At 43.7% G+C, this 68,498-nt stretch overlaps 8 protein-coding genes and 1 long non-coding RNA gene across 17 annotated transcripts in view; 4 read left to right on the forward strand and 5 right to left on the reverse strand.

Moving 5' to 3' along the window:
* Positions 1-2,645: 2,645 nt before the first annotated feature.
* phf8 (PHD finger protein 8) lies at positions 2,646-18,407 on the reverse strand. 2 transcript variants are annotated; one of them, XM_048241111.1, is made up of 22 exons: positions 18,079-18,407; positions 16,141-16,401; positions 15,939-16,024; positions 15,674-15,794; positions 15,260-15,420; positions 14,121-14,262; positions 13,759-13,945; positions 13,090-13,252; positions 12,855-12,942; positions 12,660-12,766; positions 12,419-12,510; positions 11,594-11,683; positions 10,824-11,129; positions 9,159-9,247; positions 8,852-9,021; positions 7,549-7,640; positions 7,311-7,429; positions 6,762-7,075; positions 6,505-6,600; positions 6,029-6,138; positions 5,550-5,910; positions 2,646-5,432 (listed from the first exon to the last, which is right to left on the reverse strand). In XM_048241111.1, the coding sequence occupies exons 2-22, from the start codon at positions 16,236-16,238 to the stop codon at positions 5,344-5,346; spliced, it is 3,081 nt and encodes a 1,026-aa protein (XP_048097068.1). In that variant the 5' UTR covers positions 16,239-16,401; positions 18,079-18,407; the 3' UTR covers positions 2,646-5,343. The 2 variants fall into 2 exon arrangements, with proteins under 2 accessions (XP_048097068.1, XP_048097067.1); XM_048241110.1 differs by having other exon boundaries at positions 16,141-16,468.
* Positions 18,408-22,440: 4,033 nt separating this feature from the next.
* On the reverse strand, positions 22,441-25,944 carry arf3a (ADP-ribosylation factor 3a). Of its 3 annotated transcripts, none has more exons than XM_048242053.1 (5): positions 25,869-25,944; positions 24,531-24,708; positions 24,291-24,401; positions 23,708-23,832; positions 22,441-23,506 (listed from the first exon to the last, which is right to left on the reverse strand). In XM_048242053.1, exons 1-5 carry the CDS (start codon positions 25,941-25,943, stop codon positions 23,345-23,347), a joined length of 651 nt encoding a protein of 216 aa, XP_048098010.1. In that variant the 5' UTR covers position 25,944; the 3' UTR covers positions 22,441-23,344. The 3 variants fall into 3 exon arrangements, with proteins under 3 accessions (XP_048098010.1, XP_048098012.1, XP_048098011.1); XM_048242055.1 differs by lacking the exon at positions 25,869-25,944 and adding an exon at positions 25,679-25,861; XM_048242054.1 differs by lacking the exon at positions 25,869-25,944 and adding an exon at positions 25,100-25,666.
* Positions 25,945-28,676: 2,732 nt separating this feature from the next.
* wnt10b (wingless-type MMTV integration site family, member 10b) lies at positions 28,677-33,336 on the reverse strand. Its single transcript, XM_048242414.1, has 4 exons — positions 33,148-33,336; positions 31,500-31,762; positions 30,668-31,158; positions 28,677-30,329 (listed from the first exon to the last, which is right to left on the reverse strand). The coding sequence occupies exons 1-4, from the start codon at positions 33,219-33,221 to the stop codon at positions 29,817-29,819; spliced, it is 1,341 nt and encodes a 446-aa protein (XP_048098371.1). The 5' UTR covers positions 33,222-33,336; the 3' UTR covers positions 28,677-29,816.
* Positions 31,911-42,438, forward strand: wnt1 (wingless-type MMTV integration site family, member 1). Of its 3 annotated transcripts, XM_048242415.1 has the most exons (7): positions 31,911-31,993; positions 33,712-33,816; positions 36,098-36,443; positions 36,811-36,916; positions 38,811-39,064; positions 39,322-39,587; positions 39,840-42,438. In XM_048242415.1, exons 3-7 carry the CDS (start codon positions 36,434-36,436, stop codon positions 40,329-40,331), a joined length of 1,128 nt encoding a protein of 375 aa, XP_048098372.1. In that variant the 5' UTR covers positions 31,911-31,993; positions 33,712-33,816; positions 36,098-36,433; the 3' UTR covers positions 40,332-42,438. The 3 variants fall into 3 exon arrangements, with proteins under 3 accessions (XP_048098372.1, XP_048098374.1, XP_048098373.1); XM_048242417.1 differs by lacking the exon at positions 31,911-31,993 and having other exon boundaries at positions 33,564-33,816; XM_048242416.1 differs by lacking the exons at positions 31,911-31,993; positions 33,712-33,816 and having other exon boundaries at positions 35,632-36,443.
* An 8,738-nt stretch (positions 42,439-51,176) lies between these two features.
* Positions 51,177-52,497, forward strand: rps26 (ribosomal protein S26). The gene is made up of 4 exons (XM_048240607.1): positions 51,177-51,196; positions 51,344-51,582; positions 51,816-51,946; positions 52,400-52,497. The coding sequence occupies exons 1-4, from the start codon at positions 51,177-51,179 to the stop codon at positions 52,433-52,435; spliced, it is 426 nt and encodes a 141-aa protein (XP_048096564.1). The 3' UTR covers positions 52,436-52,497.
* Positions 52,498-56,799: 4,302 nt separating this feature from the next.
* ikzf4 (IKAROS family zinc finger 4) lies at positions 56,800-63,702 on the reverse strand. 4 transcript variants are annotated; one of them, XM_048242419.1, is made up of 9 exons: positions 63,480-63,557; positions 62,338-62,477; positions 62,171-62,228; positions 61,923-62,027; positions 61,416-61,721; positions 60,957-61,124; positions 59,923-60,072; positions 59,608-59,739; positions 56,800-58,120 (listed from the first exon to the last, which is right to left on the reverse strand). In XM_048242419.1, the coding sequence occupies exons 2-9, from the start codon at positions 62,353-62,355 to the stop codon at positions 57,147-57,149; spliced, it is 1,911 nt and encodes a 636-aa protein (XP_048098376.1). In that variant the 5' UTR covers positions 62,356-62,477; positions 63,480-63,557; the 3' UTR covers positions 56,800-57,146. The 4 variants fall into 4 exon arrangements, with proteins under 4 accessions (XP_048098376.1, XP_048098375.1, XP_048098378.1 ...); XM_048242418.1 differs by having other exon boundaries at positions 56,800-58,123; XM_048242421.1 differs by lacking the exon at positions 62,338-62,477 and having other exon boundaries at positions 56,800-58,123; positions 63,480-63,702.
* Positions 62,798-63,574, forward strand: LOC125294055. The gene is made up of 2 exons (XR_007193475.1): positions 62,798-63,063; positions 63,539-63,574. It is a non-coding gene; the product is annotated as an uncharacterized LOC125294055 (long non-coding RNA).
* A 634-nt stretch (positions 63,703-64,336) lies between the features above and the next one.
* Positions 64,337-66,599, reverse strand: dnajc22 (DnaJ (Hsp40) homolog, subfamily C, member 22). Its single transcript, XM_048242423.1, has 4 exons — positions 66,493-66,599; positions 65,496-66,105; positions 64,817-65,112; positions 64,337-64,671 (listed from the first exon to the last, which is right to left on the reverse strand). Exons 2-4 carry the CDS (start codon positions 66,034-66,036, stop codon positions 64,489-64,491), a joined length of 1,020 nt encoding a protein of 339 aa, XP_048098380.1. The 5' UTR covers positions 66,037-66,105; positions 66,493-66,599; the 3' UTR covers positions 64,337-64,488.
* Positions 66,600-67,084: 485 nt separating this feature from the next.
* Positions 67,085-68,498, forward strand: part of lmbr1l (limb development membrane protein 1-like) — a 17,684-nt gene continuing 16,270 nt past the window's right edge. The window contains exon 1 of the mRNA XM_048242424.1: positions 67,085-67,457. Within this exon, the coding sequence (XP_048098381.1) occupies positions 67,395-67,457 (63 nt within the window). The 5' untranslated portion in view covers positions 67,085-67,394. The remainder of the gene's footprint in view (positions 67,458-68,498) is intronic.

A 68,498-nucleotide genomic window follows, 5' to 3' on the forward strand; every position in this document is an offset into this window, starting at 1 on the left:
GTTTATGATCCGATCAGCAACACAGCCAAGCAAACTGCAATCCCTTGATGCGGGCACCTACAAATACCAACAAATTCTTCAGTTAATCATCTTTTTTGCTGTGGCCATTTATGATTCCATCAGTAACTATACAACAAACAAAACACCAACCTTTAATAAGGGCACCAGTACCACCAAAGTCTTTGGTCATTCCTCGTCTTTGCTCCCACAGTTTCTGATCCAATCAGCAACATACTAACTGTAAGTCCTTGATGTGGGCACCCACAAATACCTACATATTCTTCAGTCAATCCTCTTCATTGCTGTGGCGGTTTATTATCTGATCATTAACATACCCAGTCAAACCGCAATCCTTTGATGCAGACACCAACAAATACCAACAAATATTTAGATACCAACTACCAACCAATGTCACAAATTCTTCTGTCATTCCTGTTTTTGCTATGGCCATTTATGATCCGTTCAGCAACATACCAACATACCAAGCAATATCATAAATTCTCCAGTCATTCCCCTTCATTACTGTGGACACTTATGATCTGATCAACAACATACACAGACGACACGCAAGCCCTTGATGTAGGCACCAACAACTGCCACTCCAGAAACACAGCAGCAGCGTCTCAGTCAATTCAGGTTACAACATGACCCCAAATAGCATGTGAGTGCCATAGCCATTGGCTTGCCTTTTCAGCAGCCTCCGATATTTGTTACAGCTCCTTTCAGTGACCGTCCTCAAAAAAAGTCAAACAGAAGTTTTGTGGCTGATTATATTTGGGTGGTGAAAGGTCAATATTACTCTGACCTTACAAAAAAAAACTATTTCACTATTCACTAAAAAATATTTTTACAACTTGAACATGATATCCTGGAAATACAGAGTATTGTTATTATTGTTATTATCACATGATAATAACAGTGTTATTTTTCATGTGATAAATGGTTTTAACATGGGAAAATGTTAATCTAGCTTGGCATTACTCCATTAGCCCAACACAGCAGACAGCAGTCATATGCAGGAATTAAAGTGGGAGGAACGCAGTTCCGCCACCTCGGATAATTTAATAATAAATATATTCTTTCATACCAACGATACAGCGCGATTATATTGTTAAAATTAATGGGGAGTTAATTTTCGCGTGTACAATTCTTGTCCAAAAAGTATTGCTACACCATGATACTCAATATGTTGTCCATATGTTATCATAGTTCATTGAGGTGAGCAGTTCCAACTAGCCTATAGCACCCAAAAGTGATAAAAGAACTCCAACATTTTCCCATTTACATGGAGAACTCGATTTAGCTGTAAGGGTGTTTCCCACCTGAGTGCACACCGTAACTGAGGGGAGTGGGTAGGGATTGGTTTCAGAAAGGGCCAGTGTGAATGTATCACATTTGAAATTGTCAGGTATTTTTAGAGGTTTATTCACCACAATGGGATGTACATAAGGTCACAGTGACCTTGACCGTTGACCTTTGACTATCAAAATCGTACAAGTTATTATTTGTCCAAGTGACTGTTTCTAGCCCTGAGATATGTTGGAGATATCACATTTGCAAAAATTAGACCTACGGGTATACTGGTGTATGTCACCCAATGATGTCATTTTGAGCTACCTTAAGGAATATATTACACTCAGAACATTAAATGTAGCTTGGATTTGATCAGTAGACATGATTGATGATAATATATCTCCATTTGTCCACCATAAATGACCTAAGCATTATTTTTCAACCAGTCCACAGATTGCTCATCGGAGGAGGTTGCTCATCGGAGATATTCAGGTCTGAATATTGCTATTTTGGGGGTATTCAACAAAAATCATGTGACATAGTGGACATGTGCAGTCCTGGAATGACATCCGTCACACCTTACGCCTTGTAACTCCAGTTTTAAACTAACCTTGGATGGACCTTTGATGGCATGGATTGTTACTTTGCTGTGCTTAAATCTGACAGCAGGAGGGATGTCAACATTTTATGCAATTTTGGGCCTTTTTTTGAGGTTTTTTGGCCTAAAACAAGGAGGGGGTCCTAACTTCCCCCTGGGTTGTTTCAAATTTTGTACTATTTTGGCTTTTTGAGTTTTTAGGTGGACCCTTCAAACTGGCCAAGTTTCATCAAAATCGGTGACGTAGCATGTATCACCCCCGCCTGGTCCTCTCAAGGACACACTCTTAATTTTAAAGTTAGCTTAAAATAGCAAACGTGGCCAAAGTCAACATCACAGAACTGAACAAAATCTATTATTGTGTGGAAGATTCTGCCCATTTTTCACATAGATCTGTTTCTTGGGGTCACTGAGTGCTGTTGGTCCAAAACACCAAACAAAAAACTAAGCTCCAGTGCTACACTCTGGGGGCATGATAATGATTATATCCCCAGAGTGTAGCAATGTAGCTGCCTGGCTGCTCTTGCTGTTAGCTGCAGCAACTCCAGCTAGGTAGCACTGATTTTTTCCTACCGACAGTACTCGGTGACCTTGAGAAACAGAGATATATGTGAAAAATGGTCAGAATTCTCCTTTAAGTGTCTACAGATGCATACCCAGCGTGACCTCAAACTCCTACACTACATTTATGTGAAGGAATTCAGAGGGTGTCACAGTACTTATTTTGTTCAAAAAAGAAACAGAAGCAATGCTGTAACTTTAAAAAATATGCTTTAATTGAGTGTAATTGAAAAATCCATTCTAAACTTCCAAAAACCAGGGGATGGTTTATGTATGGGACTCTTTAAGTATGATATGCAAAAGCAGATTTGGAGTGAACTGAGTGACATTTGTAGGTGCTCATTAATGTAGTAACAACAAATTCATAATCAATACAAAATAAACCCTGAGAGGAATTGTGTGAACCACACTAATTTATATAAACAAAAGGAAAAAAAACTTTGAGCACAGAAATGATCAAATGCATGACAATGAGATCTGAAAAGAATGTGGGAAAGGAGTCATTTAGAAATTGAAAAACGTCAAAGAAAAGCATGGCATTTAAAACATTTTGGTAGATAATAAATGACAATGCTACACTGTAGTATGGGCAATTGAGAGTTGAATACAATTTTGTGATCCTTGATGTGAATTTCACTCAGCAATCATGACCATTTCTTGAGAATGGAGATGTATGCCACCATACACTCTAAATTTAAGTATCATAAGTCTCTAAAAGACCAATAAGTACAGTGGTTCACAGGCCTGAAAAGCAACAAACTGACAAATATTGACAATAAAACTGATGCACTAATAATACATTTTTGCTGACCTCAAAAAAATAATTTCTTTATGGAAGTCACCAGTACCATCTGAAAGGTAACATCCAACTGAGACAAATATGACCTCTTCAATTTGCCATACTGAATTATAGGGCCCCAACTAGACTCAATCTACTGTAGGTCTATCGCTGGACAGTCAACAATAATATAGGTCTTACAAATGAAAAAAATGTAGAACTTTTGAATGTTTAGTGGTGCTTGTGATTGACATCATTACATTCGTATATGTGAGAAAGGGATTCTTGATAGCTCTTTTTTGTGTGAACGTGAAAGCATTTCATTCAACGCATAATGGTACAGCAAAAATCATGAATTACTTTGTTTAAAAATGTTATATCTAAGCCATCTGGACCAAATATCTTTAAAAAAATACCCAACAAATATTTTGACAACAGTTATTAATATTAATTACTAAAAGAAAAGATAGCAAAATGAACAGTAGCAAAGGACTGCGCTTTTGAATACATTAACTTCATTGTTACAATATTACCAATAAACAAGACCAACTAAAAATAATAATTACCACATACAAATAATAACAACTAAACAACTATTTCTTACATTTCCCAACCAATTATGTATTTTTTTTACAGAAGTCATGTTATCAAGAAGGTTTGTGATGCAACAAAGATTTGTTTAAAACTATGAAAATAAAATTACAACAATTATATACAATGACATGTATGAACTCTCCTAAGCTTAACCATTAATGTTCCTCCATCTAAAAACACTGCCATTCCTAACCTGAAGAACATCTCCTTTATTTACTTGTTCGTCAGTACAGTTTATCAAGCTTTTGTGGACTACACAATTTCATGAAGGCAGACAGGACAGATCTAAAGCCAGTCTCCTCGCATAAGGGCATCCTACTGCCTATCCTGGGTGACTGGACAACTAAAAAAATATAGACACCTAGAAACACACACATTCTTAAATGAGTTTTAAAAGACTGCATTGCAACATTAATAAACAAGCTGGCCAAGCGGATTAAGTACACAGGGTTTGGATATCTACAGTTACTTGGGTCTAAGAGGGAGCTCTTGAAACAAACACTTATAACATTATAATACAACAGAATTCAGACAAGCATAATCACTAAAAAGATGAGTGGAGGGGATTCATATGGAGGAGGAAGGGCATGTGTACACATGTAAAGTAAAAAAAAAAAAACTAAATTTCGTACATTTCACACAGACTAGGTCACTGCAATGATAATGCTATACAAAAATGTTATTATACAAACATTTGCAGGAGTGGAGTGGGGTGGGGTAGGTTAGAAGGGATCAGGGCTAGATTAGAACAGTTTTTCCTTTATAAGGAAAACAGTCTCTTATTTTGAAACAGTGATGGTTATTTCCCTTGTTAGCACTGAAATCCCTCATCTTATGTGTGCTGTAACTGTTCCACATATAAAAACACAGAACTCAAAAGAGGCTAGATGTAAGCCTTTTGCTTTAGCTCCACACACACACACACACACACACACACACGGTGCGCAAACACATGGTGCGCAAACACATGGTGTGCAAACACACACAATTCAGATTGAATTGAATCCTCAAAAGATATAAAATCATTACATAAAAGCTTTTCTACATATGAACTCACTCAAGTCATGATAGGTTAGGTGTCAGATGAGTTCAATTCTCTATCTTAAATACACCCCCCCAACCCCCCTTATCAAAAACCAATGGGATGTTGCTTATGATAAAAATGTGAGCACTGAAAGATTTGAGGAATGAGTCATGGATGACATAGAAATGTACAAATACGGAACATCAGTCACTCAGTCTCATGCTTCATACCAGCGACGCTCTGCTCAGCTTGCAGTCTCCTCTCCCAACCGTTTACAGTCACAGCCTCTTTCAGGCAAAATAATGTACATTTCTGTTTTTTTGTTCACCACAGCTGAAGTGGAACTGGGCATCACTGCTTCGCTCCATCCTCCTGTTTTAAATCTGCCCGCCCTCCTTTTGTCCTTTCCTGTCTCTCTCTCTCTCTCTCCTCTCTTATCCTCTCAGCCTCCCATCTTCCACTGTCTGGTTCCATCTCATGTGGCAGCTTCCCCTCTCACAGGAGCAGCTTGCCGTTCCGATGGATTTTCAGGATTTTCCCAAGCCGCTGCTTGGCCGTGGCAAGTCCTTTCTTTGGACGCTTCCCTGTAAGTAGAGGACACCATAATGTTTAAATAATGTTTGTAAAGACAAAACAATGTCACAATGTTAAACGTATACTGTGTGTGTGTGTGTGTGTGTTCGTTCCAATCCACTCCTAACCTTGTCCTCCTCCAGAAGCCCCAGGGCTGGTCTGGCCAGCCGGGGATGGGGCAGAGGGTGAGTAGCTGCTGCTGTTCTGTGGAGACAGTGAGGGCCTTCTGGACGTGAGGAAGACTCCCGGCGCCATGGCGGCACTTCCTCTTGGCCCCCCGGGGCCAAAGGGGCCAGGTCCCGCCGTGTACTCGTGGTCCAGGAGGCTGGCCGAGTACGCCTCTAGCCTGCGCTCCTCCTGCACGGCCTCGGGCGGGGGCTCACTGGGCATCAGGGGCGACGGGGGAGCCAGCTCGGCCTGGGGCAGAGGTGGCGGTGGGGCAGACGGGCGCTTTTTGGTGTATTTCCGCTTGGTGGTCTTCTGATGCTCCTGTAGCGAGGGAGAGGAAAATAAAAAAAAACGCTGAGTGGTTAGACCACTTTAAGGATGGTTTATTTGTCCTGTAGTTCAGTCTCAGGGTGGTGACCATGCTGGTCACCTTCCTCACCTGTTGTGCCAGCTTGGCAGCAGCAGCCGCCAAACCGGTCTCCACAGACGCCACCCTCACTCCCTCTCGAACCGGCCTCTCCTGCTTGGGCAGTGTTGGGGTCACACGGGCTGTGCAAATGGACACACACAAAGACACACATTAGCACAGACCACAGGAGTAGAAGAAAAACAACAAACCTCTGCGGAACATCCCTTTACAGTCAGCATTTCCCATTCCCAACAGAAGACATTTGGTCCACTGAGATGAAGCGAGTAATGGACGGTCCGGAGAGCGAATGGACAATAAGGGAGAGCGAACCTGAGGAAGCCCACGACGAAATGCGTCGTTCGCTACTTATAAACAATTCCTTATATTTGACCAGTGTGCGGTGATGATCTCTATTTCTTAAAGCCTGATATTCCTGCACATCACCAGCATCTGGGACCTGAAAACAGCCAGTGCACAGGGATTTTATCTTTTTTAAGGGACAATACCTTTTGGACTCCAGGGCGAATCGTCCCAATTCCTCTTCCTTTTCATCTTTGCTTTTGAGGCATGGTCCTCCTCATCAGACTCCAGGGAGGGGTACACTGATAGACCAGTTTGAGGCACAATGTAAAACCACCCACTGACATTTATTATTACCAGTAAAATGTAAAAGTTGGTACATTTGCTACAGGTTAGGGAGGTTGAACATTCAGACCTCCCTCTAAACATGTCCACACATGTTCTTCTTGCTGAGAGCTCTCACCATATTCGGAGTCCTTAAAACAAGTCCCCAGAGTCTCCTGCTCGTCAGGGCTGTCGTCGTCGCTGAGGTGACGGGCCGGGCGCTTGATTGGGCGCTTCCCTGGCCGCTGGACCACAGCCTTCTTGTCGCTCTTCTTGGGACCCGCAACCCAGGTGGCCCGGCCCCTCTCCTTCAGCATTCCCTCGGCGGCTCCGCCGGACACAGAGAGAGGAGAGGATGACGACGATGAGGAGGAGGAAGAGGAGGGAGGGTTGGCCATGGACAGCATGCCCTGAATGGCATCTCTTGTGCTGGGAGAGGCAGGAGCCTCCTCACTTGAAAAAAAAAAAAAAAACAGGAGTTTCATGCCCTTGTATGTACAACTCCAGATATTTCTTAAACCTTCAGTGAAATATGGAGCAATACCCATAATAAAAAAACAACATTTTATTATTGCTGAAAAAAACACTTTAACTAGAATTACTGTATTAATGTAATCATTACTGTGATGTTAGACACTGAGTGTGGTTACTGTGAATATTGATGGGGCCGTATGATTAGCTAGAGTACCTGAGAGCAGAGTCCAGGCCAGCCACCTGTTTGCTGGCCTTGAGTAGGTCCAGGATCCCCCCAGCTCCACCCTTCATTGCCTGCATTGTTAGAGTCTCCTCATCCGTAGTGTAGTCCTCCTACAGACAGTTGTTATCATTAGGAGTATGTCGCAAAGATAAACAAACCCTGGCAATATCCCACAGCTGGCAGACACGGTTAAAACAAAACGAGAGGGGAGGACTGGCATCAGACTAACCTCGATATCGAAGTCCACCTCCCCAGGCTCACGCACACGATGAGGGTCTGAGCAAGGCTTAGCCCGCGGGAGTTTCCTGGGAAGTCCCACAGCTGCCGCACAGTCAGAAAGTAAAAAAACAAAAGATTGGAAAATATTCAAATATATCTTCTCAGAGGATTGCATGTTTATTCCTGACTAGAAGAGAGTGATTATGGAGGGTGAGGCATTTCAGACACAATACCTGTCCCATGCAGTACTTTCAATTTATTGTGTTTATTAGCATTTATCAGCTGAATGAGTATAGTGACATCTTTTGTATGTGTGGGCCACTGTGATATCCACAACCTTCACATCTTAGTCCAGAAATCCTATTCACTCCTGTCTCGGTACAGTTGTTTCTTAAAATGGTCTGTCATACAGACTTTTCATTCGAAAAGAAGTACCGGTAAGTGCCCTAAAATGGTTAAAAGTTTCCAATTGGATCTTCTAAACCTTTTTCAACTCTCTGAGCACAGGGAATTTAATTCCATTACTCTTTACTCCTACATGCAAGATGGAAAGACATATTTTATACTGGACTTTCTGACCCTGCTGTAATTTGCTTCCCCTCTTTTTTTCAGCTACTGGAATGCTTTGCAAGCAAAACAACAAAATAGCTTCAGACACAAAAAATGGAAGTTAGAAATTTGTGAGGGCACATATACACCTGCTCATGGGGAAAGGAAGATTCTGGATGGTTGGACATTTGTGATGGGATCAGGGAAAACCCTAGCCTGGCGAGCCAGACCCACATTAAAATGTAGGGTCTGGGCACTCACCGTTCGCAGTGCTCAGTCCGAGGGGCGGGATAATCTGTTGTCTTTCCCACCAGCGGAGCTAGTTGGCTAGTTCAAACTTTTGCCAACTTAACAAAAGCTTAACTCGTGTCACACTGTTCGCCAACAGCAACATCCATCTTATTTGTTTTCAAGTAGCAGGGAATTCAAGCCAAATAGAATTTTCATTTTTCGAGCTCACAAGCCAACAGAGAGTTGCTAGACTAGCCCTGGCAGCCGCTAGGGTGCGTCTAGATTTCTAGGTTAGGAAAACCCATCACATGGTGAAATTTAACCAACTTAAAATTCTGATTCCATCCTAGCAACATGAGAACATCAGAATCCTTAAGTTGGTGAAATTTCACCAGAGAGGGTTGAAACGGTGTAATAATCAAGGATTTTTGATTTCACCATGTGATGGGTTTTCCCAAATCCAATCACATTTTAGGTACAAGAGCAGCTTTCATCGAGAACACCTCTGGGACACACAGGATGTAGGACCTCACCCGCTAGTTTCTTTTTGTTGGGGGTTGCTTTGCGACGAGGGGGCGGTGACTCGTCTATCTGCAGCTCGTCCTCGGAGTCCATGTCGGACAGAGCCGAGCTGGGCAGCAGCGGCTGGAACTGGGAGACACGCTTGTCTCCGTTCGAGCTCGCCCCTCGACCTCCCTTCTTCCTGTGACACACCGAGAGGGAAGTGCCAAATAAGAACCAACACGTAAGAGGACGAGATATGGCAGTAAGACTGACATGGTGACACTAAACGAGTAACAACTAGGGAAAAGCACAATGGACACAGAAGCTGTGATTTACCCTAATTTGCCATTGGTCAGCACCAGCTTCAGCTTGCTCTTGTTCAGTTTGCCCTCAAAGTCATCCAGACAGGCTGAAGGCAGCTCCAACTGCAGAGAGTCAATCAGTTAGAAAACACCATGAATACAGTAATTTCAGATATGCACAGGAGACATGTTAAGTTCCTTGTGCTGTAAGTATTTCCCACAGTTGCCAATCAACAACCAAGCCTATTTAACACTACACAACATGACGCAGGACACAACGATAATGCAGTTGGCTGGCAGCAGTCGTAAAAGCGGCGCATGTTTTACCCAGGATCCGTAACAGCACTCCTCTGTACCACATGCGCCGCCTGAATGCCCAATCAAAGAGCCAAAGCAACAAAAACAAAATCCCTGACCCTAGAAGTCGCAGGCAGTGTTTGTTGTGAATTAATACGTTGGACAGCTGCAGCTATGCTATTACATTAGACAATCAAGACAAACATTTTATGAATCTCAAATCATATATTGTGAATGTTTAAATTAATACAAAAATAAATTAAAAGATCAACAAATAGAACATAAACTAAACCATTTATCCCCACATATTTGAAAATGGTGAATGAGTCTCAGAAGGGAAGTGAGATATGGAAGAGTTTGAATTGTTTGTATACTAGCGGAAGGGAATGAGAGCGTTACCAGTGTGAAACCGACTAGGGGAACTTGAGTACGACTCGGAACCAAAGATTTCAACAAGACCCCTGACAAGAGAAAGGAGTAAACCTGCCATCCTACTGATCTATTTCTGTCGTGTGTGACAAAGTAGTTTGTAGTCTGGTCCTCTTTTGCGCAGTATCTGTGCTGTTTTATAGTAATTCCTCCCAGGGAATAATCCACAAATGTAAAATCCAGAGGAATTTAAAACTTTAACTATCCATCTTCAGTGTGTTTTCTCACCGAATGTTCCCGCCACATCTCAAACACCCCTGACAACCATTCTCTCCGATAGAGCTTCCATGTGCACCTGGATGACACTCAGGTAGGCTAATATATACTCTCCCATTGCAGTTTTGACTAGACAGCCTTTTACCGTCAGCTGACTACGTTAATGTTAACCTTCCAAATACATTAGGCAAACCCCGTTGGATGCTTTTACCTTTGATCTGCTCTCTAGTATGGCCTAACATTTTCCCCATAAAGAATAAGGCAATTTTTCCAACACTGTTTGCTTAACCTTTTCCCTGGTACAATGTGTCTCGAAAATCGCTTAGTAGTAATCTCAACTCCACTAAGCACATACAATCTGAATATAATCAGGGTCTTTGCTACATTGCCTTTTGCTAAATATGTTGGATTGTCTGCTAGTAAGGGACATATAACTGAATGACAAATATATAGAGCCATGGGTAAACGTCAGTATAATGACAGGAGGGACCAACATAAAAGAAAGGAAAATCTGATGAAAATTGAGTACAGACAGGCCGACTGTGTCTCACGGCTACAGAAGTCATTTTAAAACTCCACTGTCTTCCATAATGTCTGTGGGTGTAAAATGGCACTTGGCGGTACTAATCCCAAGCAGAAGCACGATATCTGCAGCAAATGACTGTAGTAACTAGCCTATTTTGTGACTACAGGGCAGACGGAACACTAACAGGGCAGACGGAACAGGGCAGGCAGAACACTAACGGTAGAGCCTGACCTTGTTCTTGCTCTTGGCTTTATTTCCGGGTTGAAACTTCTTGAGCGTGTGTTTGGTGTGAATCTCCAGAAGGTCCAGCTCTCCTGCCTCCGTCTTGATCTCCTTCTTCAGGCTCTTCTTCTTGGGACTTGGGGAACTCACGCCTCCTCCCATGGGCATGTCTTTGGGTTTAGGACCTCTCTTCTTACCTGGGGGGCGCCCCGAGTTCGGAGGGGAGGATACCTGGGCTTTGGGGTGAGGTGTCTGGAAACCCGGTGGGCCAGGATACGGGACTCCACCACGACCCAGGTTTTGCTGGAAGATATCCTACAAAGGCAAAAAGACACAGACCAAAACATGCTGGTACTCAGACAACACATACTACAAGTGCATAACAAAACTTCTGCTAATAGATAATAGGACCATTGACTTCCACTCCTCAACCTTTCTGTCAAGTGTCAAGCAGAGAATTAGGCTCTGCACTTGTGAAAATTACATAATGCAGGGCACCACCGTCTGTGCATTTTGTAATCTATCCCTGCTCTGCCACACCTAATAACTAACAATTGCACTCTTGAAATACTGTATATAACCGATTATGCTAATCACAGCTGACCTGTTCAGTCTAGATATCTTCTTCTAACCAACCCACCTCAATCATGTGTTCAAACATGTTTTGTATATGTCTATCAGCTGAAACTGACATCACTTTGACCCGCCCCAATCATGTGTTCAATAATGTCCTGTCTCTGTCTATCAGCTGAAACTGATACCACTCAGTACTCACTCACCTCAACCAGTCGAATCTCTTTTGCCAAGTCTTTAACCAGCTGCTGCGTTTTTATGGTCTCTGGGATTTCATCTTCATGCTCAGTCAGTGACTGAAAAGAAACACACATCCCTGAGTCAGTAATCTTGCTTCTCGCTGGGTCAAGTCAACCTCACATGTACTTTATTAAATATATCCATATGTTTTAACTCATTGAGTGCCAAAAACGTAATATAACGTTTTTTTTTTTTTTTTTAATTACGAAACTAGACACTCTAACACACCTTATATGTAATTTTTGGGACCTCTGTGATGAATGGAAATTAAATATATGACGATCGAAAACTCATGAAAACGCACAATCTGGACATTTTATCTGGACATTTTATCATAACTCGGTTGCCGCTTTGGGTCGAATCAGTGACGCATGCACGTCAGGTCAAAACCAGGCCATTTTCGTGGGTCTATCACTAGGTGGCAGTCTCGCCAGGTCTCGCTGATCACTTCCCGGAAAGTTTACAGGCAACACTTCATATTTCATGAAAGACGTTATATCTCCATTTCTAGAAAAAAACCGTGATTTTGATGAAAACTAGCCACTGTTTAGCTTGGGATTTCTCAGGAACAGAGGCGTGTAGAAATACACGGTTTGCACCCACTGAGAGCTTAAAGTCTCACCTTTTAAACAAGCCATTGTATGTGTTCATAGCTATAACACAGAATATGCTGTGGCTGTACAAAAATAATCAACAATGGTCTAGATTGCTGGCACTCTAGGACAAAGCTTCCGAAAACAGCTTGGCATTCAATGAGTTAAAATGTTATGTGTGTTTGCAAGACACACTACCTCTTTACGTGTCCAGGTCCGGAAGGCGTTATTCAAAGATTTGGCTCCATGGACCAGATAACTGGCAGGATGACGTCTGTTCTCTCTCAAACCTACAGAGAACATGTGTACCATAATGGCAATGCTTTTAATGTGTATTATGAGATTGCAGGCATAGAGGACTTACTTGTAACAGTTAAAACAATCCATAAGCTGTACACACAACATATAAAATGCTCAGAAATCCAAAATAAAGACTCACCTCTGAATGTATCCAGAAGATGTTTGCCAACATACCAGCAAACGGTCTCAAAATTGGGGAATCTGAACAGGTCTGCAGTGCTCAGCCTTTTTTCAATTTCGTACGCACTACAAATGAGTATGTGAAACCACATTAAAATAGAAACATCAATGAATGAAATTAAGTCAACTTAATCATGTCAAGAACTGAACCTACCGAAGCTGCATGTCAATGTTGAGGCTGTGAAGGAAATTGCCCCCAAAAGCAAGGCAGTCAACAGGTGTGAGAACAGAATGGATCCATCCTGAAGAGGAAGTAATGGAAAAAGCAGTGTGTGAAGCATCCCTATATTTTCTGTTTCATTAAAGAAAATGACTCAACATTTCTTCCACGCATGGGACAACTCACAACATCTACTGTCACTATTAAGTATCACCAGACATCTCGGTACCTGTTGGAATGAAGAGCGTGTTTCCTTGCTTGACAGAGCACCTGTAGCACATGTCCACCTGATCGCCAAAGAACATCTCATTCTGATTGGACGACGAGCTCCAGCGCTCAAACAGGGCCAGGTTGGCAGGGGTGGGACGGATTAGGTAGAAGATCTTCTCACCCTGACAGAAACATTTTTTAAAGAATTCCATCACAGCATATTTGACTGCCTCTTTATAGTTTGCCACTGCATTGTAGGGGTGTAAGAAAATATTGATAGTTTTGAATATCACAATATTTTATTCGGCAATGCTGTACCGATTTTCAAAAACATAATATTTTTTTTTAATTTATTAATGTTAACATGCAATTTTGTTATTGACATAGGCAGAACTGTCCTGTACAGTATACTGAATTGTTTGTCTAAAGCTATTACTTACATTTTGTATCTTAAATGCGTATGTCTTCTTTATAATATGTAAATATTTTTTTAATATCTTTCTAATCTTAGACTTAAAAATTGCAATATATCGCCTTTCACCCAGTATTGAAATATATCGCAATACATAGAATCGTAATGTATCGTGATGCGCATCGTATTGCCAGATTCTTGACAATACACAGCCCTACTACTTAGTTGAGCATATTTTTTTTTTTTTTTGGGGGTTCATACAGCTGGCTTACTCACTCGTAGAACATGATACCACACAGAGGTTCCTCCAAAGTCAATGTGGAAGTCTGTGTAGCTGTCCTTCACACCCATCAAGCAGTACTTCTGCACGTTGGGCCTTTCAAACACAGACTCTTCAGGCCACAAGTTTTCCACCCACGACAACTTCCTTACTATCTTTGGGGTTTCTACCAGGTTAGACAACCTTAAGGACAACATTTGAGACACATTATAAATTACAGATCTAAGAGCAAGTAAAAGATCAACAGTTGGAGGATCTTACAACGCAGCTACAAAAAAACAAGCGGAATGCTAATATACAGGAGCAAAATAAATAAATAAAACAAATGAACTGATAAGAAAGAGACATATGGACATACTTGGTTTCTGAGAACTCAAGGCTGATCACATTGAGCACTCGGTCTCTGTTGGGGCTGTTGTAGTACTCAACAAAATCCCCAAGTCTCATCTTTAGGTCAGCTTGGCGGCAAACATCAATCACATCAATCTCCTTGTCACCACCTGTAAACACATCAAAATGAAGCATGAACCACAACTCAAGGGGTTTTCCCCACAAAACACAAAAAAAATATGTAAAAACTATGAATGTAGGAAAAGTTTAAAACTACAGTATGACTACAGATCCTCTTCCTCTAAACTTTCTGACAGCTACATATGGACTGTTATGTTCCATTTTTGGGAGTGTTGTGATTTACCATTTTGTTCTGTATGACTTTATTTTAACTAGAAGAGTAACGGTACAGAAAAGCCATGGTTTGGGTCATACCAGTGGTAGAGAAAACAGAGAGGCGACACTCCCATAAGAGACCGTGGAAAAAGACGGCAGCGCATGTCAGTTTCCTGATTATGGAAGTTTTGGAACTGAAAACGACCAATCACTTGGTCAGTAGTCAATGAGTTACTACATTACGCCCTCCAGTATCCAGAAATACATCCCACCCTCCTGCGATACAGCATACAGTCATTCAGCACAGGTTTTTTTGGAATTTTGATTGCGTGGCGGGGTCATCAGAGTGTCGCAACTCTCTCTTTCTATGGCTCTGGTTCATACTACAGTTTGGACAAAATAGTTTGGTACAAATTCAGTACAACAGAAAAAGAAAGAAAAAAATGCAATACCTCTCTTGAGACCCTACCTGACTCGGTCAGTAAAACATTTTAAAATATTTTTTTTTTCTGGAACAAACATTAAAAAGGAGCCTGAATCTACATTCTTGGAATCCAAATTAGGGTTTCTCCCTGTTAACAAAACACACCAGAAGACACTGTGTGGTTGTTTTAAATAGAGCTCTAAGGCTTTGAAGGCCTTAACTCAAAGTCCCACTGGAAATTATTCAATTCTACAGAGAAGCTGTAATTGAGTGTTTCTCAATGTGACAGCATGGCTGTATTCATCTACATCAGAAACGTCTTCAAATGATGAAACACAGCCGTATTAATAATGCATTGGTTATAGCACCTTAAACTACCACTTTCAAATTGGGAGATGTTTTTTTACCAATGTAGTGCGCCACATCACTGACAGCAAAAGATGATGGGGGCAGGCTCATGCCCAGGCCATCCCTCCTCAGGACCATGACAGGGACACTGAAGGAATGCTCCTCCAGAAACTCCACTGTGAGCTGGGCCCCAGTCGGCTTCAGGAGGATCTCGTCCGCACTAACAAACACACATGCACTCATCTGTGAGTCACAATATTCAAGGTCGAAACTGACAGCCACTACAATAGTGCTCACTGGTAAAAAAAAAAAAAAAGAATTTAGAGAAACCAATAGAATCTAGATAGTAGAAGTCCAAATAAATACAGAATCGACATGTTAACTTCTGAAATTACAATTGGCCTAGATATTGTTGGTGTGAGATGGGGGGAAACAATGCTTTCAACAAAAGATGACTGGCTTAAAATTGTTACTTTGGGAACGTGCGGCTACGTAACTCCCTCACAAACTGGGCGCTGCCAGTCTTCACTGGTCGGCTTGGATCCCTCACTCCACCGCCTACATCTGACTTGTGAGCCCCACGTCGCTTACGCACTACAAAAACAGACACAGAAGAGCAGTCAGATGAGAAATCAAAAGGCAAGGTCAAGATCTATAGGAGATCAGAAAGTAACAAAACAGTTGTGGCATAAATGGTTGAAACGTAATATAAAAGAGACATGTATTACTGATACTTACTGACAGAGGGGCCATGTGAAACCTGACAATTGGGACAATGATAGAGGTCAATCTCTGCAGCCTTGTCCTCCTCTACACCAACACAACTGGGAAATAAATGAAAGAGAGAAAAAAAAAAGTTTTTAAAACATTTTGCTCCATAAGCAAATCAATAGGTCCACAGTTAATTTATTAATCTCCTGAAAATGTCAGTTGAGCTCACCTTCCATGAAACCAGTCTTGACAAACATCACACTCAATCATGAAGCGTGTCACATCATAGGGAAGTCGGCACAAGCAGTATACAGGAACTGAAGCCATGCTGACTCCGTGGATAATATTCTGGTGTTCTGTTCACAGACTGCTGTAATCTCAAAGCAAACTGAACTGCGAGTTCTGGATTTGTGCAAATGCACAATTAGCAGGTCACCAAGCAGGATTCTGAAGATTTTGTGGCAACAGTGGACTTCCTCCAGCTGATGACCTGAGACGTCAAAGAGAAATTCAGGACTCACCTGAGGCACTGTGTTAACTAACAAATGATGTGACACCTGTGACAGAGTAAATGAGTACGTGTTAGAATACCTTTATATATAAGTATACAGTCTACACATTACTACACTGTGCTCTGATGAAGAAAAACCATCATATTATGGCAAATGAAAAATGTCGGCAGAAAACAACGTTATACTGCTATTAGACCCATTGCGCGCTGATGTGTGATGAGGGTATTGTTTGAGATGCTCTCAACGTTAAATCAGTCAACTCTAGACAAAACATAGCTCATGGAGAACGCCAAATTGCAGACTACGTTCTCATATCTAATTTCCACTTACATAAGGCACAGTGTAGTAATTTAGCTGGCCAACTACATTTTTAACTATCTGGGAGACGATCAGTCATCGGGTGGTGCGTCAGTAAATTCAAAAACAAGGCGGTATGCTACAGTAACATAGCACAGTAACGTTAACGTTAGTGTTTAAGGCCTCGCAGTAAAATGATGCAATGCTTAAAACGCAATAACTCCAAATTAATAAGCAATAAGGTACGCGTGAGAATAATCCCAGGCAAATTAAAGGGAGGTTTATCTGTCAACCCGCACCTCGCTTGCTAACTGTCAAAATACTCCAAGCTTTACACGCTGTAGCTGTAACTTATGCTAACTCTACAAGCCATAACTGAGTTGCAAGAGTATCAATAAGGTTTGATGTGTTTAGAGCAAAGTGCATGACGAGTAATTTTGTTAACCTTGGCTGAAGTTACACTGAGTAGCTTCATAAATGGACTCAGAATATTCGTCTGTTGTTTGTTTTGCATAAATAACATGGTGCTATCTTGCAAGCTAGTGAATCCTTGGTGGGCTCCAGCTACATAACATGCTAACACTAAATGTTAGCCGACTTGAACGTGAAAGTTGAGAACTAACTGCCTAGCACTGGCCATATTATTTCAATGCAAATTAAGTATGCAGTAAGCTAGAACTAGCTAGCAGTGCTAGATTTAGTTCTAATAGCCTGCCAGCTAACGTTACAAACTAGCTTGAATAGCTGGCTAAATAGCTAGTGTTGTCCTAACGTTAGCCCTTTAAGCTTTCCCAAACTTACAGAAAATAAACACTTCAGCCACTAAATTTGCAAGTGACCAGGATGCAAGCTAGACAGGACAGCAAATTGTCCCTAATATTAATACATCTGGCTAGCTAGGAAGAAAAAAAAGTAAGCCCAAACACGTAAACATTACAGCACGCTATCGATAGCTAACATGGTTTACATAATTAACGTTAGCCCCTGTTACACGTAGCAAGGTGCTTGCTCTTACTTTAATACAAATAACACTGTCGAGCTGTAGACGTTTTATAGTTTACCTGGCTAAACTCTTGAATTGCTATTTGTAAGCAAACACAAACAATTATCTACTCCGCAAGATACGTTGCAAACTAGCTAACGTAAGCCAGCTAATAGTAACCTGAACCTGAACCTAGCAAGCACACAAGCCAATAGTGAGCTATTTACAAGTGATAAGATTACTCAAATCTGACTCAGATGCTAAAAGACTTATTAAGTTGGTCAACTAAATACAATACAACGTAAAAACATGCCACAGAGAGTCCTAGATAGTTACTGTAGTCACTTAATAACGAGGCACAGAAAATGCATCTTACCGATTGCAAATTGTCACAGGCTGCGCCAGAGCCAAGAGTTCCATGGCGGTGGGAATTCGTACGAAAACCCGAGGCTCAAAGCGGCCTATTTCTAATCGCAAGTATTTGTTATTAACCGTTTATCTTACATTACTGCTTGTGAATATACAGGAAAAACAAATCATTCCTCAATGTGTTATCCTAGAAGTAAAACAAATCAGCCTGAAAATGCGAATTCTAAAACAATTCTGACATAAAGACTCGTAGTGCAGCTGTGCCATTTCAATCCATCCGCGGAGCGACCACTGTCTACAGTTCTGTGAACAATAAAGTTCGTTTTCATTGGATGCTAAGGCCAGTTGGCTAAGCCAAATAATAAGATAGATGTAGGCCTACTCTGACAGAACTCAGACTTGTTCTTGGTGCTTTATAGTAACTTAAACCATTCTGAATAACAAAAATTGCTTTATGCTTGCTTTTCAATTATGGCTTCAATTAATGTTTCACTTTCAAGTTGAAGTTAAGTTTCCACCATCCTCAGTCATCAACATCAGTTAGCATTCAGTCGCCTAGTTTATTTGAATGTGCAGGGGCAGAGGTCAAGTATGAATTTGATCATTATTATTATTATTATTATTATTATTAGTTAATGGAAATCGTTGTATGTTTGTTTAATTTCGGGCTTCCCTAGTTAATTTTGCACACAACTTTAGTCATGCACAGAATGATGTTCTCTCTTGTAAGCCTTAAATAAGTCAAAGTCTGTTGTCAAACATAAGGCTACATGAAGTTTGTATGGTAAAGAAATTGTAATTGATTGAAGTCCTTTCTATTGTAATTTGCATAAGATATGCAACATTTATAACATTGGCCTATTTTAATGAAATAATGAAATGTGTGGAGAAAATGGAGCAGACATTGGACTAATCACGTTAATGTAAGAACGAACACAAAGTTATTTAAAACTCTGAATGCAGCGAAATATTATTATATTATTCATTTTGTCACACTCTTGTATAAACCTGTATCAAACTGTGTATACAAAATATATGTAAAAATATATATATAAAAGAACATATTATTTTTGACGAAATTAATAATATTTCGCTGCATTCAGAGTTTTAAATAACTTATATATATCTTTCTTGGGGGGTGCTTTTTGACTTTCAGATAGGACAGTGAAGAGTGTCAGGAAGCAAGTGGGAGAAAGATATGGGGTGGGACTGTAAAATTCAAGTCAGATTCAAACCCTTGTTCCTGTGGGCACTTGGACCCGAAGGTGGTGTGGATGCTACTACCACTTGCGCCACAGCACCCCCGATAAGCCTTAGTTCTACAGAGGACTCAGTATAAGGCCATAGATCACTACTTTTAGATTAGAGATGTATGAAGAGTGTAGACAGTTAATCCTAGAATTATATTAATTCTCTGACATCACAGAAAAAATGACAGCCTTAAAACTGACCAGCAGGTGGCAACACAGGCTTAGTGTTATCAGAGCCGAATAGAGAGCACTATCTACGAGAAGCCCCTGGCTGCGGCTTGCAGATCAGCACTGAGTGTTATAGGGGTACCAGTACCACAATACAATGTAACACTCATGTAAGGAGTATACGGATTGTTAGTCATTAGGCATCCTTTGATTGCAGAAGGGTTATTTATTTCAAAGAGAGTGTGGTAATAATTAATGGTAGTAATTATTTATTTATTTATATACTCTTTTGATCCCGTGAGGGAAATTAGGTCCCTGCATTTATCCCAATCCGTGAATTAGTGAAACACACTCAACACACAGTGAGGTGAAGCACACACTAATCCCGATGCAGTGAGCTGCCTGCTACAGCGGCGCTCGGGGAGCAGTGAGGGGTTAGGTGTCTTGCTCAAGGGCACTTCAGCCGTTCTTACTGGTCGGGGTTCGAACCAGCAACCCTCCGGTTACAAGTCCGAAGCGCTAACCAGTAGGCCAGCTGCCCCTTATCTATTGTATTTAATTATTCTAGCCTCTTCAGCATATTACTGGTTCAAGAGTGAGAAAAGATTCCTCACAAGAATTTCTGATATCTTATACCCCTTCCTTCAATAAATTATAACACTGAAGAAGAGGGGCCACCGCCATCACACCCCCACCCCATGCTGAACTTATGTTGACTGCGGTGACACATTCAGTTCCCTGATCCAAAGTGGGTGTGGGAAATTATGGATGTCTCCCGATCTGCCCCCACATCTGCCATGGTGGCCCTGGCCCCGGCCCTGGGGTTGGAGTTGGGGGTGATTTGGCTTCGGCAGCAGTCACAGGATTGATGAATTGATTGCAGCACCGCTGCCACTGTGTCTGTGCCCTGGGTGAGGACGCCTCGGTTACGGCAGGGAATCCCAGCTATGGCACCCGCCGTGGTGCCGCTATTGTAGCCGGCCTGCAGGGGGCCGCGGGGGCTGGCAGCCCAGGGAGCACTCCTGACCCACATACTGCTGTCACGTCCCTGGAGACACAGTGCAAGTAGGAACAGGTTGAGAGTAAGTGTGTGTGTGTGTGTGTGTGTGTGTGTGTGTGTGTGTGTGTGTGTGTGTGTGTGTGTGTGTGGACGAGAGGGAGTCAATGTGGGCACCTCTCTGGGAAAGCCTTCCCACTTTAAAAGTTTTTTGAAAGTTGGAACCTTAATCAGTGGCAGCCCAAGTAAATCTACCCTTTAAATGAAAGTGTTTATGAAGGCTCTGGATATACTAAACTATACAATTATGAGGTATGATTACCGTACATCTATTTGTGCAAACATGAATAATAAAAAAACAAAACATTTATAACATTCTGTGGTCACACACAGTGTTGTTACCAGTGGTATATAGACAAATTCTATAATTACACACTTATGTTTCTTTTCTCAAGAGAACCTTGGAGAGAAACCATCCACTTCTCGAATTGCACATTTAACACATAACTACAGTGACTTCTTGGCCCATAAATACACACAAGATTTGAATGATTGTTCATACATAAAATCTTTATTTGATGCACACGGTAAATGAAAATGTCTTTGAAGTTGTTAAGATTTTGGTATTGGTACCAATCACTGAGCCTAGCTCAAACACATTATGTCATCTTTACCTTTCGTCTCAATATTAATCCTAATCTGGGAAAAAGTATTTAGTACCACGTTACCTTATTCAAACACTACTTCTCATAGGATTATAATACATTGTCATTTAATAAACATTTTCATTTCAGTAGTATTTACATACATGAATGACCCTGGAATTTTAAAATAACCTCAAACATATCAGTGGACAACCACACCAATGACCAGCACACCCAGATGTAATATGATGCAAGAGTTCTACTATGCTCAGCAGGCAAACATGATCACCTCCTACACATGAAGCACCACAATTCAACACTGTAATGGCTGACCACAGTTTATGAGTAAATCATAATTGTATGTTGCTAAAATCAGTTTTTTCAGTCATCTTAAATAACAGACATTAACACATCATTAGAGGCAGTAGAGGAAAACGTAAGATTATCAAAAGCGTCTGTGAAGTTTTTACTCTCTACTCTCATTTTCCCATGATAGTAGTCTCAGGAATGTCTACAGGGGTGATATTACAATAACAGTGGCATTGCCATTGACCATTGATTATTCAAGAAAAAGACACATGCACCTCAAACTCTTTGTCCTGTGTATATAATAAAGAAGAGAGAAAGTCTGACCATGACGGCCATAATAAACTGGTTGTACATAACCGTAAAAGAGGTAGCACAAAACATCAATAGACGAAATTATTAATTTTTCGCAATTGGTAAATCCTCAGAATAGTCATTATCGAGTGATGTTATTGTTGTTATTTTTTCTGAAGCTTTAGGCTGATATTTCTCTGATCCTCAGTCTGACAACCATAAATACATTACTCACTTGGAAATAATTAAATGAGGATTTAATTATGGTCCTCTTTAGGACAAAGTACATTTAACATATCTTTTGAAGAAACTTCTGAGGGTCCTTAACGTGTTCTATTTGACACAAGTAAGTCATATATACTCTTTGTGTGATAAGTACATACTCCCACTGAAATTAAAAAGTCAAATATCTGTAGGCTACAAGTGAATATGCTATTAGCAGTGTGATGATATTTCAACACTCTAGACCACATGCAACATCAGCAGAGAAGCAGACAAGCCATTGGGTAATAAGCCATCACTTGTGCTTGGCATTTTAATACTTGACTTAAGACCTAAAACCCTCACCATATAAAGGCCAAAGGAGCCATGTTCTAAGCTTGGAAATGGTGCTTAATTGGAAATGGTGCTTAATTAAGCTATTTGGATCAAATGTTTCCTAAATGTAATGAATGGTATACTGTCCTTAAAATAAATAGTCTGCGGATTTATCAAATTCAAAATGTATATTGAACCATCAACCCATTCGATACAAGAGAATGCACATCTACTTGTTGATACCTGCTGCCAATCTTTATGTTTCCAAAGCAGAAAAACAAGAGCTGTTTACATAACAATATTCCCAACACATGGCTGTAGCCATCATAGAAAAATTGAAATGATGTTGGAGAGCATTCAAACATTTGTGGAATATCCACCACACAAGACCACAGCTCATCTCCAACCAACCCATCATTGATTGGGTTGTTGAGTTTGGTGGAGAGTCAAATCTTCGCTGAAGTGTCTTTTGAAAGGAAACAATCTAATTAAATGCAGTGAGACACAAGATTGTGTGAATTTAACCATATGCCAGAGACAGGAAATAGTCAGAAGTAGAATTAATAATTTTATATTGCACTGCAACAATGATTAATTTATGATAAACAAAAGAAAGCAAGACTGGGTGATTGATGAAAATGCTATTGTATTTCCTTTCCTTAGTTATTTGCAATTCGTTATAGCTTTCCTGACAAGCTAGAATGTTCTCAATTAACATTATACATTTGTTCAGAATCGCATAACAGTACATTACGATATAACGGTGGAAGCCAGCTTCTCAGATTCAAAATCTGAACAAAAGTAAACATCACAAACACCACAAAAACATCTCATTGTCATAATAGCTCCTTTGCACCTCAGATAGAGATAATGATGTCTATACAAGTCGGCTTAGCACAAAAGAAGAGGAGGTTAAGAGAGGAGTGAAGAGGGTCAGTTGTAAACTCCGTTCTGGCCTCCCACCCCCCATCTCATCCTGTCAAGAGAGCAGGAAACTCCCATCAGCACTGCTTCTCTGCTGAGGCGCTGGCTCAGGGCTCTCCTCACCGCACTGCCAGCCTGGCAGGCAGGCAGGCCTCACTTCTTGTTCTTGAGCTGGTTTGCCAGCCAGTCCAGGCCCTCGTACAGGCCGTCGCCGCTCGTGGCACACGTGGCCTGGATGTACCAGTTACGGTGGCGCAGCGAGTGAAGGCCCAGCTTGTCTGTGATCTCAGCAGCGTTCATAGCATTAGGCAGGTCCTATTGGGCAACCAGAAAGGGTTTAGAGAGAGAGAGAGAGAGAGAGAGAGAGAGTAAGTAAGGGCAAGAGCTCAAATAGGAAGAAGAATTATGTAGATGCTAAAAAGAGTCACTTCTGGCATCGTCAGTGTGCCATTCACAGCAAGTTTGGATCGCTCGTGTAGAGCTTGGAGTGACGGTAACACAGTGGAGCTCTCTTGCCTGTTTGTTGGCAAAGACCAAAAGCACAGCATCCCGGAGCTCGTCCTCTGCCAGCATCCGCATTAGCTCCTCGCGGGCCTCATTCACCCGCTCACGGTCATTACTGTCCACCACGAAAATCAGACCTGGGAGAAACGCACAAGATGGGGCCACAAACATCTGGATGAAACCCATGACTCAATCCCTCTTGTCACTGATTCATAGATGACAGACTGTAATGACTGCTGAATTATTTAAATGTCAACAGTTTAAAGAGTTCAACCAAGTTTGTCATAGGTTGCATACATTTTTATAAATTATGGAACACTGACAGCTGACAGCAACTATATTGAATTTTATGGTGGCCATGCTCCAACAGTAATAAACAAAACTTTGGGACATTACATGACAAAAAGATGACAGATTTATCACATGCTGCAAGTGTTTGTGTCTTAATATGAATGTGGCACTCAAGTCTCAGTCCGATTTCCTTGTCATTTGATTGCTCTGGACAATGGATCATCTATGGCCAAATCGTGTCATAGTTTTTGTCAGAAATAATGCAGCAATTCTGTTTTGGTGTCTAGGGGTCAGGTCCACCTACCCTGTGTGTTCTGAAAGTAGTGCCTCCATAAGGGTCTGATCTTGTCCTGGCCGCCGACATCCCACACTGTGAAGCTGATGTTTTTATACTCCACTGTTTCCACATTAAATCCTAGGCAGGGAAGGCACAGAGGTGTTGGAATTAATGTCTACGACCGAAACCGACCACAACCTTTCACCAATCAACACACAGCTATTGTTTGTGCTGTACTACTGTAGAGAGTCTTTAAGAAATCAATACCGATGGTAGGAATGGTTGTGACTATTTCGCCCAGCTTGAGTTTGTATAATATAGTTGTTTTCCCAGCCGCGTCCAGGCCAACCATCAGAATCCTCATCTCCTTCTTGCCAATGAGGCTCTTCAAGAGGTTGCCAAAAATGTTGCCCATGTTCACTGGCTGGCCTTCTCTGCAATAAGACTGAAGCATAAGGCAGCATTAACACTGCTATCCATGGTATTCGTTTTTTTTCCCTTAAATTGTTGTTGAGGTTAGGGCTCATGGACTGAATATGTAGTTCAAAGCCATTGTGCATATTATATTGTAATGCTGTCATTTTGCATTTAGGAAATGAGATAATTGCAGAATCATGGTGAAACATCACTCAGAATAAATGGATCACAGTGAAAAGAACAATATAATCATGCTACAACGACCAAACAGAGACAAAATTACAAGGATTATTTGCCTGTGGAAACATTCTTAGAATCAGTGACCCATGTATGAGAAGCAAGTCTGTGTGATCCATTTAATTGAAAAACGACAGTTTAAGACAACCCTTAAAGGCAATACTAGAATTTTGACATTAAACCTGAGACATTGGATTTTGTAAACTTGGATAGCATCCATCCAATCATGTTCCATTCTCCACCTCGTTCCCTTTCGCACTCCTCCACCTACCAAGGGAACAGCCAGAGAAACTTGTGAACCACAAAGTAGTTACCCTGGTGTGTTCAACCGCAAAAACATGTAGGTCACAACAGGCCATTTGCTGCTACTAAGGACATATTAACAGCTCGTTACAACACCCCAAGGGAAATTAAAAATGCACCTTAGCAGGCAGCTGACCTGACAAAACCTACCAACGCAATCTGCGCTGAATGAAGAAACGGAAAAAACATGACTGCTTTCAGGTTTGCTATCATCACACGTGCGTCCTGTGAGCTGAAGGAAAGGAGAAGGGTGTGATAAAGGTGACAATTCCAATGAGCGTGGATGGATGCTGTAAAAACGAAGTTTTCTCTCCTGGCAACCCACGATTGTAACCTAGAGAGGATGTGTGGCAATTCAGGGAAGAGCTAAAACATTTTCTATGGAGAAAAAACATCCACTGATGGAGGTATGTTTTTTGTCATGAATTGAGGTTTTAAAGGCTATGTATCATCCTCACCTTTCCACTAGTCACGACATCGTGAAGACGGCGAGGTGGCCTAGCGTAGCCTACATGTAGAGAACTTGCATTAATTTGCAAGGATACCGTGCTCAAAGATGAATAATGAATGTTTTACAACCTGTAATGTTTCCTCATCCTCCCCCTCACACTACTAAATGTGCCCATCTTATAGCGCAACCCGACTTACCTCTGACAGCGGCACTGGATGATAACTGGCAAGTCGCCACCGGCTGCTCTCGCGATGTATGTAAGACGCATTCATATGAGCGGAGGCTCGAGACTCTCGCGATACGGTGCTGCTGCTGCAACACCACATCTGTATAGTGAGGATGGAGGTGGGTACCAGAATTTACATTTCTGATTCTGAACTTGTTAGTAGTGAACATCAGTCTTCCAAATTCGTAATCGTCTAAAGAATCCAGCTTTTCCTCCTTACCCCACCACATCTCTCCCTCCATGATGGAAAGTCAGCCAGTTCACTGAGTGATTCAGGCACCCCACCAAATGTCACTAACATCAGCACCAGGGAGCATTTCTATTCTTCCTAAACCTAAACAGTCAGTTGGAAATGACGGAGGGCCAGAATTGGAGACATACACATATTGTAATAAATTATTCAGCCAAGACCAGACTTCATGAATAACTAACCTGCAAGATGTTAGGCTGCCAAATGTGACATTTGGCAGCCTAACATGTGTCAGGGGAGTAAGTGTTGAAAAACAATAGAGAATTGGGATTAAAACTGATTTACTTTGCAGAGGGAATGACACAAGAACATGTGTGGCATAGTTTGTTGAATTATGATTAGTGTTTGTTATGTGTGATTGTAAACAGTGGCCATAGACAGATTGCTTTAGGCCGGTAATGGCTTGAGTGAAGATAGGCCTTTTTAAGGTCTGCACCATGCAAATCATTAGAAGTTTCCCATTGCAGTGCTAATTCACAAAAGACAAACTCAGTAGCTGTTTTCTTACACACATACTTAGTTGTTTTTGTCAGTCCGTGTGTTTTTCCTGTCAGTGATTATTTTCAAACCAAACTTTGCCTGACTTTGTCAGAAGCTCATGAATATCCACGGCGTGTTTAACTCCTTTCAGACTTCCTTCAGCGTCGCCTGTGTCACCACCTCTCGCAGACACATCGCAGTGATGCGTCAGAAGTGGCTCTCCCTCTGTCCCCTCACATGCCCCACCGGCTGTCAGTGGCTTTGTGATAGATGTGTTTATCAATTCGGCGGTCGAGGCCCGGGAGAGAAGGAGCGGAGCAGATGTTTGCAGCTGCACACCAGATTACGGGGTGGAGTGCTGAGTGGGGGATGGAGGGGGGTGGGTGGGTGGAGAGGGAGCGTGCCGTGTTTGTGTGTGTTGGGACCTTGCGGGGGTTACAGGGGGGTTACAGTGGGTAGGGGTGGCGGTAGGAAGACTTGAAGGGGGTGGGAGTGGGACTTATAATTTAAAGGAGCCCTTCCTCTGAAGTGCATGCCAAACTGAACCCCAGCAAACACAATCACAAGTCGGGTTGGTTATGCTTGCAGAACTAATGAGGGCTTGCACATTGCGGGAAGGGCTTTGATGTTCTGGGTAGCTGGCTCCTTGTGTTTTCTCTGTTTCTCCCTGTCCCACATCAAAAATGGAGGGAAGGCTGAAGGAGGAGACCAGAAGCAGATGTTTCCATACGGTTTACTTTTTTCGCCTTTGTTTTAATGTAAGCATATACAGTAGGTTTTGAATATGTGCATACCCGTATACAGCACAAATGTCTTAGATAGATAGATGGATAGATAGATCTATCTATCTATCTATCTATCTATCTATCTATCTATCTATTCAAATGTTTTGAATGTCAGTTTGTCTGTCTCTGTCTGCCTGTCTAATCATTTCATCCTTTTATAATTTAAAGTGTGATATCTAAACAAATAACCACATCCATACACCACCAGAATTCCGATGTCCACCATCTCCATTCACTCTCTTTAATTTTGCGATGTCTGGTTGTCATTACTCCAGAGGCCGTCTGTGTGTGTTGCTTTGTATGTGTCAGTGGCATAGCACTGACAGGGGGGGAGAGGGAGGGTGAGAGAAAGAGAGAGAGGGAGAGGGAAAAAAAGAAAGAGAGAGGGAGAAAGAGAGAGACAGAGACAGAGGAAGGAGAGAGAGGTTGTTCAATCTCTCTGTCTCACACATGGGAGAAACAGCGACAGGAAATTCCCTTTTGCAGCAGCTCCAGGGTGAAATGATAAAGGAATGAAGAAATGCAAACCAGAGATCCAGCACTTTATCATTCTACACCACTCTCTCACTCTCTTACTCTCTCTCTCCCCCCTCTTTTATTGTCTGCCTAAATACTATGAGGGGCAAGCTCAGCAGAGCCACTGGGACAGTCGCTCTTTTACATTCCTCTAAGGGGCACTTCCCTTAGCGAACGGAGCCACAGAGCACATTAACTGGCAGCGGCGGGCCTATTGCAGCCTGAGTGTCTGTGAGATAGTCAGGGCTGTGTGCATCTGAAAGGGCGCGTTGGCGCACTCCACCCCTGCATAGATGTTAGCATTGTGCTAATGAGGCGAGTCGCCGAACAGGGACTCTGCCGAACACACACTGGCTTCAGTCTGTACCACTAGCAGCTGCAGCAGCGGCAAGGACAAGCCGTTCTAGCCAACACATGGCGCAGTCTGCACTGGCTATGAGTGCTGTGCAGCTGATCCCCTCACAGCAGCACACCACAAAGACTGGCATAATCACCCAGCGTCTCCGCAGAGATACCCAAAGGCCTGCCGGAAACAGTAGCCCCTCGCCTCGCGATCCCTCCCAAAAAGGCACCCATCTTCAGCGCACATCTGTCAGAGCCATAATCCCCAATCCCCCCTGCTCCACAGCCATCACGTTTGTTTCTTATTCAGCAGTGCATGTGTTTTTATATGAAAGTCAAATGCAAGTGATTGTGAAATTGTGTCTAAAAAGCTTTTTATGTAAGTTTTGGTTAACGACAGGATGTCAGCATTTTAAGTTCACACACACACACACACACACACACACACACACGCACACGCACACACTCACACACACACAGTTATCTTGCATACAGTCCAAGTAGCGACAGCTCAAACAGAAAAGTTGTATAGACAATATAATTATGTAAATTCACTATAAAGCTCTGGAGAAAAAATGGAATATGATTGTTACCACTTTTGCAATTCTCTAAATGCAATTTGACACAGCATTTGGGAGATTAAAAGTCTTCCATCATTGCATTAACTTCTGGCATCCACGAAGATCCAGCAGTCGTCCCACATCCCTCCCCCCATGAAACAATATGTATCTGTTTTTAATTTGATGTAGCCAAAGAAATCTCCAAGAAACAAAAGTGCTTCCTTCACACTCTGTCTTGCTTTGTAGGTAAGTCCTCAGTTTCAGCTCTCGCTGTTAAGAGTTCAAGCTGGGGTGGCATATCCATTTTTATAATGGTCCTGCAAGGTTCACTTGCTCCAGTTAAGCCATTAAGGAGTGGTATATCCATTGTCCACTGCCACACTGTTGGCCTTCAGCTAATGCTGAGAATGGTACCAGTTCACCATCCAAAAAGACATGCTTGGGCATAATTATCTGCTCTCATAAATGGTTGCAGAAATTGCCAAAGCAGAAAGAAATGTTATGAGTATACGTTTTCACATATGTACACAGGACTTGAAAACTGTGGTGGTGGCCACTCTGTTAAAATAATAATCTGTTCCTGCTGTTGTGCGTTGTTTTGGAGAAGAATGCAGATGGCTTTTGGGGCATTTTCATGGCTGAAAAGCTCAAGTCCAAACAGGCGAAGAGAAAGACAAATGACATGAGTCACCCCCTCCTCAATCTCTGACTTGGCATTTCGAGAATAACAAGAGCAACACAAAGAAAATGGATCCCAGATGATGGGATAAAACAAGCGGAGAGGCGAATAAACAGATACTGTGAGAGAGTAACACGGGAGGGATCATACACGCTCCCCGTCTCAAATAAAGTCATAAGTCAGGGATGAGGGACGTCTGGGTGGCTGAGTGCACCATGAGCCAGGAGGGTACATGGGCGCACATTGCCTCCCTTTTCTTCCCTCCGGCCAGAGCTGTTGATTCCTCAAAGGCTCCTGGCCACCCGCCTTACTTGCAGACGTTGACCCAGTCGGTGACACGGCACTCCTCGCACAGCACGTAGCAGCACCAGTGGAAGCGGCAGTGGCAGCGTTCGCTGCGCGTCTGCTTGAGGATGTTGTGGCCGCGGCCGCAGCACAGCGAGTCGCAGCCGTCCATGCCAGGGCTGCTCTTGTTGCAGATGCGCCCGTGCGTGCCCGGAGAGTCCACGGCCGCGTCCGGCTCACAGAAGTCCGGCGACTTCTCGAAGTAGACCAGCTCGCGGGACAGCGTACGCCTACGGCCGCTGTTCAGGTTGGATCCGGCGGCGCTGTTGCCGGAGCCGGTGGCAGCCACGACGCGAGGGTTAAACACCCCGCTGTTCTTGTTCTGGGAGTTGATGAAGACGGCTGACAGGAACTTCTCCCGCAACAGAGAGCTCACGAGTCGGAACTCTGGTGACACGTACCAGCAGGTCTTGAACTGGCAGCTGCCTGACGTGCCATGGCATTTGCACTTCCTCTTCATGTTGTCAGTGACTATCTGTGCAAAGAGAGATGGCAGTTTGTGCTTAAAACACGTCCCAACTGGCAGAGCTGCAAATCAGCTCAGTGGGGACTAATTTTGCATGACAAGCACTGAAAGATAACAACAACAGTGAAAAGACACAACAACCATAAATGCAATCCAAACACTCAACATCAATTATGCCTCTCACAGATGTGTCACTCTCTGATTTTATAGGCCCACCATGATTTGATATAAAAATACTCCGGGTGACAGATTAAAAACAGAAATGTTATGTGAGCTGTGAGGAAAAATGTTTAAGACAGAGATACACACTGGATTCCCACAGAGCCCATCATGCTCTCTGACCACACCTGTCGACCGACGCGGCTGTTGTGGATCCTCATGCGGGCGTGGATGTCCCTTGGGGAGCCCCGCGAGTCCAGCCAGTCTCTGGAGAAGCGCACCCCGAAGCGGGCGTCGTGGCTGCAGCCGCCCCACTCCCAGGTGTCCTGGAGCGAGGCCACCTCCTCTGGCAGAGGCTTCAGCAGGGTGGAGGGGTGTGCCGCGTGCAGGGCAGCGGACACCGACGCAGCGCCCTGGTGGTGCGGAGGGATGTACCCGGGCTGGTGCCCTCCTGCGGCTCCCCCTGCCGCCGCCGCCGCCGCCGCCATGCCCACACCGGCGCCCCGCTGCAGGGTCTGGAGCTGGAGCTGCGTGAGCTTCAGGCGGATCTTATCGTCGTCGAGGCGCCGTTTGGCCTCGCAGCCGCAGCCGCGGAGCTTGCCCATGCTGCAGGCGGACGCCACCGAGTGGGCCACGCCAGCCGCCAGCAGGGACAGGGTGAAGGCACTCTCACGGAAACCTGCACGGGAGAACATTCTCATGTTAGACAGTCAGCACGCTCGCACACACACACACACACACACACACACAAAGCAGCTCATAACACCACAGGCATGACAGCACTGCAGGGAATCTTGGCATTTCCAGTGATCCGTGTGTGCTCTCTTTCTCACACACCATTTGTCTGTCTCATCCCTCCATTTTATTCCCCTAATGTGTTGAATATACTTCCACAGTCATAAAAAAAACACTGCCTGGCATCCATTTAGCTCTTGCGTAAAACCATCCATGCATGCTTCCCATTATATGGCAGTGACGAGGATGGCTCCAGTTACTCCCTGGTGCCCTGCGTTGACTCACCCCGGTTGAGGATGGCACTGTGGAGGGGCAGCTTGCCGTGGCTCTCCAGGGACGAGCAGTTCCAGCGCTGGTCCCGGAGCTGGTGCTGGCACTCGTGGATGGCCACCTGAATGCCCTGCAAGGCCGAGGCGGTGACGTCGGGGCTGCGCATGCACAGGCGCATCTGCCGCTTGCTCAGGCCGGCCAGGCGCAGGCACACGGCGTTGGGGGTGAGCACCGGCTCTCCTGCCATCTTCAGGCCGAGGATGTCATTGCACAGGACCCTGCAGGGAGCACAGAGGGGCAGCAACACTGTTATCACGCAGGCCAGAAGTTGGGAATGGGACAGGCGGTCTGACTCTGTCAGCAGTAGTAGGCTTGTTTGTTTTGCTGCTTTATTGTTTATAACAATGCACTGAAATGTCTTCAAGGCTACAATGTGGATTGGCCAATCGAGACATTTAGGTGGGTTGGAAATTGCTTGCTGACAAGACAAGAAATGGCAATATTTTCACGTAAGTAGAACCTTTTGTTGTACCAACATTACTGATACCATATAAATACCACATACCACAAAATAATGTAGTAAACACGTAAATCTAAATGATAAAAAACAAAATAGAATGCATCTGGTGAAACAGAGATATTATGTATAACACTGCTATTTTATGCAGTCTACTTCAAGAAATTACGCACAAAATTTGCAATTTCTCATGTCAAAAAAGTCAAAATTCTTTGCCAAGACTGCAATTTATGCTGGTGTGGAACAGTGAATGATGTGTTCTCACAGCACAGGGCAAAAAAAAAACCTTGGAAAACAACTCCCTTGAAGGATTTTTATGCATGTGCTTTCAGTTGTTATGGGAGATTACATGAGAGAAGTGATCGCCAGCATCACAATTACTAACAATAATTTTTGTGTTCTTTTATCACCATCCCTTGGATACTTAAATAGGGGACATGACCCTAAGAGAGACAGTGAAAACAAAGCTCTTGGGCATTCCAAATCTCTGGTTCTCATCACTTTACTGGCAATGGAATTTGACGTTTTAGCTGAACAATAATATAAAAATCTGAGAAGAGGCCCCCTAGATAAAGTGTGATATCAAAAAAGCCCAACACATTTATAAACTTCATGTCCACCAGTATTTCTGGGGGTTAAGAGAGAGACCGGCATGTCCTTAATCATCCTGTTTCCTGATACATTCAGGGCTGATGGTTTTCATTAAGTGTGTGTGTGTGTGTGTGTGAGAGAGAGAGAGAGAGAGAGAGAGAGAGTGTGTGTGTGTGTGTGTGTGTGTGAGAGAGACTGCTGAAGAGTGTGTGTGAGAGAGAGAGAGCTTAGCATGTGTACTTTGGTAAACTGTTAGTTTGCTCATCATGATCACACTAATGATTACTGATTTTAATATCGCTATGAATGAACATCAGTGGATAGAAAGACAAAAGGTGATAGAAATAAAACTGTTGTGGTTAGAAATTCTGAGCTACAGCAGTGCCCTGCGTACCTGTAAACCTGCAGATATTAACGCAGAAAGTATCGCCCCATCAGATATTATTCAGTGAAATGTGACACTATTGATATGACGAGCATACCCTTAAACCCCTACGACGTCCTTGTTAAATAAGCAACGAGGAAACAGTAGTCCACATTGATAAGCCTACTTACGTGAAGGCAGGTGACAGAATTGCAGCAGCAAAAATCAAGATGCGTTCCAAACGGCGTTTATATGGCAAATCCATGGCGATAAGCACCTATCTGGGCGTGACATTAAAACACCGGTGTGATAATCGATATTTACGATGAATCTGGCAGGCAGAACATCTATGGTCGCTTCTGGAGAGCGCAGAGAGTGAAGTTCGAGCCCGAGCGGGCAGTGTAAGCTGGGACGAGCGCATGACAGTGAAGAGGAGGGGAAAACGAGGGAGGGGAAACACCGCCTCGAGCGGTTGTTTTTAAACGAATGATAGAGTGCAGCCATCAATTACACGATGCTATGCCCAATTAACAGATTATCCTCTCAATATCACACTTGTCAACGTTTCAGTCACGACGATTTGCCTTTGCAGACATGGGCTGTATAAACCAAGCATATAGCTGAACAAACATGTCATAGTTGTTACTTACCAAAACGGACTGGGATACCCCTTTTAAGTGTCTTCTCGTCTGATTGACAGTAAAACCCCATGTTTGATTGTAGGCATGTTTTCATTTCCCCCCCTTAAACAACAGGGAGCCGGCAGAAGGCAGGCGTGTGGCTCCGCTTGTGGCGCAAGAACAATATCTCCCACCCACTCACTACAGCGACCATGCCTCGCTTTAACTAAAGGACTACAGGTAGGGTTGTGTTAGCATCACTGAGTTATGCTGTAAATACATATATTTCCTATTAAGTGTAAATTATTCACTTTCTTTGAACACTAAAAATGTGTTTTTACTGCATCTAATTGTATTTTTACCGTGTCAGAAACCTCTGGGTGTAGCGGGCAGGCTAGGCTTTAGATGTTACCTTTACAAGATTTAAACTCTAGTTTCAAATACGCACCTTATCTTATTCTGTATTTTTAAGCTTCTGACCCCATCAAGATAAGTGACGCCTTGACCTGTAATTCACGCAAAGAACGTTTTAAAAAAACGGGAAACGGTGAACCAGATGATTTCTTTAAAATTAATTTTGATATTCAGTTAATGTGTGTTGAATGATGATTATTATTTAGTTATTTGTTATTGAATAAGACATGCGTAAATGTGTCGCTTATGACAAGCCGACGATGGACAGGTTTGGAGAGGACAACTCTAAGCGCAGGTGAATAAGCCTACTATCGCGACAGGTCAGAGCAGACAAGGTATACCTTGACATTATTTGAAGTCAAGTTATGCTTGGAACCTTGAAATATATTTCTACATTTACATTTCCTGGAATGTTTCAGTGTTGTTGTAGCCTTTGCAATTTGGCCAATTAAGTTAAAACCTTGTAGAAGCGCTCGCATAAAAAAAATCTTATCTGACAAGCTATTCTTCATTTAATCTCCACCATGCCCTTCTCTTAGATGTGGCAATGAAAAGTGCATTAGCATTTTGCCTTGGCGTGTATATCTAAGTGGCTTAAAAAGTGATTTGAAGTTGATTTGTATATAAAAGGCATCTCTTTAACCGGATTGCCTCTCTAATCTGCTCCGCGTCGCTTGACTGCTTCAGGAAACCAGCACCCTCAAGAGCTGGGAGTAAGCGTAGGATAGCAGTCATTAAAGGCCCTTAACAAAAGAACACTTCCTTAGCCATTTGCCTTAAACCTTCTGAAAACCTGAAGACGCGCAAACCCGCTTGTGTGTGTGTGTGTGTGTGTGTGTGTGTGTGTGTGTGTGTGTGTGTGTGAGAGAGAGAGAGAGAGAGGGAGAGAGAGAGAGAGACACCAAAGCAATACCATAATTTTGTGGATGACATATGCTTCATATCAGTCTGCTAAGGAACAAGCTGACATAGGATAGGCTACACTATACGATGTAAGGCTACATAGGCCTACAGTAAAGCACTAACATATTAAACTAAACTATTTATCTCAGACAGGTCTGCAAATAGACAATAATATACTGATCCTGGCCGTGATGCCTTCTGATAAAGATTTCAGATTGGTGATTCGTGATGTGGCCCGTGCCATCGCTCCGCTGGTCACAGCCTGCGTTCGAGGGAGGTCTGTTGTCCAGATGTTGGAAAGTTTTTTTTATTTTTTATCTTTATGCTCTCTTTTCTCTTCAGTGTCATTCCTCAGACTCACTGAGCAAATGGTACATTTTACAGTCGTCAGTTCATGATTTCCCTCTTTTGGTATCTAGTTTTAACCCTAAATGCAAAACAAAGTTAAATCAGTAATTAAAAAACTAGTGTATTGGGGTTTGATACATTTATATTGGTCTTGCATGTCCTGACCACACATCCTGTTTTAGTACAAATTTAAACTCGAGGTTGTTTTTATGGGGTTGTCTTATTGTTGAAAACCAGCCACAAATGTGTGCGTGTAAACTGACATGTGTGTGTAAACTGACGTGTTTGTCAAAGACCATGGATGAAAAAAAAAAAACGATTTTCGCAGTGTAAACTGGGACCGGGCAGGAGAGAAATTTGGTCATTCGTTTGCATGCGTAAAGACATTGGTTTTAGCTAGAGAAAGAGGGAGGAGACGCGGTTAAGGGAGTAATCCAACCACTCCGGGTAAAAAGGACAGATTAGATGTTTCATATTCCGCCGTTACTGTACTGTGCCGAGACACCAACTGCGCGCAAGGCATTGGAACGACATCCTGTGTGCACACCCACAACCATGCACACATTTTTTTCCCGGAGGAATAAATTCACTTGATACATTGTAGCCAATGTGGAAGAGTTAAGACGGAATCACGGTTTCTCAAAAGAGCAAATTAATTTATCCATAGAAGATCAGTGGATTTTTTTATACAACTGATTGACGACCGACTTCCTGAGTAATATGTTCAACTTGCTTGGTGGATCCTGTTCTTTCCCTCCTCATTCTCCTCTATCCCTCTGTTCATTTTTTGTTTTCTTTATTCATTGTACCCTATGAGGAGAATTAACCTATCCCTCCTTTCAATCCTATTCAAAAGCGGCAGGGAAAAAACAGAGGGAGATGGGAGCAGCAAATCCCTTTTTTATTCCACTTGTTGCGCTCAATAAGTGAAGAATGTGTCGCCTATCAGTCACCGAGGGGATCAAGTCTACAGGACGATCCCACGCGATCAATGGCTTGTACAGAGCATCAGTGAGATAGAGAGAGAGAGAGAGGCAGACAGGAGAAGCGGCAGCAGCAGCAGCAGCAGCGGCAGCATCCCTCCTGAGACCTCTGGTTAGAGCCGAAGATTCTCTGACTCGCACGCTTTGAAGCATTTTACCACTTTTTCTGCATATGCGGACAATTTCCTTCGTTTGAAGATTTTTTTGGAATGTGGAGTGGTAAGTTGGTTTATCTTAACCATTACCTGATATTTAATGAAAAGCGGGTGTTTGAAGAAATTGTATCACATTTCAGTTTAAGAGGCCAGTGGATGATCAGATCATGCGTTTCGTCAGTCTGTAAATAAATAAATAGCCCGAGCGCCATAAGCGATAACATGTTTCTGACACGTGTGTCAGTCAAAACACCCTTATTGATCTATTTTTACGTGTTTTGGGTAACTTAATCTATAAAGATACTTTGCAGGCCTCCACATAAGTAGCTAGCCCATCAATTTACCACGACTGATAAAATATAGGCTACATTTTTTCAGGATTTGCCTTGATGAAGATAATTCATGTTTTGTATTTTATTCTCTTCTTTGAGATATCATGCGTATACTCGCACTGCTCCTCGGGGTTAAAGCCGCTTGCGTCCTGCTGGTCTCATCGGTCCCTGGCACGGGAGCGGTTAACAATAGCGGCCGATGGTGGTGAGTTAATATGTGATGTATTCATTCTACACGGCCCATTCATATAGCTATGTTTTACGCACGCGTATGCCATAAGCTGCTAGTATGTGCATGTAGTTGGGTATCGTTACTTTGTGTGAGAGAGAACGCAGTCAGTCCATAAGCGATTGTAAAGCTAAATCTACAATTTCCCTGATGTTTAGGCTAGGCTATAGCATATTGAAATGGAATGATATAATGATAGCTAGCCGGTCTGTTTTCTAGGCTATGGGCTACTGCTTAGTTTGCGGGTAGCTGTTCAAAAACATGTGCGCCCTAAGGATGCTTATTCAAAAACATTTAAACTCCACTTAATCTCTCATTTAAATGTCATATGTATTTCGCATCCCATAATATATAGGCATATTTTTAACAGGTTATCAAAAATTCAACAACAGCTAAACACCCAAACAGCAACTTGATCACAAGTGCCCAAGATGTCTCAGGATAATCTCTTAATGAATTAAAAAAATGTGAATATGTTTAATATTTAACCTACTATTTAGTCCAGATTTAGAAAGAGGTTAAGACCATGTTTATTTACAGCGACTGCGCTCTCTCCCCCCTCTCTCTGTTTCCCTCGCCCTGTCATTTTGACAGTGTGGCTTGAACACGAGACAACATTTTTTAGTCCAATGTGGGATAAATTAAATGTGGATTTATTTCATGGCTGAAAGCATTTCCATTCCAGGTCGTATTGAGGGTCATATTCTCGTAATGTGCTGAACACTCCAGTGTAGGTTAAATTGTAGTAGTATTCAGCACTTGCCCATGTCTGGGTATGTTAATAATCTAATAAGCCAGAATGTGTGGAATATTATGTTTATGATTTTAAAAATGCAGTAGTATTGGATTGAAAATAAACAGAGTAGCCTCAAACAGTCCCAGAGCCCACATGTATCAAGAGTGTCAAGACGTCATTTATCTTCCCACCCACTCTGCCTCGGCGCTTTTGCAGTGCGTGCGAGGAAACCCGTGCGGGGAAGAGTCGTTAAGTGGGGTCCTGTGACAATCATTGTCTTTGAAAAGGATGAATAGATATAACGTTTGTTGCAGTCTTTTAAACTTTGCTGAACATATTAAGGGGGAAATAAATAATTTATACAGAAAGCAAGAGGGAACTGGGTCTCAAAAAGTATTAAAAATGCGATAATTGTGACCTGTAAGTCAGTGGACGTAGATCGACATTCTGATGTTGGCTACTTTGAGATGTTAATGCTTGAGCAATAAGAACAGTATATTTTGAATTTGTAATATAGCAAAAATCTGTATGAGTTGAATGTTAAGACCTCAAGCAAAATGGGATTAATTAATCTCAGTGATGTCAATTCGTTTGTACTGGATACAATAAACAGGCACACTAATGAATTATAAAGGTCGTCAAACGGTCCTTGGATGATTGAAATAGGTCTACCACGTACATCCTGTAAGCCTATATGACGCATAATTATGCTATTACAACACAGTAACAGCCCTGAGGTCAAGGTTAACAAGCAGTTTCCTTATTTTTATTATTTTTGTGGGCAGTCATGATCCATCATTTTTGCCATGCCGATTGTTTTTGTCCTTTCTAATAAGCAAATTCCCACCAGGCAATTACTTTGTTTACAGCAAGTTCTCAGTGTCTGCATGCAGATATGTGCCACATTTTCTAATGTTGTTTTTATTCAGGGAAATCAACAATGAATATTTTAATGAGTGGAAGCAATGCTATATGAATTCATTTCCAAATGACTCAAATTTAATGGCCATTGGCACCAGGTTGTTCCAGCAGCTTAGGGAACGGTAAAGGTCAGCTCCATACGAGGTGTGAGACACACGCAGCTTATCGCCAGCCTCCTTCATCTTGCCCCTTTTTTCCCCTTCTCTCTGGCAGGGGGATTGTGAATGTTGCCTCCTCAGCCAACCTCCTCACCAACTCCAAAAATGTGCAGTTGGTCCTGGACCCCAGCCTGGCTCTGCTCAGTCGTCGCCAGCGCAGGCTGATTCGGCAGAACCCTGGCATCCTCCATGCCATCGTAGCGGGCCTGCACACGGCCATGAAGGAATGCAAGTGGCAGTTCCGCAACCGCCGCTGGAACTGCCCCACCACCCACAGTCCCACCGTCTTCGGCAAAATAGTCAATCGAGGTAAGGTGGCCTCCACCCTCCCTGGGCTGCTGCTGCTGACATCATGAGGCTTTGCCAGAGCTGCATGCAGGGCTGTTCTGAATCTGTTGTGTGCTTTAAGGGGGGGGAGAGAATGGAGCAAAGCATTGATTTAATTCCCCCCCCAATAAATAAGGGGGTAATTGTGTGCAGAGTTATTTTCGCCCCAGCTTTATACCTATTTAAAACGCACTCAGTTTGGGCACACTGAGGAAACATTTCTGCTGTTGTTGTGGCAGGTTGCCGAGAGACGGCGTTTGTGTTTGCCATCACGAGCGCGGGCGTGACTCACGCGGTGGCGCGCTCCTGCTCCGAGGGGGCCATCGAGTCGTGCACCTGCGACTACCGACGCCGCGGCCCCGGGGGCACCGACTGGCACTGGGGCGGGTGCAGCGACAACGTGGACTTCGGTAGGATGTTCGGCCGCGAGTTTGTGGACGCCAGCGAGAGGGGCCGGGACCTGCGCTACCTCACTAATCTGCACAACAACGAGGCCGGGCGACTGGTGAGAGACTCAAACGCACAGCAGCGCGCACCGCAGAGCTCTCCTTCTCTGTCTCTTTCTCTCCGCTCCCTTTTTTGTTTCCCTCACAATTCTTTCAACTGACTATCCCTATCCCTCCAGGCCTTTGTTTGCCTGAAACACTTCTCTCTTAATCTCATTTATTTGCAAGTTCCCCATCGGTTTTAGTCCCCTCACCCGGGAGACATGTGAGATAATCCTCTTTGCCCCCCTCCCCACCCCCTTCTGCTGCAGACGGTGTCCTCAGAGATGCGGCAGGAGTGCAAGTGCCACGGGATGTCGGGCTCCTGCACCATCCGCACCTGCTGGATGCGGCTCCCTAGCTTTCGGACGGTCGGCGACATCCTCAAGGACCGCTTCGACGGCGCCTCCCGCGTGGTCTATGCCAACAAGGGCAGCAACCGGGCCTCGCACCGGGCTGAGCCACGCCACCTGGAGCCCGAGAACCCAGCGCACAAGCCACCCTCGGCCCGCGACCTGGTCTACTTCGAGAAGTCACCCAACTTCTGCTCGCATGGCGGCAAGATGGGCGTACACGTCACCTCGGGCCGGACATGCAACAGCTCGTCGCCGGGGCTGGACGGCTGTGAGCTGCTCTGCTGTGGCCGGGGCTACAAGACCCACACGGAGAAGGTGACGGAGAGGTGCCACTGCACCTTCCACTGGTGCTGCCACGTCAGCTGCCTCAACTGCACCAGTACCCAAACTCTGCACCAGTGTCTCTGATCAGAGCTGGAGTCGAGAGGAGATGAACAATAGCGGCTAGTGCTGTGCTCTGATGTCCAACAACCTGGAACAGGACTATGGGTTGTATATTTAAAAGGTTACATTGAGTAGATTAAGTCAATGGTTTTGAGGTAGAAACTGGGTGACTGTCAATAGTGCAACGGAAAAAAAAACTATTCAGCCAGGTTGTGGGTAATCACAAGTGGAAGCATTCACAAGAGTGTGTGCTTCCGGAAAAACAGGAAGAGGTCTTTTTTGGAATTGACTTATATTTTGGGTTGAGAAGAGCTGTTGTGTTTATCCAATCTTATCGGGTTATTCTCAGTTTGCATGCCCATTATTGTGAGGGAATTTCATGCAGTTATAATCAACAGGAGATGTACAAAGTTTTCTCCAGCAACAAGCGCGCCTTACACTTTATCATATCCGTGTCATAGAGGCAAGAATGCATTTCCTAGACAGACTGATTGATATGACCATTTCCTAGACTACTGTGTGGCTTTCTCGGCCCACTGGAAATGATTATATGCTTGCTTCAACTTCCCAACTGCTCTTATCAAGCCAAAAAAGGGATGAGAACCACTATGTATATTAAGGTGCTCCAAGACCAGGGTAGGGAGAGACAGGGTACTCGAGGGATGGGCAGGGCAGAACGGGTCTAACTCTAAAAACAGTCTGAGGCAAAACTCTCTCCTCGTCCTGTTTGTCTTCATACCAGCCGTCGTTTTTACACCCCCTCTCCCCAAGTGTCTGATAGTTTGGGCAGACCAAAAAAAAAAAAAGAAAAAAATCTAAAACTGGAGGGGAAAAACTGGACACAATGTCTGACAGATGTTTCTGTGGCCACAGAGCCACAAGCATGTTCTCTTACTCTGACGTAAGAAACTCGCGCAAGACGGCAGTTATTTAAGTTATCTGTGATTTGTTTTCTTTTGCTGCAGTTCTTCAATTCTCACATAAAACTGTGTGAAGTGCATCTCCCGGGAAGCGCTGTCATCTGCCCGGCTAATAGGCTGGGAAGCTGCACAGCTTGGCCAGCCTCTTCTGTTTCCCCATTCCAGCAGGCCATCTTTGTGTAGGGTCCTCTCTTATGGGAGCTGTTTCTAATGCGTCTTATCCATCTCAGTATTTAGCATGCTGTGGCACCAGACCCAGACGGGGCACGGTGGACAAGCTTCCCTTATACGCAAACAAACAAGAGACAAATCTAAAATGGAACTTAGACTTTAACAATAAAATGAAATCATTTGAATGTAGTTTAAATACACTGAACACAGTGTAGCGACAAATTCATATAGAGTTTAGATTGGTGGTATGGTTGGGCTATATCTATGGCGAGATAATGGAGAGTGAGCGTAGTATGTCTGAGTCATTAGGTAAACAGCCAAGCAGAAAGTACCCAGCTTACCTGAGCTATACACATCAACAGGTGAGGAAGAAGAGGACATTTCACAAGGACTGGAATTCAGTGACGTGATATAACCACCCAAATGGATTAGAAAACTGACACATTTGGTGGCAAGAAAAAGATAATCCCTTGTCCCAGTTATGTTTACAGGAGACAGACTATATGTGTAGCTTTTGCACATCAGGAACAAATGGTCAGACATCAACCATAAGAGTGACCATGTTTAATATCAGCTTACAGAACCAAAATGTAAATAATGTATAAAATATATATTTATGCTGATGTGACATGCAATGTGGGGGAGATGTTAAAATTAAGACAGTAAGGGATAAATCTTTATTGTTCTTACCAGTGAAGGGATATGTTCTCGATTAAGTTTGCGATAACTTAACAAATATCAAAAGTGAATCAAACTGACTATTTTCAAGTTGTGACCAAATATATGTAAGCAACATGGCTTTCCTGCCTACCTGCCCTGTTGGCTTTTTAACAACTGTGTTTTACATGCACTGAATATTATCTTTTTTTCTTCTTGTAAATAAGAAATATTTATTACTGTATGATGGATTTTATACTGTTAGGAAAGAGTTAAATACAAAGTATTTTAGAGCTTTAAGTTGAACCTGTTGAATAATTAGACAAAGGCTTTTGTTGTTTTCCAATAGTTTAATAGAACAATAAAATTTCTATTTTCATTTACGTCTTGTCGCTGAAATCTTTATTTTACGACTACATTGACTTATTCATGTTTAAAGTAGTGTGAGTCTCCGTTTTAGATCCAGTTTAATGGATATATTTGAAATTACTATCATTCATATCCCTGTCTCCATAGGGAATTTGAAAATTAATACAAATCTTATCCTTGGAAACATTTGGTATTATTATTTTCCCATACTTTGTCTTCCTTCTTTTTTCATCTCTCCTCTCTTCTGTTGGTCACCAAAATTCTTTTTACATTACACTCAGGCCCTCTTGATAAATCTGCACAACACAAATGTAGACGTCTTTATCTGGGTGTTCCAGAATCAATAAAGTGAAAAGCGTAATAACTAATATATGCAGAATCAATCACACCAGCAAAAGCACAAAAGCAGCCTTTGCCTCCAACTCTTCACCCTACAGTCCAAGCCCTCAGCTCCATAGGAACCACAGAGGAATCTCTGGGTACTGGGCTACATAGCCCCTATTATATATGTTTTTACAACACCAAATGTTTTGCTTCATTTACTTAATGTCGGAAAGAAATAAAGAAATAGTAAAAGGAGTAATGAAAGCCTGCAGTTCCACCCCACCCCCTCACCCCCGACCGCCACTCCTCCTCCCTGTCCCCCCTGCCTCCCCCGACTCGCACCCCTCCGCCCCTGGCAGGCGAGCGCGACCACAGAAGTTTGGAAGTGCTGAGGCAACTCTCCCCAGCCAGCCGCAGCCCAACGCAGGGCCAGCGAGGGTCAGCCAGACTGAGCGCCGCACAGCCGCACCGAGCCAGCCAGAACACCCCACTCCCAGCAAAAACACCCCACTCCTCAGCAAGAACACCCCACTCCCCAGCAAGAACACCCCACTCCTCAGCTAGAACACCCCAGAACACCCCACTCCCCCCAGAACACCCCACTCCCCAGCAAGAACACCCCACTCCTCAGCTAGAACACCCCACTCCCCAGAACACCCTACTCCCCAGCAAGAACACCCCACTCCTCAGCTAGAACACCCCATAACACCCCACTCCCCCCAGAACACCCCACTCCTCAGCTAGAACACCCAACTCCCCAGAACACCCTACTCCCCAGCAAGAACACCCCACTCCCCAGAACACCCCACTCCCTAGAACACCCCACTCCCCAGAACACCCCACTCCCCAGCTAGAACACCCCACTCCCCAGCCCACACCCCACTAGGGGTGGCCGTGGCCTACTGGTTAGCACTTCGGACCTGTAACCTTAGGGTTGCCGGTTCGAACCCCGACCAGTAGGCACGGCTGAAGTGCCCTTGAGTAAGACACCTAACCCCTCACTGCTCCCCGAGCGCCGCTGTTGATGCAGGCAGCTCACTGCGCCAGGATTAGTGTGTGCTTCACCTCACTGTGTGTACACTGTGTGCTGTGTGTGTTTCACTATTTCACAGATTGGGATAAATGCAGAGACCAAATTTCCCTCACGGGATCAAAATACTTATACTCCCCAGCTAGAACACCCCAGAACACCCCACTCCCCAGCAAGAACACCCCACTCCCCAGCCGGAGAGGAGAGGAGAGGAGAGGAGAGGGGCAAAAGAGGGTAGTCCAAGGCAGGCAGACAGGAGAGGACAGGAGAGGAGAGGAATGGAAGGGTGGAAAAGTGGAGACCTGGAAAAGAGGAGAGGGGGCAGAAGACAAAGAGGAGACAACAGGTAGACAGGGGAGCAGGAGACATGCCAGAGGATTCGTCAGGGGGGAAAAGGCAAATGGAAAGAGAGATTGGTCACAAGAAAATGAGAGAAACAAGGATGGCAGCTAAGGCCTGTCTATCTCTGCCTTCCCTAACCACAAATGTGATAAAAGCAGCTCAATCAAACTCGCAGGTCTGACAGAGGGATTTACGAACAAGACAGATGTTCTTCTGTTGGAAGGAAAGTCTGATGCTGGCAGACATGAGAGAGGAGCTGAGAAGAACGGGGTAATAATGACGAGTAACAAGGAGAGCAAGAAGAGCACTGAGAACATGTTGGACACACATGCTCTATGAACAAACCAGCAAAACTGATGTGAGCGGTAAAGAAACACGGGCCAAGAGAGATGAAGAGAGGGAGACATCAGACTAATAATAGACATCCACTGCCCTCTGCAATTACATTAAAGCTTCTGCACAACTGCCAGAACAGCAAACAGCGAACATTTATTTCAAGATATACTGTATTATTAAGTCCCTTAATTGTCTGGGTCAAAAGGAAAAGGAGAAGGTCAGTAGGAAAATGGAGATCAAAACCAAGACTGGTTGATTTTGAGATTGGAGAAAAAAGGGAGGATAACATGAAAGGGCAGAGAGAGGAAAGAGGAACAGAGGGTATGTTAAAGGGGGAAGAGAAAGAGTGAAAGAGAAGGAAAAGACAAGAGGAAAAAGTAAAAGAAGAAGATGATCGACAGGGTTCGAGAAAGAGGCTAAGCAAGGTTCAATTCCCAGGCGCTGGAGGACTGAGGGAGGTGGAGGGGGTCCGTCATTGTGGGAGTGCTGAGGAGTCAGTGATAATTAGCTCAATTAGTGACAAAGGCAGTGTAATAAATACCGACTTAGTGTCTGGGTCCCCGCTGGCCTCTCCCCGCGCAGCCTGTGATGCGGTCCAGGACTGACGGACAATTCATTAAACCGACAAAATACCCCACCGTCCAGGCGTGACGCTGCGAGTTAGCCCCCTACTGGCCTGGGCCATTGTTCTAATTGTCTGGGCTGGAGTCACTCACTGGCTCTGCCTCCTCAGCTCGCCACCCTCCCCTCTCTCATCCCTCGCCTTTCAAAGAGAGAGAGAGAGAGAGAGAGAGAGAGGAGAGAGGGGGAGAGGGGAGATAATGCCCCTACCTAACTCTGTAAGAAGGTGATCGGCAGGTTGGAAAAAAATGGTAAGAGTTTCATGAGGGTGAAGGGGGGTTGTTGGTGGGCGAAGGGGAGGGGCGGTGGGATTAGGGATCGGTGGGTTGCCTGGGAGTGCTGGGACCGGCCCCGATCGGAATGCAGCGAGAGATGAGTCCAGGAGCTCGGATGCGGGACAAAGCGAGAGTTAATTAGGAAAGATTGAAGGGGTTTGGCGACAATGGGCTGCCACCCGAGTCGAGATGAAATTGCTTCCGCGGATTATTGGTGGTGTGGTGCCGGGGTGTGTGTGTGTGTGTGTGTGTGTGTGTGAGTGTATGTGTGAGTGTATAGGGTTGTGGGGCCAGTGTGTGCCTGTGTGGGGATGGATATGGTTAAGAAGGGGGGTGAGAAGGGTGCAGTGGCAGAAGGGGGGGCATTTGGGGTGGAGTGAGGGGGGGCAGCTTCACCCTGCATGGGATTGATGGCTGCCCCTCTGGTTTGGGAGCCAGGGAGCGGGAGAGGCCAACCGGCTGTTCCCACAGTCTGTTCCTCTGCAGCCACCTTTGACACACAGGTCTGCCAGGCGGCGCACGAGGAGGGAGGGTGGGAACGGGGAGATGCGGTTTGAGGGAAAACAAAAACAAGACCTCAGAAAGTATAAATTCATCATCTCTCTCTCTCTCTCTGTTGGTGTCTTGGAGCAAAAGAGAGATAAATGATGAATTTAGAGAAAGAAAGAGAGAGAGAGAGAGAGAGAGAGAGAGAGAGAGAGAGAGAGAGAAAGGGAGAGAGAGGCAAAGATGATAGAAGATGGAAGAAGCAATAAAGGAACAGAACAAAAATTAATGAGACTCATTAAAATTCCTAGCAATAGATATTTATCCTTCTGATCAGTTAGCCATCACCACAGTCCAGCATTCTTTAGAAGTAGGACAGAAGTATGAGAGAGAGAGAGAGAAAGGGAGAGATGTGCAGCCTGGACACTCTCAATTAGTCCATTTGTAATGTGGATTCTTTCTTTTATTCAATTTTATTTACTGTCCACCAAAAAATTGCCTTTAAGACCCTTAAACTTGAGAAAGAACCCAGCAACAAAATGAGAGGCCAGGAGCAGTTTAGAAGCTAATTGAATAATTGTGCAGATTAAGTCACTTGATAATTGGCCAGAACAAAACCACAGTGGCCTGGCTTAGTGTGGCTCCACCAGACGAAAAACGAAGTGAGAAGTGAATGCACTCTCTCTCTCTCAGTCTCTCGGCTCCAGAGTGCTTCCACGGCTACCACTGCCCGGCACAGGAAACTGCGAGACTCAATCTCGACTCCTGAAGATTGAGCCCGAGAGAGCTGTACACTAAACAGGTCAATTACGGCTGGACCTTTTTTGCACCGAGAAGATGATATACTGTACAGAACGCACAACAGCAAGGGTCAGAGCTTCTTATTAAAATTCCAGCAAAATTGTCGGAAGATTGTTTTCTCTGCACAGACCTAGGGGCCCGGAGCAGGGGCCTGAGGAACAGGGGGTGCTGATGCTTCGGGCAAACGCAGGCAACGGCGGGTGTGTGGAATGTGGACGCAGTTTTACTGACCACAATGAATAACACGCTCCATGAAGTAGCCATAGAGGGTGAACCGGGAAAGAGGAGTACTTGGGTTACAAAAGCAGCAGAGGATACTATATGGATGAGAACAAGGGATGCCAAGAAATAAATTAAAAAAAATCAATGAGTAAAAAATCTGAAAAATGGACAAATTTGGTGTGTGAGGTTTATGTACAGGATGTTTCTGTGTGTGTAGATGTTTTCTGTGCGTGCATGCTTTTGTGAGAGCATCAGTGTGTATACGTGTGTGTGTGTGTGTCTGATTGTGTGTGTGTGTGTGTGTGTGTGTGTGTGTGTGTGTGTGTGAGAGAGAGAGAGAGATGGGTAATTAGCGAATGTGTGCAAGTGCAAGTGTGAATGGGCGCGAGCGTATTTGGAGTGGCCTGGGGAAGGAGAACAGCTGGGAGGCAGGCCGCGTCCAGAAGAATTGAGCCCTCGCAACACTGACCCTCTCAGCAGATGGCGGCTCCAGAGAAGCTGCCATGGTGAATCACAATAGGCCCCGCTCCTGTAACATCTCCATCACACCCTCAGCCCTGGCTCCGCCGCTGCCCCCGCACCGTGCAGGGGGTGACAGCCGCGGCAGACGGAATGGAACCCACCATGGCAGCCAAGAACTGGAATCCTGATGAATCATCAGCTGCTCAAATCAATACCATTTGCACAGTGGTTAATAAACAGCATTAGGCCATTTTTCCTCTTATTGAAAATACATGTGGCAAAAGACTTGTCTCTGACTGGTCTGCATCATAGCACCGCTCATACGTCATGATGTGTAACTCAGTGAAGTGCTTATTGAGGAGGGTGGGGGTGGGGTGTTGGGGGTATGAAATACGGCCATGCCGATAGGGGGGGGGGGGTCTGGAGCAAAGACATTTAGCTGAGGGGGGGTCTGGAGCAAAGACATTTAGCTGAGCAGACGCAGGCCGAGGCCAGACACAGGGAGAAGCCACTGCTTTCCTGGGGGATGCATGAGCAGTGCAGTGTGAATAAGGGCTGGGAATGCGGACAGACCACGGGACCACTGTGAGCAATCAGGATGATGTCTGTGGCTTCGGCTCTGTGCCCCTGAAGAGGGATATGTTGAGTTTGGAGCGGACTGTAGATGGGAGGGTTATGAGTGTCTGTGTGTGTGTGTGTTTGTGTGTGTCTGTGTGTGTAATAAGTTTTACTATGTGTCTGTGTGCTTGCCTAGTCCATGTCTCTGTCTGAGTGCATGTATGTGGTTGTGTGTTTATATGTATGTGTCTAGAAGTGCTTGTATGTAATGGATGTGCGTGTATGTGGGTGGGATGGGTACAGGCATGGGGTTGAGGGGGGAGAAGGTTATAATTTACGCGCCACAATCGCACCCATTCTTCCCACACACAAACAGACTGTGACCTCTTGATTCTCCCTTTTGACGTGACAGCCTGCTCCCAATTGGCCCATTTCTCAGTCAAACTAAATCATCTTCTGGAACCGCTCGATGGCAGAGATAAAGTTCTCAATGACAGCACGCTCAGGCACACCACAGCGCCGTGAACCTCGCTGTCCTCTGGAGCCATGAGCTCAGTGCTCAAGTGACAGGTGAGCTCCATGCCAGGAGTGTCTGAGTCGGCTTGAGCATTACTAAGTGTGTGTCGTCTAAGCAACAACATCTGAAAGCCCTTTTGAAAACATAAGGATGGAAAAATGTGGGCCTCTGCTTACATCGTACAACAGTCCCAAAGTGCACATGGCTACAGATGTATGGTATGTTCCCTGCTGTTTCAGTATGAGCACGTAGGTGCAGAGCGCAGACAGGCTACTATTCTGGGGCGCGTTTCCCAAAACCATAGTTACTTTGTTGCAATGCAATTTTCCATTGCCAACCAACTAAGTTGCTAATATGTTAGCAACTATGGTTTTGGGAAACGCACCCCTGAAGCACAGTTGGTAGTTGGTCAATTATTTTTATTTTGAAAAAAAAAAATCATCTTGAAAAGTTCCTCTCACATGTGACCTCCCCACTCCTGCTGGTTTTGTTATCTGCTTGGGACTTGGGAACGCTGCTCACATCAGGTTACCACGGATACTTGCAAATGGATGCTCATCATATTTGCTGATGATCATTGTGGTTCCCAGGAGCTGTGCGTGTGCATACATGGTTCTCTATGCTGGTCGCTCTCTCTATCAGTGACCATGTGCCAATCTAATTTTTTTTCTCCCTTTTTGACTTAATCCGTTATTCATGGAGCACCTCCATCCAACCCCAGAATGGGGGGAAAAACACCAATCAATGGGACATTGTTTGAATGCAATCCGTTGAAAAAGGGCTGCTGAAGACAAAGGGGGGAAAAGTGCCGGGTTTTTTGGTTTTAATTACTGCCTGTGTTTTTACAGCAACAGTGGGCGAGGGCTCAAGTCTGACACACGGGTGGAGGAATGTTTATTTGCTGCAGTTTAGGAGCATGGTGGCTTGCAGGAACACTGACACATTCCTCTGTCACCCGGGTTCTCTCTATTTTTTTCTCTCTCTCTCTCTCTCTCTCTCTCTCTCTCTCAAACATTCCTAAGCATGCACATACTCTTAGTTGTCACAAAGCACAAATCCTCCACAGAACCTTTGCTTTGCTCTGCTCCACCTGGCACAGCACCTGAGGGTGATCCCAGCGGAGTGTGCTCCTTCAGGACAGAAGATCATGCTGCCCAGAAGTAAAGCACTGTGGGGACTCAATAAAAATGCCATCTGAATCACTGTGCCCACAGGGGCACCATCACATTGCCACAGGTACCATTTTTGGTGAAGGTGTGAATAACGCACAACTCTGCACATATGCATTATGAGCATGGGTATGTTTCAGTTGACAGTAGCCATTGGCAACATGTCCGCAATATAGGGTCCTCCTGTTCCATCCATGATATGTACCTCTCCACCTCAACTGCTTTGTGAGGAAGACATTTCATTGGGTCATGTCCTTAACTGTTCATCATCAAAGCCCTTCTTCTAGTTGACAGGCCTGCTGGGAGTTTGATTGCAAAGCAGGGCCCCCAAACCACCACCTACCCACCCAACTCTCCCCTAAATGTCCTGAGTGATCCCCCCTACTCAACACACCCAATCTTAATCACTTCCAGAGGTTCGACTGTCCCAATTTCAAGATGTGTCATCAGCCATACATCATCCATATATCATCCTCCCTCTTCATTATTCTCTTGCCTACCACCAACACTGTAAAACCGGGAAACTAATTTTGTTTATTTGTTATAACAATTAGCCAACTAGAGGCATACAGAGGTTGTTTAAGGTTTGAAGACTCATGCCAAGGGTGGTCTCCAATTTCTAATCTGTAGGCACTCACACATTGAGCATGTTTAAAGTCTTGCATAATGAGCTGAAAACACAACTTAATGCTTTTTTAGTAACCTACTAATATAGAAAATTAGTCTCCACGATTACAATGATCTCAATTCTGCCATTCGTTGCCACTCCTGAGTGAGGACCACACATTACCATCGGGATATTAGTCATGACATATTTTGCCTTGAAAGTCTCTGCTGACATCTAGTGGAGAATTCAGGTAGGTGATATTTAGAAGGACATGATTAGGTCAATGCTCACTGTAATTACAAAATAAGTACATTTTACTGTCTGGGATTTGCTCCCAAAGCTTATATGCATAATACCTGATCCATCGTTGTTTTCACCAAATCCAGAGACGACATGATCCGCCTCAGATCTACTAAAACAGATATATTACGACTTCTACCTGTTTCCTCTTTAATCAGAGTGAACGGCACTATGGGATTGATATTACTCCACAAAAAGTAGTCCCCTAAGTTTAGAGGCTGTTTCTGCCCATTATGTCTTTTTACTTTAAGGAGTCGATATTTTTTACTAGTAAAATTGCCGATGTATATTTTTGTTGTATTTTTGTCCGTAGTGAAGTCGAAATAAAGAGATTACTATCGGCGGAAGGGTCGTATATAAATGACGTATGCATTCTCACCGGTCCTTTTTATCGTCTAAGCAAAATGGTGCGTACGTTTCCGATGTTGCCGAGAACAATTTTCTTTATCAATCTGGTCGTATAATTTGTTTCACTGCACGTTTTAGCCAGTTTCAGACGCGGAGATTACGTATTTGTCAGAACGTTTAGAAGTTTGTGTGAAATTAAGTACATATCAATAAGTATTGCCTATTCGACTTGGACGAAGCTAGACTCGTGGGGTAGCATGTGGTGGAAGCAAGTTAGCACTAGCTTGCTAATGAGCCTAGCGCCATACCAAATTATAAGTGCCTGTTGGGGTGTACTGTAACATTAATTTCACAATGAATGTCGATCTGATGCGGTATGAGGTTGCATACGCCAGATATGCTTGTGCCGTGTAGACCTAAAGTTAACATGACCGATGTTACCTATTGTTAACGTTAGCTAAGTTGATGTCTCTGGTTAATGCTAGGTCGTGCAGCCAAATAGGCCTCCGCCATTTATGAAGCTGTGGTAAATTAATAATCTGGAATAAAGTAGTCACTCGGCTCTGTTTTTGTAATCAACAGACCAAGAAGAGGAGGAACAACGGCCGCGCCAAGAAGGGACGTGGGCACGTCCAGCCCATCCGCTGCACCAACTGTGCCCGCTGTGTGCCTAAAGACAAGGCCATCAAGAAGTTCGTTATAAGAAACATTGTGGAGGCAGCAGCTGTGCGAGATATTACAGAGGCTAGCGTATTTGACTGTGAGTTTCAACCACATGGTCTGCACAATAGTTTTATTGAACAAATGTAGTTGTATTTACTAATTGGGAAGACTAGACATTCATGATCAGTAGCTTCCATGACCTGTGACTGAGTATTCTGGGCTGTTAAATGAGAGTCTAAACAAGCAGTGATGATCAATTGTAGATATGAAGTCAATACATTGATATTGTAACTTACACCAGGCATGCACTTGTCCCCCATCTCTGTGTAGCATATGTCCTGCCCAAGCTGTACGTGAAGCTCCACTACTGTGTGAGCTGTGCCATCCACAGTAAGGTGGTGAGGAACCGCTCCCGTGAGGCCAGGAAGGACCGCACTCCTCCACCACGCTTCAGGCCCAGTGTAAGTTGGTTTGTCTGCGCAAACAAGCACCTATGCATTAGTTACCATTTTTGTCTTAGAATAACTGCATCATGCTTATTTTAATTAAATGCTGAGTTGGGGAGAATAGTGTCAGTCATCGTATTGTGACTTAACATAAATGCAGGAACTTTTGTTGTCACTTTTAGACATGGTGGGTACTCTTTAAGCATATTTATTCAATGAGCAGGCTTGACTGCTTTCATGGAAGCCATGGAAAATGGTGATGACGGAATATACAGTGCATTGAAAAGTGACTTTAAAAGAGTAAATGCCAGCTCTAACATTGTGTCGCTTCAACAAAATTGACCTAAATTCTCTTCATGTCATTTTACTATGAGTTGTTTGAGTTTCCATTTGTTAAATGTCATGAGCAGAATTTGGACTTGCTTAAAAAGTGCACAGGCTTATGTGCTTTTTGTTTGTCCTTTGCAGGGTGCTGCCCCAAGAGCTCCTCCTAAACCTATGTGATCTTCAACACTCGGGAGTTTTATGGAAAAACTGAAATAAATGTGCCCCACTTTGGAAAAAAATACCTGTGCATCTTTTTTTTTTTTATTTTTTATATATATATATATATATATATACTGGTGAAGTTTAATTAAATATACCCTATTTCAATGTAGTATTTTACAACTGTAAAGAGAAAAGAGATCTGGGTTGTGTACTCATGCCTTGGTGGTCTGTGGGGCATTTAAATGTAAATTGCCATATTTTCCGTAGGTCTAGATTTACACGAATGTATTGTGGTAACCTGCTGCTGACATGTTTACTGTGACCTTGTGCAGCACTTAAAAGTTGTCAGGCACTATGTCTGAATTCAGGCGTGGGCCAGGCCATATAAGATTTAAAAATGGATAATTATACATAAAAGCACAAAATAACACAACACCAATGACTGCCTTTGACAATCTGATGTAGTATTTTCCAATGTATAACTGGCTCTCCTGTGGCAAAAGATGGCTGCATAGCGTCCGGACACTGGTAAGCTGACATACAGCATCTTCTAGCTCAAGGTCATTGCAACTGGGGCACGTGGTCATTTGAGTTTGTGTAAATGGCATTTAGTTTTGGTGAATATTGTGGAAACAATGAATTGTAAGCCTACATCTATGGCTATTGAAAATCCCAATTTTTAAATGTGTTGATCTAAACTTTTACTAAGTGTTTAATTCGGACTGCAAATCATTTCGTGACCCCTCCTTTATTTTTGGCGACCCTCAGTTCAAGAACCACTGCTCTAAGCTGTGTTTATATTAAAGTGCTTGAGCAGGTCTGGAAAAGTGTAATTGTAAAATATTTTTTTGCAGATCTTTAAAAGAGTAAAAATATGAGTTAAAGGTCTTAATGTCAACAAAAATACACAGTAGTGTCAAATTTACAAAAACATTCATAAAGAAAATGCATTTAGATGACGACCATGTGCTGTTTCTGAGGGGTACAAGCACCCTATATTGATTTTGGTAAATAAGCTTTTATTACTTGGGTAAACAAGTTTCAGTAAGTCATAGTATGATCAAAACTAGTTTACTGTGGAAAATGTGTTGCTACTTTTGAAGATGCCTCGAAGACATCTACAACATCGCCTGTCTTCTGTTGTGGGCAATTGAAAGTATAGACCATATTGTGGAGATTTGTTTTTAAAGTAAATGGTTCTCAAATATGAATATCTGAAACATGAGATCAGCAAGCAGACAAGGATTCAAAACGCACAGAAATTTTTGTTTAGTATTTGTTTTTTCAATGTGAACAGAATGGTTTACAACAAATAGTACTTTATTGGACATGAAAAATTACTTCAACTGAATGTTGGGTTACACTCATTTTTAAAACAGAATCAAAGAAACAATACCTCTTGAAACCAACACACATTTTAAAGACCATGAGGCAGTTTTATATTTGAACAAATTTGAGGTAAAGAGTTTTTTTTCTTTGTCATATATATAGTATTTTTTCTCTCACAAAATATTTAAAAACATTTAACCCCCGAAGAACGCCCGTGTATCTAAGTGCAGGGACTTGCAACATTCAACCTCCAACTATCCTCTATTCTCAGTTGCTGCGAGTAAAGGTTGCTTCACAGTTCATACAAAATTCATAGAAGTTTATCACACATGTATCAGGATTGGAAGAGACTCCAACTGGGGAGAAAAATCAGCCAGGCTGGCAGGTTGGGGTAAAAGAAATGGGAAATGTGACTAAAAATTCCACAAATTCAACAAGTTCCAGACCCACCCTCCCTCCCACCCGCTGACAGAAAAGCACACATGCTACCTTCTCAACCATACATATGGTAGAATTATTTACATAATTTCTTTCTCAACTTTTAAGTGCATTCATAATCATAGATCTGATTACTCTCATTAAATAACTTCAAGTACTTCTCTAAGAGTTTGCAACTAGAAGAGACAGGATCCTCTCCAAAGAAGGACGCAAAGCCATCGACCTACCTTAAGTGAAATACTGGATTTTGGTCTCATGAAGGGTCCACTCCATTTTCATTATCATTAGTAGGCTATAAAACTGCACAGACCCTTACATACATTTGGAGGTTTTCTGGTGCTTAAAAACTAGCAAAAGGTGCAACTCACTGGACCAGTGGATCACACATAGGGTTTGGGATATAGCTAACCACCTCCACAAAGGCAATGGGACACACATGGGCTATAACCAAGAACCCTCAAACCACGGTCAACTGTACAAAAGCGGATAACAAACCAACTTTAAAAATAAAATCTTTGATATAGACTAAATGCATTCCTTGGAGCTGAAGCGTCATATCATTTCATGTCTCTGTTTGTGCAATAGGATATCTTGGTAAAACAAGCCACAACACACTGACTTTGGGTAGGACGGTACAAGAAATGCTCTGCAACTATATTTCACTTTATGTGTGACTTCTTGTCTTCCAATTAAGCAGCAGCTAAATGCAGTCTGGGTTAAAAAGTACCTTAATGCATTAGGTTATCTGTGGTGTAATGAAATAAGACAAGCGCACAGACGTTAAGTTCAATCTTAATGGCAGAAGTCACACAATCAGGCAAGCACCGTATTTCTTTTCTACAAGGGGAGAAACTTCAGTTGGGTCTGCCTTGACCTCATACCCCTTCAATAGGAAAATAGCATTTATAGAATTTTAAAAACAACACACTTTAATCTGGTCTTCATAACCTACATGTATCAAATTGTTACTTGGTTTCTAAATAGCATTTTTAATATCAGAAATCAGTGCAATAGAGCAATTTCAGGAAAAAAAGAGAATATGTTCCAAAGCTCAGTCAAGTCATTATGATCTCAAACTCCAAAGCCTAAAAAAAAGAAGAAAAGAGTACCTCGACATCCTTGAGCCAAACAAACCAACGAAACAAAAGAACAAAAAAATTAAAGAAACACTCACATTTGAGCAGAGAGTTAGAAAGTGCAAACCTCCATAGAGGTAATGGCCCCTCCCCCTCTTCCCTCAGAACCCACATCACCCAGACACGGCAGTGTGTTTGATCTGCACCAGTGGATTAAGGCTCCTCATGTCCTCATGCCCTCTCTCTCTCTGTCTATTACACACACACACACACACACACACACACACACACACACACACACACACACACACACACACACACACACACACACACACACACACACACACACACACACCTTTTCATCCTTTTCCCTCTTCATCTTTCAACGTGGGGCTGAACCCAGAGCCACTCTTCACAGCCCAGATTAAGGGAGAATATCACAAAAATTGGAAAGATAAGTTACTACAGGAGGAAAAGAAAGAGACGAGAAGCAAGCTAAGAAGCGTACGGCCGTGAGCATGGGAACGAAGCCCCTGGTACTTGTACGTTGGACTGGCTGGCCCACAAGCAGTGGCTGGTAATGTCAGGGGCTTTCCGCTCTGCTGAAGGACAAAACAATTCTCTCCGACAGCCACGTGAAAGAAACACCCTTTGAAGCGCCACAACACCGACAACATTACAAAGTTAACAATCATGAAATCGAGGCACAAGGAATAAGCAGGCCCTATCTAACTAACAGTCCATCAGGAGAAAAAAAAAAGGTTCCCTCTGCCACCATGCTCCATCACTAAGGCAAAAATAGTTCCTTTCATGCAACACAACACTGACACAAAATACACAAAAATATTAAAAGACCACTGGAACGACCCCACTGGGCAAGTTCCTCGGACAGCGGTGATGTGTTGATAGTCGACCACTTTTAATCTCCAGCATTTCGCCTAAGAAGAAATTATCATCACATTTCCAACACTGTGCATGTATACATCTGGGAATTATAACAAGGTGTATGTGAAGCAAATGTTTAAGGCATAACACATCTGTACTCCCACTTCTATGGCTACTGGATTTCTTTCACCGCTTTCCTTCCGAAGACACTCTGATTTCCAAACACTCATCCTACACTCCTTAATTAGACACAACCTCCATAATCTCCTTTCCTCTATTCATCTCATTTCATTTCACACAATCTGTGATTTAAAAACAAAACGTGCAGTCTGACTCAAAACTGATATGCTTTGAGCATTTTCCACTAAGAGTGGAAATTCCCTCCCTTTCATTCTTGTCTAAAACACACACACACACACACACACACACACACACACACACACACACTACCAGCGCATCACAGACTCCTTTAGCAGCGAAACAAGCACCACATTTTCCTACCGCCCCTAAGCCCTCACCGATTAAAAGGTAAACTCCGTTGTAGGAAGGCACTTCTAAAGCAAAACAGCAGCGTCTTGCCTCATGAGTTGTTTTGGGAGTGCAGTCAGAGGGTGTGATTGCCCCCCCATCCCTCTTCCCTCCCCACCCGTTCTGGACCATCGCTCTGATCCTTCACGAACACTCTGACTTGCAGCAGCAGCAGCAGCCACAGCAGCAGCCAGCAGATGCCTTGCTGTGCAAGACATAGTGACCTGACCTCACCCGATCGGTTAGCCTTCAACAGTAAAACCTGATGTCCACTAACAATTAAAAGACAGCAAGGGCTAAATGTTCCCCTCATCCCACCCCACCCTCACCCCTGAGCTGGTGCAGACCAAACCATCCCGCCATGTCGTGTCAAAGCAGCAGGCAACTTCCCCACAAGCCCCTTCCCACCCCCATCCCTGGTCCCAGGCCCACACCACCCCGCCCAGCCAAGAAAACATCATCTCCTCTGCTCAGCCCACCTGGTGCTCCCCACGAACAATGTGCGAGGAGAACTCATAGCGGTCCTGGCTGCGGTGGCCGCAGATGTTGCACTCGAAGGGCTGGCGGAAGCCATGGCAGCCCATGTGGATGGTGAACATGACGTGATCCAGGAAGAGGATGCGGCAGTGCTCGCAGCGGAAGGAGCGCACCTGCCGGCCCTCCCCGTCCACCACCTGCAGGGCCTCCCGACAGGGCAGCGAGGAGGAGGAGGGGGGCGAGCGCGGGCTGCCCTCCTTGACCCCCGCTGGGGTCGCGGCCAGCGAGGAGGCCGCCTGGGGCACGGCCAGGCCCAGCTCCCTCTCTCGGACTCGGTCACGCTCGCGTTCGCGCTCCCTATCCCGATCCGACTCGAGGTCAATGTCTTTGGCGTGGCTGGGGCTGCAGTGGCGGTCTCGGAAGCCTCGGAGTGGGGTGTTGTGGTGGCTGCCCCCCTGGCCACCGGTGCCGCCACCGGCACCTCCCCCACCGCACTGCTCCTCTGCCATGCTCTCCGTGTCTGTGGAGTCGTGGCAGCCGTTGCTGGGGGACTCTGCGGCGGCCGCCATGGTGGTGTGGCTCCGGCTGGTGGGAGCGTCCTCGTGGCCCTCGCCGGCCTCCCTCCCTGGCAGACCCGCCAGGCCCATGCCACCGCCGCCGGCCCCGGAGGCCGACACACAGTTCATCCTCGGGCCCAGGGAGGGCGCCATGTGGGAGGAGTACACCGAGCCGATGATGGGGGGGAACTCGGACAGGCACGGCGCGTGGGACGGCGGCAGGCGCAGTGGACGCCTGGGCTCGGCCTCCTCTCCGGTCTCGCCCACGCCCACCCGCTGCCCACGCAGGTAGCGGCCCCCCAGGCGGCCCAGGGGGCCGTGGTCGGACCCCAGCATGTCCCCCCTGTCCTTCTCAGGGCTGGAAGTGAGTTCGTAAGGTGCATCAGACAGGTTCAGTCGCATGTGCTTCTCTCCTGAGCCAACGGACAAACACCACAAAACAAACAGGGGTAAAAACTATGGATGTCTGAGAGACAACAATATTTTGCAAAAGTACATGAAATATCTCAGCTATTAAATCTAATTATCAGTACAGCCAAAACGAAAATAATATAAAACATAACAATAAGAATAAAAAAACTGATTAAGAAGTAGTAGTGACAGTATCTAAGGCCGAGTTTGAAAGCGATAAATCCTGACGAGAACATTTTTTTCCACCGGGCAGGTTATGCCTGAACAATAAATTACATTTTCTGCCAAGGTGTGGACAAGGAACATTGGAATGGAACATTTGACAAGGAACATTTGAATGTGCCTATCACAAATTACCACTGTCTAAGTAGGATTTATTGATCTGGCAAAGAGAACTTTTACGCATAGATATTTCCATATTGACAAGGAAGAGAAAACCTGTATAATGAAAGTATATAAATATCTAATATCCTATCTAGCACTCATTGTATTGCTGCAAAATGGGAGAAGACCGAAGTGTAAGGAAGTCAAACTTAAATCAGTTATAGTCACAGTATCTTCTAACATCTCCTCTCTTCGAACTGTTGGATCTCAGTATGTCCACTATCCTCTATTCATTTGGAAAATATTAGGTACAGGGGAGTGGATGAAAATATGTGAGTGCACCGCTTGGGCCAGAGTGTATTAGGGCTCATTCTGAAACAGGCTACAACACACATAGATAGACTAAATTAAAATAATTATTTCAAAGCATGGCCTACCCGTAGATTAGTTCAAGTAGCAATATTTCAACGCACGATCAACTTGCGTATTACTATAGAATAAGATGGACAGTTTGGACTAATAACATCAAACTGTCAAAACATAGACATAAGACCTATCTTCCTATGTCCACCTGATCAAAGGTCGATCTGAAATATTTCAAATCCATAGAATATAGAACTGACCTTCTGTCCGATGCATTTCTAAATGTTTAACATTTCAGGATAGATGTAAGCACTACATCTTTATTTTTGCAAATGTCTTCCATTTCAAATTCAGATGATAAAACGGAATATGTATCACATAGGCCTACCATATGTTTGGCACAAAATTGTAAATTCCTAGACTGCATTGATTAATATAACTGTCAGGTCAAATGTATGTTACATGCCATTTAAAACAAGTCCAACAAGCTACAATCATGTTTTAATTCATTTAATTGTTGTTGAACAGCAGAAGAAATGAAAAATTGTATTCCTTGTAAAAACTATCCAGACCCACAGCAGTACTGGCATTTTAGAGGCTACTGTAATCTTGTCTGACGCATTCATCTTAAAGGTAATGCTCAACGATGTTGTTGGTCGGCTTTAACCAAACGTTTCACTAATTAACTTCAGCATGGCTCTGCCCACTTAGTGCCTTTGATCACACCTCACTGTTTGCTTAGATTATGTTCTCAAACTCAGGCTCTTAAGGTTCAGGGAGCCTCCGACCGCCTCCTTACCTAAGAACTTCTGGGGCGTCGACCTCTTTCTCTTGGTAATGCTGTTGGCCAGACGGTCAATGAAGGTCATCTTGTCAGTGGAGGGCTGGAGCAAGGGGTCAGTAACCATATCCATGTTCCGGTTCTCCTCTCCTGCACAGTGACACACACAGCATCAATGAGCACACAAGTGTGTGTATGTCTGTGTATGTGTATGTGTATGTGTGTGTGTGTGTACTGTAAGTGGTGGGTGAATATGTACAGTATGTATTGTTATATTCTTGCCCATAGAACCAACTCCTGGACAGGGATGGGGGGGCTGAAGTGTTTCGTTACCCTGGGTCTGGGTGCTGTGTGCAGGCTGGTGGTCCAGGCTCTGTAGGTAGCTGTGGCAGCGCTCCCGATGTTCTTCCAGTGTGCTCTGCTGCTTGTAGCTGCGGCCACAGAAACTGCACTTGTAGGGCTTTCCTACAGTGGGGGACGATACTGCAGTAGAGAAACAGAGAGATACAGAGAGATAAAGAGAGAGAGAGGGAGAGAGAGACAGATGACTGAAAATGTGCAAGCTGTCAGTAATAAGGACATGGTACCTTACAGCGATGCAGTGCAGTACAGCTGCTTTCCAAAGCTGTGCTCTTATTCTTTTTTTTAAAACACCCACATCGGTCCTCATGCACAGCATGACAACAAGACAGGCACATCAGATTCATCAACTCAAAAACAAAGGTACACACGGAATGCTTTTATCTTTCGGAAAGACTCAAATAGTTTCCGAAAAGTTCCATAGGTGTTTGCTCAGAATAATTCCCCGAAAACCAGTGTGAGATGCTCGCCTGTGACCCAATATGCCCCGAGATGCTTGCGTCATTTCGCCGAAATCCACCATTCCCGCTTGCTGTGACTTCCCCGAATTGGTTCGTCACTTTCCAGAACGAAGCTCAACCAAACCCACCCCTGTCTTCTCAGGTTCACACAAGGCCCAGGTAAAAATTAATGTGAAGAGAAAACACTAACAGGATTTCCTGTTTTCATAATCTTGTAAATGTCATGTCTAGTGTGGTAGAGGTTTGCTGTGTAGAGGTTTTTTTGTTTTTTTTTCATTATTTCCTCTGCACCAAACACTAAGATCAGCATCATGTAGGCTCCAGCCATCGTAAAGCCCGTCTCTCCTCATTAAACCTGACTGCAGTGACACTGCCCGCCCTGCATCAATACAAATCAATACTAACACAGTCAAGGAATATCACTTGTGCTGCAAAAAAATGTCCCACTGGTCTCCTCGCTCGTTTAACTTAGAAACAGTCATTTTCTGCCACGTGTCTCCATAAAGCAACCTCTTGGACTCCCATGAGGCAACCTCTCGGACTCACCAGAGTGGGTGCGGAGGTGGCCAGTCAGGGCGTCTCGGCGACGACAGGCATAGTTACAGAAGGGGCATTTGAAGGGCTTCTCCCCTGAGTGCAGCTTGATGTGGCGCAACAGGTTGCCCTTTTGTGTGAAGGAGGCCCCACATTGGTTACACTGGAAAGGCCGCTCACCTGCCGAGAAACAGTTCCTCAGCTAGGAGAACCATGTATGCTAAAGCAATGGATATAAACAGTGTTTCCCTTGAGATAATGCTTATAGCAGGCTATAACTTTGTAAAAAAAAACACTTTACATAAAACAATCAATAATTGTTATAACAATTCAGTTAACATAATTTTTCATCAAATTTCATCAATTTACATCACAACCTCAGCAGCATATGTATCTACATTAACTTTTAGTTATGTATTAAAAATAGTTCAATCTCTCTCACACACACACACACACACACACTCTTCTTACCCGTGTGGCTGCGTTTGTGCACCATGAGGACGTTGGGCCCGATGCAGATCATGCCGCACACATCACACTTCAGCTTGCCGTTGGGCAGCCGGATGGGTCCTGGCGAGACCGACTCCGGGCTGGTCATCTCCCCATAGCCGCTCCCCACCTGGGCCCTCACGCCGACCCCTGTCTCGCCGGCCCCCTCCTCCGCCGTGTCACCCTTCTCCTCCTTCCATCCCTCTTCCCTCTCTCCCCCTCTCTTCTCTGATGGAGGGGCTCCGCCAGCCTCTTCATCACTGTAGAGCTCCACCTTGATAGAGTTAGCTGGGAAGGAAATGGGATTATTACTGATTACAATAACGAGACACTTCAGGGCAGCACAGACAACACCGGAAAAGCTGTGCTGTGCTGTCTGCCTGGTAGCGATTGGAAACAATTAACTGATTCTGAATACAAGTTATGTTTACCTATCAATGATCACCATTATTACAACATTAGTGCGAGATCAGTGTAAAGGGGACTTACCACTGAGCGAGCGACTGGGTGAGGAGTGCTGGCTGTTGGGGGTGCTTACGGTGGGTCCCCTCAGCCCTGCGAAAAACTCACGCTCTGTTGACGAGTCTCCACTGCCTGCAGACCAACACACACACACACACAGACACACACAGACAGAAAGGGCTAGTTAACACTCCATTTCTCATTGCACAGCCTACATATCGGATTTTATTTTTTCAATCATTGCCACTACTCCTACTACTCTCCATATGCCTTACCTGACATATAAGATCGTCCATTACAGTCATCAGCATTCATTATCACTGCACCAGCTAACTGTTAACACAAAAGATAGGGATGTTTTTTGAGAAGTAAATGAAAATCATAAGAATCCCTTTCATAATCAAATAATTCCCAAACATGACATTTATGGAACTGTACTCACATAGTAAAATCTAAGCATAAGTCTATATATAAGACAGATGCGCAATCCCCTCCCACTTCTCTACAACTTTTCCATAAGGTCAGAGGACGCCAAGCAAGTCACAATAACCAAATCTCTCCAAAAATGTCAGCTGCTGACTTCTAGTAAAAATGAACAAAATGCACAGCGTTTGTACATGAACAGTTATTCAGAAAGATTCAAATGTAATTAAATGTTAAGAATTCTAGCCCCTGTGGAAGCAGTGGTTTGAAATATAACAGTGAAAAGGAAGCATTTCCAAAACTGGGACTATTGTTTAACAAAGAAAGAGAAGAAAAAAAAACATACCATGGTCTGCAGCAAAGAGATGTGGAAAACAACTATGTACCACCAATATATAATAATATAATTAATTAAAATAAGATTATGATAAATGGTGACAGGTTGGTTAACTGTCAGATTTTGGGGGATCTGATAACGACACAGTTTGATTGTTCTCTTTGTTCCGGTGTGGAAATACTGATTGAAGGTAAATACGTGGGTGGGCAGTCTGGAGAAAATGACAATGCCATGCTCGTGGAAGCAACAGGCTCGCGCCATCTATCTACATGGCTGTCAGAGGTTATCATTTTAATTGGACACACTAATCTGGACAAAACCGGTCTAAAACAATACACGGCCCGTAATGGTAGACAATCCATCGTCTGACTGGCGCTAAATATCGACTACTCGACGATGGTAGTTCAGGTTGTTCAAATAACTTTATACGATTAAGCTGGTAGGATTGTCATAACACGCAGATGCATCTGTCTGGGCTACGAGGGCGAGCTAGCTATGATAGCTAACTTGCTAACAAAACGTGACAGGTTGATGTAAAGCACCGACGTAGTCACAAATTGAATCCAACATAAGCAACAGTGTTATCTTACATTCAAAATGAACGAACTGTCGATGAGTGATTGTCCTCCTAGTCATTGCACAGACATGTCAAACTAAAGAAGAATAATGTTTCTTATGAGCCCTTGGCGTTGCTATGGTACCCAGCACTCGACAGATGCCGTCTAGCTCGCTAAAGTCGTCCAAAGAGATTACTGTGATTTACATCTGTGACATTTTGATTTTACAAAAATGATTGCTTACGGCTGCTTTATTTAGTTTCTTACCTGGCGGTTGACTACGGTTAACGTATTTATTTCGCTGGTTCTCTGTTTGTTTTCCCTAGCGAAGGCAGCATCTCCGGGATCTTCTACCTGAAATCCAAAACAACTTCCGGGCCCATGCCGGGATACAGGCCCGAATAACCCTACAACGGATTCCTTGATCCATGGCGATTGCCGAAAACATCGATTTCTTGTCAACGTTGTTGCCAAAGTGCAGCGCAGAGATGTTTACAAAAAAACAAACGAAAAAAAAAAAAAAAAAAGACTGACTTAGCAAATAAAAACTATCTAACGTTAGTGTCAGTATGTGCCATACTTCGTCCTATCTATGAGTAGGCATGATTTTAATAGAAGAGCAATGGCATAACAATTATTTTATCATTTGTATTACTCTAATTTTATCAAATGCACGTTACAGTTCAGTTAGGCAAATGTCATGGCATTCGCCTGGCCTGCTGTGACAAATGCAGTCAACAGGTGTTGAATGAGGAAAGTCTACTTCAGCAGCCTATTTGCTATAATTTGTATTTATGACTAGCTTCTGCAATCATTTTTTATGCATAGGCTATATATATATACACACACATATAGGCTATATATATATACACACACATACATACATATAGGCCTATATATTTTGTGTGCGTGTTGGGGGGGGTGGGGGGTGTTGAAAATTCTATAGCGCAATACCAATGTATCTCAAGGCTGTTGCACTGCTATGCACCACAAGATGGCACCAAAGGATGACTCTTTAGGCAGTAGCATATTCATCAGCAAGTGCAAGGGTTATATTTTTTCTGTCATTTTTTCTTTCACTCAACCACGAAATAACTTGAGAGTTACTTGTTGTCATGGTTTTATTTGGTTATCCTTCTTCACAGTTATTTCGGATGTTATTATCTGGAGTGGACTTTCCACAATAAACATCAATGGACTGACCCAGCCTTAGGAAATTAAAAGACATCATGTATTATGTAATTGGAAGGTTCTTTCTCTTTATTTAGGGGGAAAGTCATCTTTTTCGTCGCGGCCTATGTCTGTGAAGAAGAGTCTCATAGGCTTCCTGGACTTTAATAAACATCTTCTGAGCTTCTAAAGGCTGGTGAGAGTTGTGATCTGGGTGCCATATTTTTACCAGCTCTCTGTATCGAAGAGTAATCTCCTCTGGAGTGGCTTCTTCATTCATAGACAGCACCTGAAACACAACACAGTCAGTTGTGGGTTAACACAAAACACAAATGTACGAAATATGTTGGGTGGTCCAAACATAAGGTCCACTTAGTTCTTTCACATTACAATTCTTGAATGAAACATTTTTCTCCTGCCACATTAAAACTCACGTTGAGTGCCAGTCTCTCCCTTTCAGTGTAATGTTGGAGCAGAGTCTCTAGCACTTTCTTCCAGGCCTCCTCACTATATCCTATTCCCCCTGTCAGCATGCATAGCATTCTGTACGGTAACAGCAGGAAGAACTCCAAAACACTTCTAAGCCATGGAAGAAACCAGAACATGTCCAATATGGATGCCACACAGTCTGAGATGTAGTACAGAGTGGCAGTAGTGTTGTGGAAAATGCAGTAACCCAAGGGAGCTGAGAAAGCCAGCAAGGCTAGGCTCAGACGAAAGAGACGTGGGCCTGAGGGGAAAGGGTGAGAGAGTGAATCAGACGATGATGCAAACAAGGGCATTTAGACAAGGGATTCAGTTTCCCATTTTAAAGGATACACAGTAAAGGAGTATGGCTACCATGATGATTCAAGCTCATGTAATATTTTAAACAGACTTAGAATGACAGCAAACCAAAATATACATCAAATATGTGATACCTTTAAGTGATGTTTCACTGCATAACAACAATAGTGAAGTTAATAATAACACATTTAGAGCACTGAACCTGTGGAACTGTTAACACTGATGCCATGTCCCTCTAATCAAACCACTCAGCGCCATAGGGTAAGAGACAAGAGAACACTGCATCCATTGATAACAGAAATGGGCAGTAGAAAATAGAGGTCTTACCCAGTGGTTGCGGTGGCTGTGTTGTCTTGAATCTGCGGTGCTGTGCGGCTGTAAAACTAGCGGCGACACTGATGGGCAGAGGGGCGATGCTGCTGCCATAGAAGACGGGGGAGGTGATGAGGCAAGTAGTGAGTGTCTTCTGCAGGTCAGATGTCTGTGAACCAACATTGGACACAAGGTGCACACCAGCACCCACAGACAGAGGAAGCACAATCAAGTAGAAGAAGTCGAGAGAGCTAAGGCCAATTAAAGCCACTGTTCCAAAATAAATACCCACACAAACCTGCCCTGCAAAGCGTGCAGAGCTGGCCGGTGGGGGCTCAGCATCGCGTGGTCTCTTTCTGTGGCCGTCTGCCTCTGCGTTGGCTTCACTCACATACGCTGGGATGCGGAAGAACTCTCTTGCCCAGCCAACTCCAAATCCACCAAGAGTAAGCATCCACAATAGGGCATGGCTGTCTCTTCCTAAATACAAGTGGTGCAGGCCCAGAGGTCCACCCACTGCCCATAGAGTATATGTGAGTATAAGACCCTTAGCCATGGTATCATCTGGAAACTGGTAGTTTGATAGGAACTTATTAATGTCTTCAGAACAGTCCCACTCTGAAGCCTGTATGTTGCAAAAAGCAATATATCAATGACTGAAAGACTGTATTCTGAACATGGTCAGGTGACCTGGTATTCAGACAGTCTACGATTTATAGGTAGGCCTAAGGTAAGGTAAAGCAAGTTTATTTATATATATATATGTATGTATTTGTATGCACATAGTGCAACCTAAAGCGCTCACAAAGATAGACCACTATAGGCTACATTTGCAATTTATAAAACAGTCTGGTTAAATATAGGCGTAAATATAGTCAACTGAAGAAAATTTCCCCCGATGAATTCCTTGAGTGACCACGTAAAAAAAATGTAATGACCAATCTGACTGGCTATGGTAGCATAGGCAACACATCATTTTATACAGTTTAGAAATAAATTATAATCCACTCGCCTGAACCTGCGCACGTTATGGGTGTTTTAAAGGCAAGAAAACATGTCTTCTTTCTTGTCATCACAGAGCTTTGAAGTTGTCTTATGAACCTGAAAACAATTTCCGTGGTTGTGTCAGTGAGGGAAAATGGACTTTGGATGATGACACTAACTGTCACGATTAGAGTTTGTAATTGATTGACCCTTGAACAAATTATTTCGATGTGTTTTCCCATTGTAGGCTATTGCTCGTTCATTTGCAGTAGATCTCCCAACATTGTTATCCCAAATTTAGGCTACATGGTGTGTCTGTGTGATGACCTAACCAAAATGTTAGACAAAAATTGGCTAACTTGGATATTAACTGTATGGCTTTGAGCTGAGCAGCCTGCCCCGAATTCTTAAATAATTTACCCAACCAAATAGTTCTGTGTGTTTCATTTGTAAGAGTGCTGCCTATGAGTGCGTTATTTTAATTTTCGGTGGAAAGTAGCCTACGGCTTTCTTGCTGTAGCCTAGTTGGCCAGTCAGTTTGGCAGCACCCTCACCTTTAGAGCCGCCCTAGCCTCCACCCCCTATTCAACTTCTGTGGATGTAAAAGGAGAATACTTGGGTAAAAGCGCACAGAAGAGTCGTGTGAGCTGTTAAGCGAAGACAAGAAGCTCTTTGTGAGAGTTCTGCGACTAACAGGTTTTAAGTCCATTCTAAGCAATCCTATTGAGAGGTAAACTAATTTCTCATAGGGCATTTTGGAATGGTTCTATTGCGTGGATGCAAGTGAATATCGTTTTGTCGTGGTGACAATAGGATAACATCTCTCCTGTGGTGATGTGCCTCCGCCGATGCTTTGAGGCTAAGCTGCTATGACTTTCTGTGAGGCGTTTTTTCAAACCAGTCTAATGGTTTAAGAGATGTTTTCAAAGAATGGAAACAGTCGACGTGTCGATCAGAGAGCAACAATTCCACGAGCGAGTGCGAGAGACTTTGGTAAGTGGGCTATGCAAAACTAGACCAAGAGCTGAATAAGTTAGTTGTTTGTGAGTGGACTATGGCTATGCACACAGCCGTAAAGATATCGTCTACACAATTTGCATGTAGTTTAACACAGCGAAGGCAAACCAATTGTTTGATTAAGATGTAGGCTAATCTATTTTGTTATAGCCTACACGCCCAGTTATGTTACTTAAACTTTATCAGTAACATGATTTTGCTTAAAAAATTATGCAGTGTAATGCCAATTTAAGTCGTAGGTTATCCTATATCTGAGTCTGAATGGTTGTCTAAAATGATTATAGACTAAGTATGCACGGTACACGGCAAGCTGTAGGCTACTGTACTTTAGCCTAGTCTCTTTCTCTCTAGTGTGTGTGTTGGGGGGTCTTTTTGGGAACTCATCTAGGGGGCGGGGTAGGCCCCACACCTGGGCCCATTAGAACATTGGTGAATCAGTAGGCCTCCAAAATAATGCTTGAGTTCATGATGGTAGGTTTAACACCTGCTCAGGATGCCCCCTTTCCTACAGTTTTAACTATTCACTTTGTCATTATTGTGGATTACAAATCAGTAAGCCTGTTTGAATGTGTGCACAATGCCAACTTGGATCAGAGGTGAAATGACGGAATGCCTCCAGACTCTATTGTAATCAGGTTTTACACTACCAGCCTGGCACAGTCTGTATGAACTTCAGACTTGAGCAGCTTTACATGGTGTGCTGGAGCTGGAGCTGGCCTTTGCTCTTACAGTGTCCTTGCTGCTGTTTTATATTACATGTTATCACAGACACTGTTTATGTGATTAGGAAATGGACATGTCCTGTGCCCCTTCAGCAAAGTTATACTTTCTGGGTTAATAATAAGCAAAGCTACCGCACAGTGAAGTATGGTATTTCTTATGATTTTATGTAGTCATACAGATCCATTCTCTACTGTAGAATTTCTAATAGCATATGAGAGGAAGGTTTTTACTTTACTTTCTTAGGCTTTTCCTAGTGGAATTATCACGGTCCTTTGTCACAACAGACCACATTGT

Source organism: Alosa alosa, chromosome 4, assembly GCF_017589495.1.
Source record: "Alosa alosa isolate M-15738 ecotype Scorff River chromosome 4, AALO_Geno_1.1, whole genome shotgun sequence".
Taxonomy (NCBI): Eukaryota; Metazoa; Chordata; class Actinopteri; order Clupeiformes; family Clupeidae; genus Alosa; species Alosa alosa.

Excerpts from the sequence above, each read along its gene's own strand:
- phf8 (XM_048241111.1), bottom strand. The coding sequence starts at position 16,238 with ATGGCTTCAGTTCCTGTATACTGCTTGTGCCGACTTCCCTATGATGTG. Across the intron at positions 9,022-9,158 it reads CTGACCAATGGCAAATTAGG|GAAGAAGGGAGGTCGAGGGG; the intron begins GTAAATCACAGC and ends GGTGTGTCACAG. Across the intron at positions 6,601-6,761 it reads TTTTAAGGACTCCGAATATG|TGTACCCCTCCCTGGAGTCT; the intron begins GTGAGAGCTCTC and ends CTGGTCTATCAG.
- arf3a (XM_048242053.1), bottom strand. The coding sequence starts at position 25,943 with ATGAATGCGTCTTACATACATCGCGAGAGCAGCCGGTGGCGACTTGCC. Across the intron at positions 24,709-25,868 it reads ATCCAGTGCCGCTGTCAGAG|TCTTATTGCAGAGAAGGCCA; the intron begins GTAAGTCGGGTT and ends CTTATGCTTCAG. Across the intron at positions 24,402-24,530 it reads CACAACCATTCCTACCATCG|GATTTAATGTGGAAACAGTG; the intron begins GTATTGATTTCT and ends TTCCCTGCCTAG.
- wnt10b (XM_048242414.1), bottom strand. The coding sequence starts at position 33,221 with ATGGATTTGCCATATAAACGCCGTTTGGAACGCATCTTGATTTTTGCT. Across the intron at positions 31,763-33,147 it reads ATTCTGTCACCTGCCTTCAC|GGTCCTGTGCAATGACATCC; the intron begins GTAAGTAGGCTT and ends TGCTCCCTGCAG. Across the intron at positions 31,159-31,499 it reads CAGTGCCATCCTCAACCGGG|GTTTCCGTGAGAGTGCCTTC; the intron begins GTGAGTCAACGC and ends TCTCCCGTGCAG.
- wnt1 (XM_048242415.1), top strand. Across the intron at positions 39,065-39,321 it reads CGGCAAAATAGTCAATCGAG|GTTGCCGAGAGACGGCGTTT; the intron begins GTAAGGTGGCCT and ends TTGTTGTGGCAG. Across the intron at positions 39,588-39,839 it reads ACAACGAGGCCGGGCGACTG|ACGGTGTCCTCAGAGATGCG; the intron begins GTGAGAGACTCA and ends CTTCTGCTGCAG.
- rps26 (XM_048240607.1), top strand. The coding sequence starts at position 51,177 with ATGAATGTCGATCTGATGCG. Across the intron at positions 51,197-51,343 it reads ATGAATGTCGATCTGATGCG|CTGTGGTAAATTAATAATCT; the intron begins GTATGAGGTTGC and ends CCATTTATGAAG. Across the intron at positions 51,583-51,815 it reads AGAGGCTAGCGTATTTGACT|CATATGTCCTGCCCAAGCTG; the intron begins GTGAGTTTCAAC and ends ATCTCTGTGTAG.
- ikzf4 (XM_048242418.1), bottom strand. Across the intron at positions 62,028-62,170 it reads TGGACGATCTTATATGTCAG|GCAGTGGAGACTCGTCAACA; the intron begins GTAAGGCATATG and ends GTTGGTCTGCAG. Across the intron at positions 61,722-61,922 it reads ACCCAGTCGCTCGCTCAGTG|CTAACTCTATCAAGGTGGAG; the intron begins GTAAGTCCCCTT and ends TTTCCTTCCCAG.
- dnajc22 (XM_048242423.1), bottom strand. The coding sequence starts at position 66,036 with ATGGCTAAGGGTCTTATACTCACATATACTCTATGGGCAGTGGGTGGA. Across the intron at positions 65,113-65,495 it reads ACAGCCACCGCAACCACTGG|GCCCACGTCTCTTTCGTCTG; the intron begins GTAAGACCTCTA and ends CTTTCCCCTCAG. Across the intron at positions 64,672-64,816 it reads GGGAGAGACTGGCACTCAAC|GTGCTGTCTATGAATGAAGA; the intron begins GTGAGTTTTAAT and ends GTTGTGTTTCAG.